At 47.8% G+C, this 71,646-nt stretch overlaps 1 protein-coding gene across 3 annotated transcripts; it reads right to left on the bottom strand.

Moving 5' to 3' along the window:
• Window positions 1-4,813: 4,813 nt before the first annotated feature.
• On the bottom strand, window positions 4,814-53,563 carry FUBP3 (far upstream element binding protein 3). Of its 3 annotated transcripts, none has more exons than XM_055399301.2 (19): window positions 53,386-53,563; window positions 41,197-41,302; window positions 31,467-31,497; window positions 29,069-29,118; window positions 28,629-28,700; window positions 27,163-27,220; window positions 24,997-25,159; window positions 24,086-24,184; window positions 21,128-21,232; window positions 20,016-20,118; window positions 18,874-18,974; window positions 16,410-16,551; window positions 12,413-12,573; window positions 11,591-11,664; window positions 11,190-11,270; window positions 10,995-11,071; window positions 8,438-8,509; window positions 7,167-7,294; window positions 4,814-6,162 (listed from the first exon to the last, which is right to left on the bottom strand). In XM_055399301.2, the coding sequence occupies exons 1-19, from the start codon at window positions 53,467-53,469 to the stop codon at window positions 6,154-6,156; spliced, it is 1,716 nt and encodes a 571-aa protein (XP_055255276.1). In that variant the 5' UTR covers window positions 53,470-53,563; the 3' UTR covers window positions 4,814-6,153. The 3 variants fall into 3 exon arrangements, with proteins under 3 accessions (XP_055255276.1, XP_055255275.1, XP_055255277.1); XM_055399300.2 differs by having other exon boundaries at window positions 31,467-31,500; window positions 53,386-53,562; XM_055399302.2 differs by lacking the exon at window positions 21,128-21,232 and having other exon boundaries at window positions 31,467-31,500.
• Window positions 53,564-71,646: the final 18,083 nt, after the last annotated feature.

The raw sequence follows: 71,646 nt of genomic DNA on the forward strand, positions 1-71,646 counted from the left end.
CAACACACATAATTAATGGTGAGTTATTGAAAGTTTGCCCTAAGACTGCAAACAAGACTGCTCTCCCTGCTCTCAGCTGAGAGTGTACTGGCAGTCTTGGCCAGTAATAGGAAGCAATAAAAAGAAACAAATGGCATAAAGATTGGGGGGCAAAAAAAGACACCGTCGTTATTTATAAACGACGTGACTCTGTACATAGAAATGCTACATAAATCCACAAGGTATTAGAATTAACAAAGAACTCAAGTAAAGTCACTGGAATCAAAGTGTGAACATAAATGATATTTCTATCACCAGCCAAAAAAGTGAAATGGAAAAAATATCATTTTGGATAACAGCTAAATATCAAAAACTCAGGAATCAATGGGAAGATGTGCAAGACTTTTATACTGAAAACCATGAAAATTATAGAGCAAAATCAAAGAACTAAACAAGAAACGAATATACCATTGTCTTCATAGAGTGGAAGACAATGTTGTTAGGTTGTCGATTCTTCCTATAGATTCAGTGCAATCCCAATCAAAGTCCTAGCAGCTTTAAAGTCATTTTTGTGATCTGCCTGCAATGCGGGATACACAGGAGTCCTGGATTCCATCTTTGGGTCATGAAGATCCCCTGAAGGAGGGCCTGGCAATCCACTCCAGTATTTTTGCTTGGAGAATCCCATGGACAGAGGAGCCTGGCAGCCTACAGTCCGTGGGGTTGCAAAGTGTCAGACACGACTGAGCGTGCATGCATCTCCTATAGCTGTCCAGACTTTGGGGGACCAATGAGCTGGGCCTTGGATCATGTGTCCTGGGGAGACCCAGAGACCCCAGGGGAAGCTTAGAGGGTCCATGCTGAGGCTGACATTTGTTTCAGATCTCAGCCTGTCCTGGCCCTCAGAGAGGAGCAGAAAATACTATCAAAGCAGTCAGAAGCCGTGGACTCAGTGACTGCTCTAAGCTACTACTTTCTGAGAGCTCAGGATAAGCCAGGGCTTTACATACAGTCATGGACCCCCCCACTCAGCGCCAAGATCTGGGAGGCAGTTGTTATCCCCACACTGTGGATGAGGAAACTGTGGAGCATTGGAGATGGAAGCTTGAGTTTGTATCTTTAAACCTTCCACTCTGTTCCCCATGTGGGCTGAACCTTTAGATCTCTCTAGAACCAACTCAGGGGGCCCCCGAACATGTCAGTTTCTGTCCTTGGCCGGGCACAATGGAAAGGTTTTACAGTTGGACTGAGGAGGCCTGAGCCCTGCGATGTTGTCTCCATATCTGGGGTGTGACTTTGGCAAGAACCTACTCAAACCTGTTGCTCATCTCCCGTGTGGGTACGCAGAGCCACGGGGCTCTCGCAGGAAAGTGAGATACAGGCTGTTCTCGTTATTTGCAATGTGATGTTCTATAAAGTTGCAGAGATACTGAACCTATGAATACTGAACCCTTGCTCCTTGGGGATATATAGGCTCACTGCATTTTTTCATCACAATATATGTTTCTATATGTATACACTTGTTGTTCAGTCACTGAGTTGTGTCCACCTCTCTGCAGCGACCCCATGGGCTGCAGCGCACCACGGCCCTCTGTCCTCCACAATTTCCCAGAGCTTCCTCAAACTCACGTCCATCAAGCTGGTGATGCCATCTCACCATCTCATCCTCTGCTGCCCTCTCTCTTTGCCCTCAATCTTTCCCAGCATCAGGGTCTTTTCCAGTGAGGTGGCTCTTTGAATCAGGTGGCCAAAGTATTATTGTTGATTCATTAATATTGAACTCACAGCCAACAGTACCTCATGCTTGAACAAAGCTTACCTCGCACCTGTATTTTCTCTGTAAAGCACATCATTAGACAGCGCTACCTCAGGGGTCATTGTAAATGCAAAATCACCCAGAGAAAGCACAAAAATGCAAAATACATGGCATTAAGAGAGTGCTGGGAGGAAGGACTCTTGCTTATGGGATGAGCTGGAACTGGAAGACAGATTGTTTGCCTGGTTCATCTCAGTTGGGAACATGGGAACCAGGCAACTCAATTTTTTTTGTTAGGAATAGCCACAAGAGGGTGGTGAGTGTTGGTCGGAAGGTTATCAATACATTTTAGTGAGTAGGTGAATTTGCAAATACAGAGTCAGTGGAGATGACTGACTGCAGTGCCCTGACAGCGCCTCGCGCGTGGTTGCCATGTGGCACCAACGTTTATGACTGCTTCCTCCTCCTCCCAAGCTTCTCACTTGGTGGTGACGGCAGGGTCCCCGCTCCTCGACCGTGAGCTCCTGGTGGGCAGTTGTTTCTCTCGACTGAAGTCTTAGGGAAAGCAGAGCATAGAACCTGGCATAGAAATGGCCCGCGTTCTTGGATGGATAAAGGCAGTTGATTCGCCTCTGATTCTGAGCCCTCATCTGTGAAAGGGGAAGCATGGACCTGCCTGACTCCCCAGGTGTGGAGACCCCCCAGCAGAGGAAATGCCTGGAAAGGGCCAGAACCTTCTGGGGAGATGCTATTCACAGGCCCTCAAGATAAAGGCCAGCTACGGTTCCCATTGTTTCAGGGCTGTCTTCACTTGCCCTTCCACCCATCCAAGATGTGGACCCAGACCAGCACCCCCTGCGGAATTGAGTGTCAGTCCACTTTCTGGCCATTAATCTCGAAGAGTCTATCAGGACCATTTGCATTAGTCCATCTTAAAAAACCCCAGCTGGGTCCCAGCAGGCCAGACGTGGACAGGAAACAGTGCTGCTGTAGCCAGCTAGAAGCAGAGGCTCCATGGCATCCAGACTCCATCTTGGACCAAGCCCTGCACCACGCTGTCTGTACCCCAGTCAACCTGACGGCCTGAGGATGTTGTAGATGATCACCCCTGGAGAGGGACGCTTCCTACCTCAGACCAGGGGTATTGATGGAGGCACCCTGGCTGGAGGACTCGCCAGCCTGAGCCCAAACTCTTGAGTGGATGGGGAACAGCCTGGCTGGGTCCTTGGAACCCAAGCTTGGGCGGCTGCTCGCGTGATGGAGAAGGGAGGTGAGGCAAGAGTTCTGCAGACAGCCCGGGCCCCCGCCCCGCCTCTGCCGCCTCCCCCAACACACAGACTGTCCTTCCCGTGATGACCATGCAGCTTTCTTAATGGAACACAATCGCTGAACTTGGTACATTTCAAGCACTTTAGCCTTCCAGGACACCAGACTGCTGATGAAAACCATCTTCCGTGGGCGCCATGTTAATGAGAGGCCAAATTTCATATGCTTGCAAACTTTCACCCCTCCTCCCGCTGTACTGCACCCCCCCTCCTCAATAAAAGGTTGCATCAGAGAGAGAGAGAGATAGATTTCCATAATTTATAGTATGGGCATTTCACTGGGGACAAGCGCTAATCTGTACTTACCGATACATTTAAGAAAATGCATCCTCCCGCAAGCCTGCGCCATTTATGACTCTTGGCACAAACCGCAATGCTCAGTCTTCAATTAAGGGACACCTTAGGGTTCATTATCACACAATCGCTCCCTGTGAACCATGCCAAATGCTGTTTTGGCACGGAGCTTGGAAGATGAATTAGAAGGAAGTCTTCTCTGTAATGCCATCTCCCTAAATCCCATTCCCACCATCAGCGTTTATACCCTTTTCTGGCGCGACCCCCTCCTTCTTTCCAAGTGGCTTTTACTATTCAATTTCTCAACGTCAAAGTCGATTCTCTAGAGGTGTAGTCAGAGATGCCACGTCTCCTTTTTGTCTTCCGGCTCTCAACAGGCCTCAGAATGGCTACAGATGGGCGGCTCTCCACACCCCTTGTTGGCCTAAAGGAGCCACAGATGCTTTTTTCCCCCCTCCTCTTAAGAGCCTGGGATAGAGAGAAGAAAAGGGACCAGAACGGGAGTCACACGCCATGAGGATGAGCCATGAGGAGGTTCTAAACAGGGTCCTCCTTGCAGCCCTGTGTCTAAACGAAGAGATGCCTCATGCGCACGGTTCACAGCAGAGGGAGGCGAGTTCAGAGTCCAGCGGAGAGCTCTGTTCAAAGCTGGTCGCCTCCAACAGGAAAGGAGGCAGGAAAAAAGAGAGTTCAAAGGCCCATCTCCTTACCCCCTCACAAACCCTCCAGTCCAGGGCCCACACCGTGCCCACGTGTCCTGAATCCACAGGACCCTCCCTGGCTTCAACCCGTGGGTAAGGACACTCCTTTTTGTCTCCTTCATAAAAACACTGAAATGGAATGAGCATGTTTGCTGGTACTTTCCAGCTCTCCCAGCTGCCCAGGTCCCACCACTGGGGGCTGAGAGAAAACAGCACCCATCCAGGGAAGGGGCGGGCCCCGGGCTGTGGAAGGAACTGGCAGGGCGGCCGATGCACCGGGCCACGTCCAGGCTGCCCGTTTAGGCTCCGATTTCCCAGCGGCGTGTGGGGAGGTGGGCGGGAACGTGCGTGGACCCCCTGCCCCCCGGATCGTGACTGCCCTCGATGAATCTTCCAGCTCCACTTACGACGACAGCACCCCCACGAGAGGAGACCCCGCCCCCACATGAGGAGACCCGTTACTAACTTCTTGGCGTCACCCCCACATCGAGGGATGCAGAGATGTGACAGCTAGGAGGAGCGGACGGTAACCCAGGCTCTCAAGTCAAAGCCGTCAGATGATGTGTAGCCATTAAGATAAAACTAGCTTAACGAAGGAGCTGCAAATGCTGACTGTGCTCCGATTAGCTCAGGCCACGCAGCACAAGGTGATGGGCTGAGAAGACTTGCCTTTCTCTGGGGGGGTGGGCAGCAGGCAGGGGCCTCAGGAGGAACAAGAAGACAGGAAGCAAACAGACTGAAAAATACTTTGCCCACAAGATGTCTTGTGGAAATTTTATTATGTAGAGTGTAAAATGAATTGTCAGTCAAATAAAAAGAACACGTCTTTTTTTTTTCTTAAAAAAACAACATGCATAACATTTTCCAATTGCCTTTTTTAATAGTTAGACATTTCAAGCATTATAAGGAAAAAAAGGAGAAAACCCCCCAGATACTGTAACTTCAGTACATCTCAAACGGAATGTCCCCCAGGTCAATTGAAAAATGCAAGAAAAAAAAATAGCTTCAATTCCGTTTTTCTTTCCTTTAAAAATAAATGTTACCTGTACAAGACACACCACAGTAAACACTGGAAATCATAGTATCCCTTTTATTAAATCAAAATTCTTTAATTCATATTGCGGTTAATGCTAGATTTATTCATCTAGTTAATTTGACAAATATTAAGAAAATATTTAAAAGAAAAAAGCAAAAAACACCTTGGAATTAAAAAATAGTTACTACATTTTTATGCGGTTTAATGTTCCACAGTGTTTGTTAAAAGTTATATTGAATTTATTTTTAATATTAAAAATAACAGTATTTATATTTCTGAGAGAATAGAGAAAGGTTTTTTGTTTTGTTTTTAAAACAAGCTTGGAGGTCTTAGATACACAATTGCAACCGGTAGATAATGGAGACATCAAAAAACGTCTGCTAAACACACAAAAACATTTTTATATTATTAACCCCTTGAGAACTCTAGAAATTATACAGACCCTATAAAATGCCCCCTCCCGATCCCTGTTGGACAGCAATACAAGTATCTGTCTCAATTCAGAATTCACATAATTAATTACAATACATAATAGTTCAGTTTTTTAAAAAATGCAATAAAACCAGACAGCCATGATACAAGAAATTAGAAGTAAAACATTTAATGAATTTACACATTTAAGAATATTTAAATACTGCTTAAAAATTTTTTTAAAGAATTTGTTACAAACCACCTAAGACTTCCAAGCCACTTTTTTCTGTTGCAACAGAAAAAACTGTAAATAAAAAGACACACGAAGAAAACAAAACAAAAACAGACACACCATTGAAATGTCAGTGCTCTGAGGCACATTCTGGCGCCAGAATTTGCAGGTATTGCTCCAAAGATTCCCAGAGCTTACACATTTGAAGTAACGAACAAAAATAATGAAACAAAAATTGTCAGCGATTTTTAGTAACTAATTCTCCCGATTTTTAGAAAAATTCTGTTAATCTAAATATAGTGTTTCACAGAACAAAACAAAGGTTCTTCATCAAAGGGTTTGCAAATCTAAAAACCTCTGTTACAAATAGGTTTTTGCTCACAATGATTTTGAGGGGCGGGGAGCTGTGGGTCACGGTCCTACTGTTCCTGTGGAAGGAAGGGGGAGACAGGTTAGTCTAAGGGCATAGTCTCAGGGGCTGGTGTGCTGTCTGGGGCTCTGTCTGCAGAGAGCTAATGGGCGCTGGCACACGCGTGCTTGGGCATGCACGCATGCATACACACACACACACGTAAGCGCCAGTCTCAGCGTGTTCCCGGCCACACACACACACATGCATGCACGTGAGCCAGTCTCAGCGCATTCCCGGCCACACACACACACACACACACGCGCGTGAGCGCCAGTCTCAGCGCGTTCCCGGCCACACACACACACACGTGAGCGCCAGTCTCAGCGCGTTCCCGGCCTCGCACCCCGGGATGGATCTGGCCCAGACAAGTTCTCACAAGTGAGGCCTCGGGCGCCTCCTTCCACAGGGGATCCCAGGTGGGGAGAGGGGAGTGAGTGACACCTCCTCGGCCACCTACCGCTTCCCTCCTCAACTCTTGTCCCTACAGGGCCCAGTTTCCCAGTGAGACAGACTGGTCTGGGGATTCAGGGCCTGTGGTCACCAAGGGACTGTCCACAGGGGCCTGACTGGCATCAGGTCACCTGAAATGCGGCTTGTGGGAGTACTTGGTCCCCCGTCTTCCCCATATTTGGAAGAAAACTGTTTCTGGACAGAGCCCTCTGGTTTCCGGCCTCTGAAGGGGTGGACTCGCCCTCCGCCTGCTGCCCCTCACTGCTGACTGGGGCAAGCGTGACAGCCTGGCCACCCCACCCGCTTCAAGAACAGCACTGGGCAGTGGTCACCACAGTCCCCAGGGGCAGTGCCACGCTTGCCCAGGGACACTCACTTACAAATGGGAGCCTGGGTCCAGAGGAAGATGCCGAGGCCGCTCAGCCCGGCGGTCTGCCTAACCTATTCTCCCCTATGAGGCTCCAATTTGTTCCAGCAGGGGTGAGGAGGGGGCCAGGCACACACAGAAGGCTTGGGGTGGGGGGCTGGAGGCCTGGGAGGTCCCGGCGTCACTGGCGATCAGCTACAGACCTGGCTGGGGGCCTGAGCTTGCCCTAACGTCTGCCCGTAGAAGGCGACCTGCTGCCGGTAGTACTCTGCCCAGGCCATGGTGTAGTCCGGCGGGGTGCTGGCCTGGGGCGCGGCACTGGCGGCGTGACCTGACAGACAAAGCAGAGAGCTGGTGACGGGGAGGCGAAGGGCACGGGCAGGGACCCCCTCCCAGAGCCTCTTGGGAGGCTTCCCAGGGGGCGCCTGGACCAAGTGCCCGATGTCTGGCCAGACGTGGTCTGCCCAAGCATGGCTGCAGACAGCACAGTTATCGGTGCCTCCTCGCCTGGGCCCCGCCGCACACCTATCGTCTGCTTCTCTCATCAGTCGTGTTCTCGGCATCCGTCTGTCTGTCCAGCCAGCTCCCTGCCAGTGCCCGGGGCCAGAGTGGGAGGAGGGAGGGCGAGGAAGCTGGTGCCCCGGCGGGGTGTGTGTATGCGCCTGCACAGGGCATCCTGGCCCACGTGGTGCAGCATCTGGACCGCGGGGGCTGGGGGCTGGGAAGATGGGGCACGTGCACCTCCACAAGCTGGTCCAGGTGACAGTGACCTCGCGGACCCTGCCCCGGCCCCTGGAAGGGCTACGGGGCTGTTAACGGTCGCAGACACAGGATGCCTGCCGCCCTGACAGTCTCTGACTTGCGCTCGTCTGAGCAGCAAGTAACACCCCTCAGACTCCAGACCTGAGGCGCCTCCTCTGGCCGCCCCCGAGTGTGCTGGTGCCACAGTTGTGGGAGGCACAGAGGGCTCAGGACTCACTGTAAGCGACTCACTGAGGCAGACGACTGTTTGGGCTGCTGTTAGGGAGTGTTCTCCTTCTTTTTAAAAAATTCGGTTAGTGGAGGAAACTGGCACAGCGAAGAGCTTACTTTGGAAGAAAACAGCTCAGTCCCTACCGCAGCCTGAGGCCCCGCTCAGAGTCTCACCTGTCCCGTGATGGCCAGGGAGAGCTGGGCGGCGGCCGGGCGGTGAGACGGCCAATGGCCCCTGACCGGCCTGGGCCCTGACCAAGGGTCCTCACGTGGACAGCCCGGGCTAGGACTTGCCCCGTGTGGAGCCTGGAAGGGAAGATGGAGGAGGGGAGGACAGCAAAGGCCGCCCGCGCGTCTGGATGATGGGGTTGGGGCAGGTGGAGCAGACAAAGGCAGACGGCCAGATGGGCACACACAGGGCACGTGGTGCGGTGGCAGGGAGCCATGGGCTCAGAGCCTGCAGGTGGGGCTGGAGGCCTCCCTGTGGGGGTGCCACACTCACCCTGCTTCTTGTAGTAGTCCTCCCAGGCCTTGCTATAGTCGGGCTGGCTGCTCTGTGGCTGGCTCTGCTGGCCTGTGCGGAGAACACAGAGGCTGTCAGGCCCACAGGCTCCCGGCCCTGCTCTCCGCACTCGCTCACTGGCCCGGGAGGAAGGAGGCAGGCCGGCTTGGGGAGGAGACAGGCCCACCTCTGGGAAGGCCCCCACCCAGGCCAGCGGGGGAGGATGCCACTGAGCCCCGCGAGGCTGGGGCGACCAGCAGGAGCGGTCTCAACTCCCTCGGGTCAGAGACCTGGGCTTCCGGGGCCAGAGACTGAGGCCCCGAGTGCTGTCTGCGGCTCCCTGGATTGGCCCTCAGATGGACAGAGAGTCCAAATGGCACTGACCAGTCCCTTCCCCTGCCCTTTCTGTTCCAAGGCTGATAGCTGCCTCTGGACAAGGAGAAAATTACAGAAGACACATAGCGAAAGTTCCAGAAACTGTGCTCAAGATGACAAGACAAAGTACATGCAGCGAGGGACCGACGCCAAAGCACACACCTGACCCCCACCCAGCCTCGCGCTGCCCAGGGTGGGGCTGGCGGCAGAGGACGTGTGTGGGGTGGTCCCTGCCCTCCTCTCTGAATTACTGGGTACGGAAAAGCTGGGGTAGGAGGCGCAGAGCAGCAGCAGTCTACCTAGGGCACGTGGGGGTGGTTACTAGACTTGACCACAGACAAGGTAGGACCTTTCTTCTGCTGAGGGCTGGCCCATGTGTCCCCCTGTGAAGGCCCCACCAATGTCCTTCCTTTGGTTAGAATCACCGCCTGCAGCAGGTGGGAAGCTCAGTTCAGTTGCTCAGGCATGTCTCTTTGCGACCCCATGGACTGCAGCACACCAGGCTTCCCTGTTCATCATGAAATCCCAGAGCTTGCTCCAACTCATGTCCATCGAGTTGGTGATGCCACCCAACCATCTCATCCTTAGGCAGGAAGGACGTGCTCAAAATCAGGTTTCATGGTCAAAAGCTTTCCCTAAGAGTTAATTTACTGAGGACTGAGAGGGGCATGGGGTTGGGGAAAGAGCCCCCTCCCCACCAGGGCAGGCCCACTGTGGCAGGACCAGACTGGGACGCTGATGACAGGAGGTCGTCGATCGGAGAAGGCAAGGCATAAGGAACGGGGCAGTGGGAGCGCTCCGCTCGAACGTGGAGGGCGTGGGCAAAGGATTTTTCTTCTCAACAAGATTTCAGGGACCAAAACCAATTCTCAGGTCCCCTGAGTAAACTGGGCAACAGCACCAATGACAGCAGGTGAAACGCAGGACGCTCTGTGCTCTGCTCACTCAGCCCGTGTGCCTCTGCCAACTCCGTACCCGCCTGGGCCAGGGCGGCAGCGGGGTGGGCTCTGCAGCAACCCCCACCCCTCGGAGATGCACGTGAACCCTGCAGCTTTACAGGAGAGCCTCCCCACAGTCAGGGGCTCCTCCCCGGTTCTCTGTCCTGGGTGACGGGCCGCTTCCCATGCTGGGGGTGCCTTCTGACGGAACAGGAGGAAAGGAAATGCACCGGGCTGTGGGTGAGCGAGCACAGTGCCTCAGGCAGGGAAGAACCTGGGTGGTGTGAGGCTGACTGAGGTGGAGTTCTTACGGAGATTCTGCACATTTAAAGCATTTTGTTAAGAGAATGCCGGGGAAGAGAAGGTAAAAAACACAGCCATGCAGTGTCAGAGCTCACATGTACTTTAGAAATCAAATCCAAATCCTTCATTTCACTGACATAAGAAATGGAGCCCCAGAGAAGGGGGGACATGCCTAAGGCCATCCAGCCAGGCTCCAGACTCCTGGGTGCTTCTCCAGCTATGGGTCTGACAGGTGCCTGGGGCAGGGTTCACAGCCAGTGCTCTGCTGGGGGTGGGGGGTGGGGTGGGGGAAGGGGTTGAACCCTGCGCCCAGCCCCTGAGAGCAAAGCTGCAGCGTGTCCAGTGGCCTGGCGCCGAGGGAAGCCTGCCGACGCGCTGAAGAGCGCTTTACAAACACTGCCAGGCTGGTCCTTCAGATGTCCCAAAACAAAAGAACCTAAGGTAAGCAATTTCGTGGGGCTTTTGGTTTTTTTTTGGGAAGCCTATGAAAAATAAGCTCTACCAGCAACAGAACTCAAGAATGAGTTCCTGAAGCTGATGTGGGGCTAGAGAGAGGGCGTGGGTATGATTCCAACAATCTCTCTTTTATAATCAGTTTTCTTAAGAGAGCAAATTCTCTAACCGTGTGTTTTCTGAAAGCTCAGGAGATAGAGTCCCTTCCTAAGATGGTGCCAGAAAAGAAGACGGGGAGGAGAGCGCCTGGAGACCAGAGGGGGAGGGCGGGTGGGTGCGGGGCAGGGGGCACGCAGGTCAAACCACACTCTCAGGGCCCTTGGCAGCGAACAGAGGTGAGGACTGCAGCCCTGAGGAGGATGGGGTAGGTGGGACAGAAAGGTCTGAGGAGTCGTCAGGCCCTGTGACCCCGCCCAGTTGGAGACGCACCCGAGGCCCCAGGAGGCCTGTCTGGGGGAGGGGGTCCCGCCGCCTCCTGAATCACTTACTTGGAACCTGCTGTGTGGGCTGCTGCCACGCCTGGTAGGTGCTGCCCCAGCCCTGGGTCAGAAAGGCGGGAGGACCACTGCGGAGGACAAGGGCCATTCATTCCAGGCCACACCCCTCCCTACCGGAGGCCCCGCCCCCCGCCCCGGGCAAGCGCGAGGTCTCCCGGAGAAGCAGAGTAAAGGCAGGCCACCCACCTCACAGGGGCGCTATGGGGGTTTCCATTCACTTTAGCAGCAATGTTTGGGAAGCACCCTGAGCTCCTTGGAGGAAAGGTGCTGAAAGAACGTGGGAAACAAATAAAGACAAGAGCTGAGAACCCAACACAGGAAGGGCTTTCACAAAAGACTCCCATCCCCGACCCAGTCCAGGGTGGGAAGCCCTCCCTGGGGATGCTGGCAGGCCAGGGGACCCTCTGCCCTCTGGGCAGGCTCTCAGTCCAGCGCTGGTCAGTGAGCCACGGACAGGCCAGAGGGATGACGGGGATGGGTCCTGCCCCCACCCTGGGCTTCTGGCTGGCATCCCCAGAAGCAGCTGCAAAGGAGGGCCTCCTGGGTGGGCAGGGAATTCTCGCAGTCCAGATGGGCGCAGAACTCACTTTTGATGAGGTGCGGCAGGCGGCTGGCTGAAGGGACTCTGTCCAAAGGGTCCAGGAGCTCCGAGACTGGTCCCCTGTCAGGGCACAGAGGGAACTCTCACTGCCCGCTGGCCGCACCAGTGCCCTCTGCCCAGGCCCACCCCAGGACGAACCACAGCCTCCGGGAAGACAGAGACTCGTGTGGTAAAGGCACCCTGCGGCACTCACTAGCCTTCCTTCCCCGCGGAAGGACCTGACTGAGGGAGCGGCTGCTGCCCCTCCAGTGGCCGATGCACCACGCCACCAGTCCTGTACCACCGCGCCTGCCCTGGCGTGCCACCCTGGGGGAGGGACCAACCTGCTGAACTCTCCCGTCAACTTAGGCCGGCCCACGGCTCTTTCTGCCACTCTACGGCCCCTCTGAGGTGAGCAGTGGCCCATCTGTCCTCCATCAACACTCCCTTTCTTTATCTGCTTTGAGGCGCCTGAAACTAAAGCCAGAGTCAATGAACGCTGCCTGAGGGGCCGGCCGCCAGGGCGGGGCCCATGGGGTCCAGGGGCAGAGCTGGGGGAGGCTGCCGCCGGGCTGCTCCTCTAGCCTGCGGGGCCGTGGCTCGGGGGCCGAGCGGTGGTGGCCAGGGGAGCCCTGCGCGTCTGGGCCTGGCCCGTGTCCCTGCGCCGTGACCTTGCCCCTCAGCACCGGGGGAGAGGGCCGCGGCCCTTGCGTCACTGGAGGACCCAGATGCCCGGAAAGTGTGAGGTTCTGGGGGGAAGCAGGTACCTCAGACAGACAAAAGAAACCCCCGTGACTCCCGAGCCGGGTGGCAGGGCCTGCGTACGTACGCCAACTTTCTCATCTATGAGGTGTCTGGCCACCTCGATCTGTGGAGGGAGCCCCCGGATGGTGAATATCCGCAGGCTGGGGTCGGTGCTGGGAGGGGGGTTCCGCTGAAGTTCCACGTGCGCTCCCGACTGCTGGTTTATGCTCTTGATGTTCTCACCCCCTGTGGGCGGGAGGACAGACACCAGGGTGAGCGGCGCCTGCGGCGAACCCCAAGCTCGGAGCTCGCCCCGTAATCCCGCCCACCAGCACTCGTCCTAAGAGTCGACAAGTCCTGTCCACTCATGCTTGAGAATGGTTCTAGTCAAAACGAGGGCTGTCTCATGTGTGAAACCGGACTTCTGCGGTGAAGCTGGTCTTGCTCTCTGAGCCAGGCTGAGGCATGGACCCCACGGAGCAGCCACTGGTCTCTGTCTGTGTCCTGGGCTGAGGCACCCCGGACTGCAGATTTACACACGATGAGCTCAGCTGGGGAAGCCGCTCCCTCCTTCTCAGCCCAAGGATGGCCACCCGGTGGCCCCTCCCTAGCACAGTGGGGGCCTTTGGCCCCGGTGGGGGTGGGGGGTGGGGTGTGTGTGTGTGGGGGTGGGGTGGGGGTAGGGGTGTGTGTGTGTGGGGGTGGGGTGGGGGTAGGGGTGTGTGTGTGTGTGTGTCTGTGTGTTCAGCGCATGGCTGGCCCCTCCCTCCACAGGTTAATACCCCCATCCTGTGGCTTCTCAAGTTTCTGTCTTCCCCGTGGGTGGGGCGGGTCTAGACGGAGAGGCAGGCTGAGGATGGGGTTCACAGAGGCCTGGGTGGAGTGGGGCTGATGAAAATGTAGTTAGACTGTTTGAAAACCTGGGAGAGTCCCAGTCTCTTAATGAAATTTGCGTAACAAAAGCTCCACTGGTGTAACAATGGTTTGATTCTTCTTTTCAAAATTTGACAGAACTTACAGATCCGCTCTGCTCTTTGGGGTGGGGTAAAGCCAGAATACAAGGAGAATTTGGAGCACAGGATCTTATAAAACTGGAGGAGGACAGTCTGTATAAAACCTGGAGCAGGGTACCAGGGAGCCCCGAGGATCAAAGCGAAGGCGAGAGGTCAGTCTCTGTGTCACCCCTCCCCACCCAGAGTCAAAACCAACCTCCAACTGTCATTTCATTGTAACGCGTCCACAATCCTTCCCTCCCCAGCCTGCCCTGCACCCGCACGGGGAAAAGCCACGTGTACACAAAGCATCAGGCGAAGGTAAGTAAGGGGCCCACCAACAGGCACGGCCTGCACCTCGTCTCGGCTCATCCTGAAAGCACGCAGGGATTCCAGGAGGGCCCGGGAGCAGAGACGGGGCCTGGGTCTGGCCATTCTCCCTGAAGGCAGCCTGAGCGGCCCTTGGCATCAAAGGAAGGAAACCAGGCGGCTGTGGGCATTCAGGAAAGCCTGGCTCAGCATCAGTTTGGGCAGGATGCTAGCTGGGTTTAGGGTGGTGCTCAATTTAAAAGCAAATTCATAAAGAGAGAAGCCTAGCTGACCCGAAGGCTGAATGGACGACTTTCTTGAAGACCCGCTACAGTGTAAGCACAGTGTCCCTGCATTTCCTGCCTCAAGCAAACACGTGGTCCTGGGGCAGCGCAGCCAAGGCGAGGAAGTCGCTGCGGTCTTCAGCAGCTTCGCTCTGCTTCCAGGTCCGTACAAGCCCCTCCCGGCCCCCAAACTACTGACCTTTACCCACAGGTTGTGAATTTTCTCTTCTCTGCACTGTGAAAAGTAAGCAGCTTCGCTCCTAGGCAAGAGCATTTGGGGGGAGTGATGAAGAGCTAAGAATAGGTGGGAGACCCTTCCACTGCACACCCCACTTCTGCCCAGACCGCTCGGTCCCGGAGGCAAGAGCACGAAAGGGCGTGCGTGCCTGGGACTGAGAACCCGCAGGCCCAGCCAGCCCCCTCCTTCAGGTTGGGCACTTGGGCCTGCAGCCCCAGACACTTCCCTGAGGCGCCGGGTGCATGCTAATACAGTGAGGAGGCACCGACAAACTGCGAGGGGCCGTAAGGAGTTAATTTAAGTTCATCTTCCTGCAAAATGAGGTCACCAGCTTGGCACATGGTGGCTGTCTCCAGGCACATTCAGCAGCCTGCTCCATTCTTCCACCTGATGGGGGGCAGAAGCGACCCACCAGTGGCCCCCCGGCTGGACGTGAAATCGTAAAGCAATTAATCAAACCTGTTAAAAGGCCTGGCTGACAAGAGCAGGGCTGGCCGCACTATCTGTCACCACTGCTGTATTTATCATGGAAATCCAGCAGGGGCCCAGGGAGGCGCAGCGTCTGTCCAAGGGCTGGAGTGGGGGGGTGGGGAGTGGGGGGTGGGAGCAGGCCTGCCTGCGTGTGGCGCCCCTCACTCCAGCGCCTTTCCCAAAGAAAACAGGAAGACCTCAGACCCAGCCCTTGTGGGGAGGGAGTTACAGAAACACCCCAGCTACTGCCCCAGTGAAATACATCCTGACTTCCTGAGGCCGCTCCTGGAGCGGCAGGACACAGCACCCGTGACTGCTGCATTCTGCCGCCTCTTTCCTCTGTGGATCGCTCAGGAGGGCCTGATAGGGGACAGAGGACAGACGCCGTCCTGTGAGCGCGGAGGCGTCACTGGCCACAATCAACTGTCACAGTGATGACAGAGAGGCTCCGCCAGCTCTGAGGAGACACTGCCCGTGAAACCCTCACTGACACGATGGTTCTCGAAAAGCACAGGAAAACCTAGATCTGACCCTCGAGCTCCAGGGCGTCAGCTGGATTTAACGTCATGGCAGTAGGCCAGCTGACAGTCTGGGTCACATGTCTGAACGATCGCAGCATCTGGGCAGCTAACAATGTCCACTGAACACCTCCCAGCATGAATACGCCCTGCCAGAAAATCAGAACAAACTCACCTCTGAGAGGTTAATAACCAAGATACAGCACAGATACAGGAGATGAAACGTTCTAAAAGAGCATAAAACACAGAGTGTCCGAAAGCGGGGCCCAGAACAGATTCTGGGAGACGACCGAAGGCCAGCTCGAGGGCACTAGCCACGGCAGCCTCGGCTTTCTGGGCTGAAGATGCCCCGGGGCTGTGTTCCATGGGATGCCAGCACCCTCCAACAGCTAGAAGCTGCCTGGTGATCACAGAAGCTGGGGAAACTCTGGGAGAAAATGGTATTCATATCTTCCATATGTTGTCAAATACACACAAAAGGAACGAACGGAGAAGCAAACAGAAAACCCGACGCTGAACAAGAGTCTCCTGCCAGCTCAGCGGCTCTGCTCAGACGGCAGAGAAGCCGGGCCTGCTGCCTCGGAGCCCCAGACCGGCCCTCAGCGGCCTTTCTCGCCAGGCCAGCTCAGATGGCCCAGAAACCGGTCTGCTCTCTCCCCTGCTTTTCACCGAAGAAAGGAGCCACATCAGCCAGCAACAAGGGTTTCTTACCCAATGTTCTCCAAAACGCCTACAAACAACTAACCAATCAATTTTTATTTCCCTCCACAGGGTGTCTGTTACTCATGGTAAACATGTTGAAAAGATAAGAGCCGTTTTCACGGGTTGTGTCAATAATGACCAAACATCCAAATCCAGTAAAGCAAAGAGTGATACACTTGTCAGAAAGCAATCCTCGCTTGAGGAAATGATCTGAACGCTTCCTCCAAGTTCCTTGGAAGTGAGTTAATCCCCAATCAGTCCACTGACAAACACTCAGGGGCCCCTCACCTGCACCCTTCCAACAACCCAGGCTGCTTCAAGAGGCAGCTGGTCTCCCTTATATAACATCTGTTTCCACGTGGTGATGACGTACTCGCTTTGCCCTGTTCATGAGAAGGCCCAGGCAAGGAGGGTGCCTTGGAAGGCAACGGAAGCCTCGCACCTGGCCCATGTGGTCAAGTGTAGAAAATGGTGTGAAACGTGCTTCAGAGGTACTGGACATGTGGCCAGCCTGCCTTCAGGCCAACCAGCCAGAGGGGGGGCGCCAACCCCCCACACTGCCGCTTACCTCTGCCGATGACGAGGCCGCACTTGTCAGCCGGCACAGTGTAGGTCACCTCCTGGACACCGCCGGGGGTCCCCACGCTCCAGTCGCCGCGGCTGCGGCCTCTGCCCCTGGCCACCGCCAGGCCTCCAAAGCCGTCTCTTTCCTGGGAAGCAAGTGGAGCTCAAGTGACATTTCTGCCGCTGCCTCCAGCACTAGTTTTCCTCTCTGGGGAGGAGGCTAAGTGACAGGATGTAATCAAAGCCACACGTTAGGACCTAAGCACCTCTCCCACATTTCAGATTCTGAAGTCCTCCTTTAAAACCAGAATTAACACAAATCACAGGAACATTCAAGGAGACGTGCGCAGACAGATCATGTGGTCACATAAACAGCACAAACACAGCCAACTAAAACAGACAGCCAGGCATAAATTCTGAAGTCTGAAGCCCAAAGCCCTGATCCCAAGAGTTTTCATCACTGGGCCCTAATCTACAAGCATCAGGAGCTGGTTTTCTCAGTGCTGAGCCTACCAGAAGCCTGATATTAGACGCTGAAGAGCTACGGATGGGCTTCTGAAAGTGACACGTGAGAGTCAAGGGTGAATTCGGGCCCTCCCCGGACAAGGGTGCTATAAAGAACAATTCAGACACTGCTCTGAGAGTCAGAATACCTTGCAATCCCAGGTGGTACTAGTGGTAAAGAACCTGCCTGCCAATGCAGGAGAACTAAGAGATGCTGGTTCAATCCCTGGGTTGGGAAGATCCCCTGGAGGAGGAAATGGCAACCCACTCCAGTACTCTTGCCTGGAAAATCCCATGGACAGAGAAGCCTGGTAGGCTACAGTCCATGGGGTTGCAAAGAATCGGACATGACTGAGCAACTTCACTTTCTTTGTTGGAGGAGTAAATGGCAACCCACTCCAGCATTCTTGCCTGGAAAGCCCCATGGACAGAGAAGCCTGGTGGGCTATAGTTCATGGAGGTCACAAAGAGTCGGCTAAAACACAGCGCCTTGCAATCCAACCAGCAAAAAGAATAAAAGAATTAAAAACAAAAGCAAACCAACCCAAACTGGTTATCTCACTCCTCAAAAGAGGGAGGGAAAGCCAGGCACACCTGCCTATGGTCTGCCGTGTTCTCACTGTTCGCCCAGCAGACAGAAGGCCCACATCTGGCAGCCAAGAGAGACCTCCTTCTCTCCAGGGCGAAGCAGCCATTCTGGTTTCTATCCTGTGAGGCACTCAGGAGTGGCAGCCCTGAAAATCTTTTCAATGTTGAGGGCAAAACCTGTGGAGCTAAGAGCTCCTTCAGGGAAGGGGCAGCTTGACAGACCCGTGACACAGCGCAGAGTAAGTGAACCGGCTGCCGTCGGCCAAGAGTGAACTGAATGTCTACCCGAAATCTAGACCAGCAGGAAGCCGAGCTGATGACTGCCTCCTGCAGCACTCTGCTTTTATGAGTGACAGACAACCAGCAAACAAGGTGATTTAGGGATCTACGTGAGAACACACACACGCAGCCGACTTTCTAAAAGGGAATGCATTGGGTTCTGGGAGACAAGGCTGTCTACTCCTCATCTCACAGCTTTGCAGTTCTGGGATCATCAGTTCTTACCACGAAGAAAGATGTCAGAGAGGAATCCGTTGACTCTTCTCTGAACCTGCCTCATCCTAAGAACTGCCTGGAGACTGCGGGCGAAGCCCAAGCCACTCCTGGATATTCTGATTCAGGAATCTGGGGTGGGGGTGGGGGGGTGTCCATACATCTGTAACCTCAGCAGGTATACCCCCAGATGACTCAGGCGATCATGTGGGGTGTACCACCAGGTACAAATAAGCCCCTTGGCTTGCTGCTGAGAAAACTATGCCTAGAGGGGCTCAATGGCTAGGTTGCCAAAGGCCACATGAAAGATGGTAGAGCTGGGATGATGGGTTCTAACCTCCTTCTTTCTTCAGCTCCTACTGCTCTGACTTTTCCTACAAACCCAGGGGACATGACATGACAACCGACCACCAGCTACAGTAGCTCCCCAGAGCAATGTGTAACACAGCAGGGGAAGGTGTCACACAAGCCCACTCCCATTCCAGAGAAATGTGAATATGAGCATGGACTCTGGCGCCTGAAGACAGCTTTAAAATTCCGGCAGATCACCAAGTGCCTAAGAGTAGACTTGACTTGTTTTATAACAAGTGTGCCCAACCGTTTGAAACCTGGCCAGCTGCACTGTGAATCCTCCAAGTAGCTTAAATAGTCAGGAACTTACTTTTGGGAAGACAATCTAGATTCTGCAATAATCAAAAGGCAGAGGAACAATAAACTGGCAGGGAAAAAATAAAATGAAGGCAGTTAGACGACTGGCGGAGAGAAGCCGCTGGCTGCAATCTTGGAGGGAGGTAGCTGACAAGAGTGCCGGTTTTCAGAAATGGGACTTGAGAGGGGCGACTGCTCCAGGGGGAGGCGGGAGAACTCTGGAGAGCCAGACCCACCTGGGCTGTGAGAATCAGCTCGCTGATGACATGTGCTGCGTGCTGGCATCGATCCGGGGGTCCCATCACCTGCGCAGCTCTTTCTGGACTAACACCGTCATCTGTGGGACCAGGTGGGAGAGAGGGGGTCAGGAAAAGCCCTGCTTCAGAAGGAAACAAACATCAGTCTGATTTGCAGTCAGTGTTCCTGCCACCACTGAAGGGGCAGTAAGAACACACCTCTAGATGAAGACACGTTTCAGGCACGGAAACACGCATGGCTACATCTTTCTGCACCGTCTTTGTCAAACCTCATTACGCGATTACAGCCATTTAAAAGGGGTATCACGGAACTTCCCTGGTGATCCAGTGGTTAGGGCTCTGCGCTCCCAATGCGGAGGGCCGAGGTTGGATCCCTGGTCAGGGAACTAGATCTCACATGCCGCAACTGAGACACAGCGCAGCCAGATAAATAAATGTTAAAAAAATAAAATTACAGAAACTAAACTTGAAAACAGACTTGAGCTATGGCAATATTTTCCAAATATGTCTATCATGTTTTCCCATCTTCAGAGAGATGAGGAAAATAAAGACACTGTAGATAGTTTTGCTCATAAATTTGTAACACTTAAAGAACTGTGTGTAAGATTTTTTTTTTTTCAGCCACGCCACGGGGCTTTGTGTGATCTTAGTTCCCTGACCAGGGATAGAACCTGGGAACCCCTGCACAGAGCCTTAACCACTAGACCACCAGGGAAGGCCAAGATTTTTTTTTTTTAATGGTTTTATCTTTAATTTTATGAAATAAAAAATAAGGTGTTTGCTTTTAAATCTTTAATTAGCAAATTAAAAGCTGGAGATGCTAATGTTGAACCCCACTCCCTTAACTTTTACTGGTCTAAAGAAAAAAAAGAAAAAGGCCTGGACACTCCTGGGCTGGTGTGTTCTGGTACAGAAAGGGTGACCCTGCCAGCACACCCACAGAAGGAAATGAGGGCCGGAGGAGAAACTGGACTGGCAACCTGGAAATAGAAAGCTGTAAAGAGAGAAGAGGTAAGGGCAAGCGAAGAGCGCGCAGTGGGCTAACGGGGCAAAGCCCTGCTTTGCGAGCTGTTCTTTTCTCCTTCATAGTGCTGAAGGGGTCCAGAATCATCCAAACCTACCTGGCTTGAACTGAATTCTCACACCGGCATCGTTCTGGATCTTTTTGATCATTTCCCCATTTCTTCCTATTACAATCCCGACAGCAAACCTAGGCACAGACACCTGAACACAGAGAAATAAAACCTCATCAGCATTTTCCTGCAAACCTGTCTTTTCTGCAAGTCTGGTGTAAGTGTGTATACATACAATGATTTTTATTACAACATATTCCTGGAAATGATACATAAAGCATATTTCTTTCTCCTCAGGAAAAATATTATGGTTGATGACTGTATTCCTGTCCATTAAATGCATCTAGCAGGTCTGAGACTTGATCAAAAATAGTTATAAAAATGAAGTAAAGCAAGAATAAACCTGATAAAGATTTTTTTAAATATTTAAGATTAAAAATTTATCTTCCAAATTCTATGAAATAAGCATAAATGTACCATACACGCTGGTACAGAGTCCTTCACTCTTTTGTGGTAAAATACATGTAACATGGTACTTATCACTTTAACCACCGTGAACACGGCATTTCAACGGCATTAAGCCATCGCAGTGCTGAGTAACCACTGCCAGCGCCTAGGCCCCAAACCTTCTCACCACCCCAATAAGCAATCAGTACCTGTGAGACCACACTGCCCTGGTAACCTCTGTTCTATTTTTCTGTCTCTCTGCCTAGTCTAACGCTTCATGTAGGTGGGACCATACAACGTCTGACCTTCTGCATTTGGGCTGAGTTTATCAAGCATCATGGTTGCAAGATCCACTCATGCTGTAGCAACATCAAGGATACATTACAATCCCATTCCACCTCGTCAGTAAAATAGGCTTAGGGGTCAATACAATCACAACACAGGTCACCGTGAAAACCTGGACTTTGGTCTTCATCTGGGCAGTGGGGTAAGCTGTGAAGCACAACCCCAAGCCAGGGGGAAAGACCCCAGTCCCTGAAATGCACACAGCTGGCATCCCTCACTACAGCTCATTCCATACACCCCCAGGGAAGCAAGCAAACTTGTCAGTTTTGCAGATGAGATAGGTGTTAAATAACCTGCTCAAGGTTGAAGGCTAACATAATGTGACCATCAACCTTAAGCTTGCCTACTAACCTGTAACTCAAGCATACCTCTATACTGCCTCCTCCCATTCGAGAGCTGAAATCACTGCGCACACCTCGAAACTCAGCCTGGTCTTTCTCTCGGACGATTTCTAAGACCATTTCTCTCGCTTGCTGCATAAACACAGATAAACGGGATTAAGGAAAACAATCCTGAAAAACACATGACACCAGGTGAGAGATTGAACGCTCTTACGTTGGGCTCAAAGCCTCAGAAGGTGCTCAGCTGTGGGAGAACTCACTGTGCTGGGACGGGGCAGGCTGCTGGCGAGCAGCACAGCTGTGTATCAAATCTCAAGTGTCCACACAGACAAGGGTTCACTGTCTGCTAAAGCCTCAGGTAGGTCAGCACACTTGGGCTGGGTCAGAACTCGATTACAGTCGTCCCACTATACTTCCAGTGTGCCATCTCTTTCTGGCGGGGAGATGGGGTATCTGAGAGCTCTGACTGTGAGGTAGATTTCTCAGGAGAGAAGCTCGGGGAGGTCAAAGGAAGAGGTCAGCCTCGGAGCCTACCAATACCTGCTGGTTCGCACAGCTTGAGTGTCTCCTCCCAACTGGCAAGCTCACGCCCACACCTGACCTTCTCTAAAGCACATCCAGGGTCCTCTCCCCCAGGGAGTGCCCTGAGTCATTCCATCCCACCCGGGCCAGCACCAGTCCCAGAGGATCCGGGGTGGAGGAGCAACCACATGTAACAAGTCAAGGTCTTGTGGGAACCCAGAAAGGGTCCAAGTTCTGGAAAAATCAAATCAAACAACAAGAAAAACCAAAACGGCAATGTCCGAGGACGTTTGGAGAAACTGAAATAGGGACTGACTGTAAGATGATGTCATGGAATTATTATTATTTTCCTAGGTCACTTTATAATAAAAAAGGGAGCTTTATTCTTAGGAGACACATACTGCAGGATTTAGATGCAAAATATCATATGTGTGTGCTCAGTTGCGTCTGACTCTTGGCAACCCCATGGACTTGTAGCCTGCCAGGCTCCTCTCTCCATGGAACTTTTTAGGCAAGAATATTGGAACTGGGGTGCCATCTTTCTTCTCCAGAGGATTTTTCCAACCCAGGGATTGAACCCTCATCTTGTGCGTTGCTGGGGGGTTCTTTACCACTGAGCCACCTGGGAAGCCCAGAAAAGTCACATGGTACCTGCCATTTACTCACAAATGGCGAAGCAAAAAAATAAAAAAATACACACACACACAAAATGGTATAAGCAGATTGAGGGTATTCAGATGTTCACTATACTATCTTTTCAACTTTTCTATTTGCAGTTTTTTATAATAAAAAATTTGGAAGATTAAAAAAAAAAAAACCCAAAGAACAGTTTACCCTAAGTGCAGCAGACAGCTTCTCTCAAATAAAAAAAGTTTTAAAATTAAAAAATAAATACTAAAAACTTTCCTTTATAATAACTTTTCTGCAAATTCATGAAACATCAATGAAATAAGCCCAGGTATCTTTTCTACAAAAGCCAAATGTTCCACTAGCGAAAGAAAGAGTGGAGGTTTTCTGGGAGGTGGCTTTTCTGCGGTCCAGCCAGTTCTTCCCTCCACCCAAAGAGCTCTACGATGCACAGCAGTGGAGGCCACAGTCTGGACTGGATGAGCCAAGTGCAGAGGGGTTAGGCACAGTCTTTCTACATTTAAAGAGGCTGGAAACTCTGGGGGACCTGACGGGGCTGAGTGAAGGGAGGGAGTGAAGGGCCACGTTGCTGACCAGAACCTAAGCAGAGCAGCCACGGTAATCAGCTGTTTTCAAATCATTGCTTTATATGAAGACCTTGACCAGAAAAAACTGTTATCAGATGATATCTACCAGGGACTATCATCTGAGCTCAGCTGAATGACAGTGTTAAGAACTAGGGGAAATCTTTTGCCAGAGACTGGTAGCCTCGGCCAGCTCGAAGCCCCAGAGCCCCTACAGAGGACAGCTGTTGCTGCCAGGCTGGCTCCAAGGTGTGTCGCTCTGGAGCGATTCAAAATGCAGCGAAGGCCGGCAGAAAAACGAGCATTCGTGTCTCACAGGGACAGACACGCTCCCATGCCCACTCCTGCCAAGAGTCACAGAGCTGGAGGGCGGAGCCCCTGGGTGACTGAGACCTGAGCCCCTGCCCGCTTTCGGCACTGGGGGTGGTCCTCGGAGGCACACGGGGAGCCTGCGATGAGGGCACGCACGTGCCTTCCGTGATCTGGGCATCTTTTTAGTCACCTCCCACCTCAGCCAGCTGTCTTGTCGAAATGGGTCAAGAGAACAAACAAAAGCCACCGGGAGCCTGCATCTGAGCTGGCCAGAGGTCAGCATCAGAAACTGCATTGGATCAGGGTTGCATCAGACAACACAACCGTCTGCGCTGTGGACAAGCTCTGTGCATGTGTTGTCCCTGCCGCAGCCTCCGTGGACGGGCTGGCTCTGAGCACTTGAAACATGGCCTGTGTAAATAAAGGACTCACTTTTTATTAAATTTGAACGATTCCAACAGCCACATGTGGCCAGCAGCATGACCCAGTTCTTTTCACCCTCAAACTTGGAGTGAGAAGATAGCTTACCTTAAATCAAGGACCACACCTTATGATTTCCCAAACGACACAAAAACACAGCAAGTATACTACCTAGTGATGCCACCACACCCGGGACCTGCCTGACCCACGGTTTCTCTCTTGCTGCTGCTGCTGCTGCCGCCGCTAAGTCGCTTCAGTCGTGTCCGACTCTGTGCGACCCCACAGATGGCAGCTCACCAGGCTCCCCCGTCCCTGGGATTCTCCAGGCAAGAACACTGGAGTGGGTTGCCATTTCCTTCTCCAATGCATGAAAGGAAAAGTGAAAGTGAAGTCGCTCAGTCGTGTCTGACTCTTAGCGACCCCACGGACTGCAGCCCACCAGGCTCCTCTGTCCATGGGATTTTCCAGGCGAGAGTACTGGAGTGGGGTGCCACTGCCTTCTCTGCGGTTTCTCTCCTACCTGAACTTTAAACGGGTCTCCGGTGATGCGAAGGGGCTTGTCTGCTCCTGTGGGCAACGGGCCGTCCTGGATCATGACCATCTTCACGCCGGTGCGCTCCTGCAGGGGCACATGGGTTCTCAGCAGAAAGCCTCTGCCTCCGAGGACTGGGCTCTGTGACAGCACACAGGCCATAACCCTGACCTGCAACTTCGAAGGCCCCGAGCCCTGAAACGAGAGCTTCTTCCTAACGAAACCTGGCAGCAAGACTAACTCAAACTCATGGAAGCGCGCTTCTAATCCTCCTCTCAGTGACCGTGACTGTTACTGTGTTCAGCCATGGAAATCTCCGTGTGATTACGGGGTGCAGCCCTGGAACTTGCTGGGGGTGTTAAATCCTAAAGCACGCCTGGCCCCACGTGTCTCAGATGAGGGAATCTGGAGCTCAGAGCAGTTCATGAAGCATTTACTCAGTAGTGGGCACCTCGCTCACGGTCTCACATAAATAAAAATAAGGGGTATTACTTTAGTTCATGCCAACAGTGAGGCCAGAGCCCCCCTGCTCTTACAGACGAGGACCCTGAGCCTTAGAAAAGTGCACGACTGCATCCATGACCTGACAACCAGCGAGCGGCAGTGCTGGCTCCAGACACAGGGTTTTCATCTGAGAGTCTCAACAGTTTCACTGCCACAGTGGATACTGCCCGTTTAGGGGGACCCCAGGCCTTGGTGTCACAGCTGGCATCAAGCCTGGCCACAGTAAATGGCCAGAACTGTGGATGGCCCTGGGCAGAGGTTTTGGGGGGAGCTCTGCACTGTGGTGCACAGCCAGCCCAGCTCGGGCAAGGCAAAGCCATGACAAGACCTGCTGAGCTGGGAAGATGAAGGAAGTGAAGGCCTGCTGAAGTGCTGCTTGGCTGGGGGTCACGTACCTGCAACTGCTTTATCGTTTCCCCGCCTTTGCCGATGACCAGACCCACTTTCGACGCTGGGATGAGAATCTCCTGGATCGTGCTGTTGCCGTCAATGTCATTGTGAAAGCCGGGTCCGTTTCGACAGCGGTCCACGATCTGCCCCAGGAGGCGTTTGGCTTGTCTTTGGGAGGGAGAAGAACCACAAGAGAACCAGTGGTTAAGTGAACACTCTGGGCGCCTAGGAAGGGACAAACAGCACCAGGGAAACACAAGAAGGGGTCAAGGCTGCCCTCCAGCCGGCTCCAGCTGTTGCCCCCACTACCCGGGAGGTCTCTGCCATCCGCCACGCTACTGGGCTGGAAGTTAAAGGCAACACACACCACAAGAGCAACGTCCCGCCATGCCCCTCCACGTCTGCCCTCTGCCTGCCCTTGTGTCTCGTGTGCATGCCACACACACGCCTGTCTCCTATTTGAATGTCAGCGGCCCTGGCGGCAGAGCCGAGCTTTGATCCCCCTGCGTCTCTCTGCGCCCCAGTCCAGCACAACCCTTCTCACAGAGCACACACTCAACAGACGGTGGTTAAACAAGGGCAGAAGAGAAAGCAAGGAGAAAGACGGGATGGAAGAAAGAAAGCGAGGGTTAGTAGTCGTCATCTGAATCCGCAAACTCCGAATTTCTTCTCCATAACCAACCAGACTGCTTGGGTGACTTTTCAGCTCGGGCTAGGGGTCACCGGCTCAGTTTCAAGGGTGGGGAAGAAAAGGAGGCAGGGCCCTGGGGCAGCTGTATGGCCACACACACCTGCTTTGCCTTTTCGGATTGTCAGAAGCCTGCATTTCCCCTGGAATTTTATGCTGATGCACCTGGAGACAGGGGAGGGAGACTGAATGGTGAAGTAGGACAGCCCAACCTACTGAGGTCCTCTGCCGGGCCAGTTTCCTTTTCTGCACCAGAACCTCCCCTGGCTGCTATCTGCAGGGTTTATTCTTTGAATCACCATGTACGATCGATTTTGTGGTTCCTTTAATAGCTACTAAACAGGCTGGCTGTACTGCGCACTGAAGCAAAAATAAAAGGTTTTCTACTCAAGTTATAACCCCGCTGCCTCGACTGCTTGGGCAGAACAGGAAGCAGGAATGTTTGGAAGAGGAGGAAGAAGGCGAACGTCAGGAAATGGATGTTGCCTGCTGCAGTCCTGGGCCTTTGTGTAGAGTCAGGAGTGTGCATCTTCTCAGTTACAGCAGCTTTTTAATATTTTGCCTGTGTACTAGATTAACCTGCGTTGAAAGAAAAATGCCGTGACTCCAGCAAAAGCATCCTGCTTGCCCTCTAATGCACACCTGCCAGTGGTGTTTATTCTGGTTCACTGCTTGCAATGTTACAGCAGAACAAGAGAATTTAAACTCATCTAGACTCCCTGAGAAAGGGAAACAATGAAACAGCCCTACCGACTGAGCCAGACATAATCTCAGCACCCCCGTCCCCAGAGGCGACGCTGCTCGGTGGATGGAAAGGAGACGGAGCAGACTCGGGGTGAGCACCGCGCCCTCCCCAGGAGGTTCTGGGACTCAGGAGGCCCATATCTGGTACCGGCCCCCAGGCATGCGTGTACGAGAGCGAGGCTTGGCCTAAGGCTGCTCTAAGGGTCCCAAGAGGCAAAACACCCTCTGACTGGTCCACAGGGCCCTCTGCGTGGGGTAACGGCCTCCAAGAGCAGATTCACTGGGTTCACAGGTATCAGAAGGGTGATGGGACCAGCCCCAGGCAAGAGACCTGATGCCAGGATTCTCAATGCTTCCCAGAGTGAGAGAGGCTTAACTGATCCAAGCTTGCTCAGGTAAAGGAAATTATTAACAAGGAAGAAGTGAGTTAATGAGAGCATTCAGGCAGGGTGAACGGACACTCTGGAGGACCTGCTTTAGGAAGTAGGTGTTATGACAGCTGTGAGAAATTCTGTAGGGTTTGGAAAAAAATAGGTGATACCTTATGTGTTTAAGGTAACAGAACAACTCCCCTGGCGTGGCAACCTCCCAGATCCTTCTCTAAGGAAGCATCTGCGTTTTGTGGCCAGATTGCAGCACAGATCAACAGTATTCAGTAACAATTCTGCCCTTCCATTTCTCCCCGGCTGGGGAAGGAGGAAGAAGAGTGAAAAGGAGAAAGTAAATAAAATAAACTTACTCAATACTTTCTGGGGTTCCGGTAAGTACACAGGGCCTCTCTGGAATCCCAGAACTCTCTACAAGAAGAATCAAGAAGACGAGGTGTGTTGGTGGGCATCAGGCAACCGTGCGCCTTCGCCTCTGTGTACAGACTGTCTCTCGGGCTGGTTCCTACACCAGCCCCACAGAAGCCCCGGCTCCCAGAAAAACAGTCTGCTCCCACTTGCGGAGAGAATATGAAGCTGGGAGCGCCAGCCTGGACTCTCCGAATAAAAACAAGTCCTGCAGGGGGCAGTGGGAAGGATGCAGCCGTGGGCTCTGCGTTGTCCTAATTACCAGCCTCAGCTTCGTACCTGACCCATGAGTGTGCTAGTAAGTGCCAGAGTCACTTAACCCGCTGCTGCTCAGTTGGTCCACCTGCAGTGAAGTTTAATGGGTACCTGCCGGCAGCTCTGAGGCACACTCGTATGGAGTTTAATGGTATGCACGTCAGAGTTATTACCAGTAACCGCACAAATATTCCAAGGGAACACTGACATCCATGTGGAATTGGCTCTGGGCCATTTGACAAGAGAGGGAAAAAAAACTTACTTTCCAACACCACACAGGACCCTTATTCTGTTCCTAAAAAAACTGCCTCGGGAGAGAGGTTCCAGGGGGAGGGGACAGAGGGACCCCTGTGGCTGACTCATGGTGATCCGTGGAAGAGACCAGCACAGCAGTGTGGAGCGGCTGTCCTCCAGTTAGAGACAAACAACAGCAACAACCCGCCTCTGAAAGTCCATACTCAAAAAATGAGAGACAAATGGCTAACAGAAGCAACTGCCTTCGAGACACTGTAGAAGGATCTTCTAAAATGACACACAGTTCTGTCGTCAAATGTCCTCTAAATCCTGTCCTCTGCTGTGGAAAGCGATTGAACTCAGATGATGAAATTATAAATGAAAGTAACAACTCTTCTTCCTCAGTTTGTGTCTCTCCATCTCACATGGTCAAAATGACCCCACTGGGGAAGGTCCTGAGCTGAGCTTCACACGTGCTCACGGAGCCAGAGCCTCCAGCCGGCCCCTTTCCACAAACGGCAGGGACCATCGACTCCAGGGGAGTGGTGAGCAGGCCCCAGCAGTGAGCCCAGAGCCACAACAGCACTGCTCCAGGCCCCACTCTGCCTGACATCACATTCTGGTGCAGAAAGCAAAGGTCCGAGAGCAGCAGGTGTTCGGCAGGGACCACACTGGGCCCAGAGCTGCAGAGGGTCTGTCTCCCCAGAGGCCAGATGGGCAGCTCTGCCAGGACCTGCTTCTGCTCTGGTTTTTCTGGCTCTCACCTGGGAGGCTGGCTCCACTGCAGGGAAAACAGCCATCGCATATACTTACCAAGCCCCTATAGACTCCTAGGCAACAGGCAGAGGTACCATGTCTGAAAAACTTTATAATAAAGACTGGTTTCTACCACACTGAGATCTATGAAAAAAGCAGCCCTTACCTGAGGCAATCTGGATTTTGCAACCAGACTCTGCTTGAATCCGCGAGATCTGCTCACCTCCCCGGCCGATAACTGAAACAAATGAAACAGGGTCAGGATATGCCCCTTACTCCACATTTAAACATGCACGGATGACTTCATTAACTCAATAAACATTTATACTTGGCTCGCGGCACAACAAACCAACAAGCCCACAGAACTTGTGCGTGAAACACAGCAGACAAGAAAGGGTGCCCCAGCTGAAGTGGTGGCAGGGGAGCCCACGGCCCAACATTCCTGCCCCCCTCCCCCAGTGTGGAGTCCTGCTTTGGGGCAGCGCTTTGGGGCTCTGAAGAATGCAGTGTGCAAAGCATTCTACTACAGGTGAGAGACACGCTAAGGGGATAACAATGAACTGAGGGAAAGGAATCAGGGAAAAAGTAGATAACGTGATTACTTACTAAATCCAACCATTTTATCAGGCACTTTGAATTCTTCTGTTATTACTGCCCTAAAAACAAAGAACATTTTGGAAAAATACACAGAATAAAGAATTCTGCAATCATTTTTGGCTCCCCAAACTTCCCATATTGGCAATCTTAGAGGACACAGGCGTCAAATAAATCATTCTAACATGGCCAATAAGTCTACAATCATCTGCAAAGGCGGTCCCCCTAAAGACCCCTTTGATCAATCACTTCTTGCAAAGACCCAAGCCTCCCCTTTCCCTGTGTCAGAGCAAGAAACCTCTTTCATGAAACCATCAGCTCCACTAACAACTGACTTTTTTTTCTACAGTTACCCTCAGCAATGCTGAACACCTGAAGGTCCTCTGAGGCGTGGGATGTGCTAAGCCTTCGATTCTGGTCTCCCAGATGAAGAGAGACAGTTACTTGTCAATAGTCCTTGCTTCCCCATCTTTTTACTGCTTTCTGGCCACCCTCTTATTTATCTGCCTCTTGGGATGAGACGTCCCAAATGGAACCAGTGTCCTGCTGAGGCCTAATTGGTGCTGACCAATACAGAATGATTACCTTGCTTATTCCACAAGGGACTTCTGTTAAATGCTACCCCATCCATTATGTGCCTTTTTTAAAAAGAAAAAAAAAAAAAACAAAAAACCAAAAAACTGCTGCACTGGTTCTTTCAAACAACTCTTCAAATTTTGCCATATAGTGTGTTGTGGACAATATCTAATTTGCCCAACACCCCAGAAAGCAATTAAATCTAAACATTTACCTTAGGAGGAAAACTAAATGCAAGTAGTTTAAAAGAAAAAAACAAAAAAGGAAGCACTTTGAAACCTCCCTCACTCAGCTGGATCTTTACCCATCGCGTAAAGCACCGGATCCAGCGCCTGTTCCCAGGGAAAGCGCAGCACTCAGCAGAGGCGCGGCAGCATGGGCAGCTGCAGCCCACAGGCGTCTAACGCTTTCATCCTCATGCTGCATGCGCGAGGTCTCTGCACTCTAGGGACACATGAACTCACACCCGAGCCAGTGGAGTCCCTGGCTTCCTTGGCAGCAAAACTGCAAACGCTAATGCCAGACCTCGGCCGGCCTGAAAGGTCCACTGGACGAGAGAGCCAGGGCCCGGCTGGGATGTCCCCTGGTGGTGGCGAAGGGTAACCGTGCTCCCGGACGCAGAGCCACCAGGCCGCTGCTTGCGCGTGCAACACAGAGCTGTCTACTCTCAGGAGACAGTCCTGGGGAATTTCCTAGAAGGCCTTTAGCACCAGCCCCACTCAAAAACTCAGGCAGCTCCTTGGCTCGCAGAACAATTTTAGCAGATTCTCTGAGGGAAAAATGTGGTTAAGATGAGCTGCCCTGGGCTTCTGGGAAGATAAGGCCTTATTATAAACCCAAGGCTGAAACTACTCTAAGGCACAAAGTACAAACGTTTTGCAAAGTAAAATCCTGATGAACTACGGCTTTATAGGAAAGTTACATGTGATGCTAACACAACCTCAGTTAAATGACTGTATTTCAATTCATTAAAAAACAAACAAAGCAAATAAAGAAACAACAAAAACGTCACCAGGATAGTGCATGGTGATGTCTAGAAACTCCCAAACATGCAGAGAATACAAAAGGCTATAACTGTATCACCAGTGCTGAAGGTTAAGGATAATATGTTACAGTAACAAATATGCAGCATACAATTTCACCCCTTAGGGAAGAGAAGCCCTCCCCTGTGGTTTTCCTGTATATTTTGTTCTTTTAGAAGGGTAATATTGTGACCACAAATATCCTGTCTTACAGACTGGCCTTTTTAAAGCCCAGAGGTCTCTCTATCTCTCTAAATCCTCGATGTTGATGGAAAAGTGGTGGGGGGAAACTGAGGAAGGGAAATCAACGGGGCACCCATCCAAGGTTCTGGGGTGAGGCTTCTAACTGGGGGGTGGGGGGGACCCAGGCTTCCACATCCTGGGCCCTGACTCCTGGAGCAACGTGAGCTCCATCTTGGGAAAGCCCAGTTAAGTCACACTTCTTTAGCATGGCTTTTCTCAAGCAAAGAGGTCAATGATTCACAGAACACGCGGAAAACCATGGAACCAGGAGGACAATTTTCACATTCTCTACTTTTAAATTTAACATATGTGGGCAGAAAGAGCAGCTCCAACATCCCAGAAGTCTTTTAAGTTCAGTTTTACAATAATGATTGATTTTTAATACCAAGCATCAGTTTATCCCTTCAGCTTACACTGTCTTGGAAAGGGCTACAAAAAAAGTTGAGTCTTAAAAAGAAATCTAGCCCATGGTTTTTCACACTCTCACTTTCTAACACTCTAGTACAGATGGTGGATCAATAAACAATTAGAAATGATCAATAAATAATAAAACATAACCCACTGCTTACCTTTGATGTACCAAGGCCCCTAACTGGTTACCTACTGTGGCAAAGAGAAAGAGAAAAGAAAAATCAAAGCATTAGCACGGATAAACTAACTTCATCCTTACACGACTTCTTACCATTTCAGAGGGGAAAAAAAAAAAAGAAAGGCAGAAAGAAAGCAAACAGTAATTTAGGCTCAGTGGCTGAAATGAATGCGTTACATGATATGAAACAGGAGGGGATGTCGTGATCAACAGTCTCTAACCCGGAGTCCAGCTGAACGCAGGATAAGAAATTGATCTGTGTGTCCACATGCTGAGCAGCCTGGGAGAAAATCCTGCTCGCTAAATCCCTCTCACTTCCTACCTCCCTCCCGCTTGGGATCCAAACTCAATGTAAAGATGGCCAGGGTCCCTTCTTTCCCTTTTTAAAACAAATGAGAAGATTTAACCTCCTCGTTCAGAAGCATTGTTAAGGACTGCTCTGTGGCAGCTGCAGTCACTAAGAACGTGCACATATGTTCCTGCTGGCCACGCCACAGGGCATCCCCCCCACTCTCCCTACCCTCCCAAGAGCATAAGCATCTCAAGGAGAGGAATGAGGAGCTGGCCTCCTCGCTTCTCGGGCGTCTTCGCTGAGCCACCCTCGCAGTCCGGACGCTTGGAATGAGCAACTGTCTTTCAAGCCCATTTCACAGAGATGACAGTGCCCAACAGGCTCTAATTATGAAAACCAAGTCTGCAGTTACACTCCCACAACGCCACTTCAGCTATGCTTTTTGTTCATTTCTCCTCTTTCAGCTATTGATGAGTGTCTCCACCAGCCATCAGCAAAAAATGAATCTGCGGTATTTCTCTTTGGAAAATGCAGCCCAGGAAACACAGTCAGCAGACAGCAAAAAAGTATAAATCCAAACTGCATCACAAGGAACTGAACGAACCTTACAAAATGCTAAAGACAGCATTCAAAACCATGTCTCCCGGCAAAGTTATAAGAAGGACAGGTACACGCTAAGTGGGGAAGAGTTGATTACATCAGCCTCAGAACAAAGAGGGACATGTCTGACATCTGAAATCCAGGGCTCCAACAGCTCTTCCTTCTGCTTGAACTTAACCCTGTCATTCTCGGACTGCAGAGGAGCTGGCTGTAAAACAACCAAGGAAAAGAAACCAGATCGTGATGTTTTAAAAGGAGGAGAGAAAGCCTGGAGAAACACACAGCAAAAAAGTACACAAAGCTACTGAGTCAATACCATAATTCTCCTTGATCAATGGCACAACAATGGTCTACGGCCAAAACACTGACCTTATATGCTATTACCCTGCTTATCTCAGAGATAACAGCATTGTTTTTTTATCAACTCTTGAAAATTTTCTTTCTGTGCTTCCAGTCTGAGTATGACAAATGCCCTCCCTCGGCACAGGCCGTGTCCACGATTCCCATTCCGTATGAAAAGCAAACAAGCACCAGCTCGAGAGAAGACTCCTTGTCACCCACTCAGGCCCTGGATGCTGTGACAGGGGATCGCCCAGAGCAAAGGCAGCAGGCGTGAAGACAGCACGCGGGCGGAGGAGGCCCATGACGGAGTGCTGCCGAGTCAGGCCGCCTGCCCCATCTCAGGGTCGCACTCAGCACCCCGCTCAAGGTTGGAACTCTCTCTCTCAGTGGTAAAGAAACCAGTGAGGACAGAGAAACTGAAAGGTCTCGATGCAAACACCGAAGAGCGGGGACTAGTCCCTGCTTGGGGCAACGCGGCTGGACCTGGGCTCAGGGTCTGCCGCACCATCTGGCGAGGGGTGTCACAAGGCTGACCATCTACCGACACGTCAGCCAGAAAAGCGGCAGCAGAGCAGAGAGCGACACTGCCACCGAGGATGCCACGAGCTTCTCGAGAACGTTCGGGGGTTCCTGGGCAAAAGCCATTTGAAATTTTGTTCTCGTCAAAAAAAGGAAAGTCCTCTTTGTTGGCAAAGTACGTGTCACGCACACCGTATCATTTCTGACAGCCAACTGCTCCGGCGAAGAGCGGAGGTGCTTGGAAGAGATGGGCGCACACTGTCATGCCGTGGACAGACGGGCTGCCGGGAGCCCCCACTGCAGGGTGAAATCAAATTCAAGCCCACACCCAGCCCTTTAAGTTGCTGACTCTTTATTAAACGGCTCAGATCGTCTCTCTCCTCCACGCAAATGCCAGAGCTCGAGGAGGAAAAAGTGTGATTTAACGTCTCACTCCCTTCTGAAACATTCCCATTTGGTGCCTAAAAATGAAAACCAGCAGTTGGGCAAGGGCCACTGGCCACACTCATATGGCAAACAAACGGGGGGCTTCTCTCCATCTTCAGGATGAACAGGGTCAGACGAGGGAGGCATATGGGGACGTCGAGCAAGCTCGATTTAACAATTATAGTCATTTTACTGTAAAAAAAGGAAAAATGCTGAATAAAATCAGTCCAACTTCCTCCTAACGGCACCTGCCGGTCAACCAGGGTTCACCTGGCCCCCAAACTTCCTGGCACATGTGTGCAGGTATACACACCGGTGAGGTTCTCACTTATCCTGCACGCTACACAATGGGAAGCCATGGGCAATGGAAAGGTGAGCTTCCCAGAGAAAATATCCATGAGAAAAAACAATATGAGAACTCCTTTCTGGAGAGTCATCCACTGCCAACTTCAATCATGATCTTTAAAAAAAATAAGGCACTGGACACATTTTGGACACATTTTTTTCCACCTTAGAGAGGAGTAAGTCTCCATTCACGCCCCCACCCCCGACCCGCTCCAAAAAACTGCTAGCAAAATATCACTGGGGAATACACCCAGCTTTATAGTACACACAATCTTAATGGTTAGCCCCCCATGCCCCACCTCAAAACAGCCCAAGGGGCCAAGCCCCTGGCATCGCTTGTACCACCGCAGACACGCACACAGAGCAGCAGACCCAGGACGGCGAGAGGGAAGGGCAGAGAGGACATGCCCACAGCGCTGCAGAGACCCGCAAACAAACCGACCAACCAGACCTTCCTCTTCAGCCTCAGAACACAACCCTGCACCCAGGCTTGCACTCCCGACTCTGCGACTCTGACCAGCGCCTTTCTGAGCCCGTTGAAGGCCAGCCACACCAGCAGTTAGCCGCGGCCACTTCTGCAGTTTCCAGAGCAGTTTTAGAAAGCTCTTCTCCCAAGGACAACACAAAGGCTTCCTGTGTTCTAATGCAGCAGCTCATGCCCTAGGGCCCACAATACACTGACAGGCTATATTTAGCTGCGAGTCCCAGGCAAGTAACAGGCAAGTAACCTATTACTAATTTGGCAAATTATTTTTTTAAAAGTGAGCATAAATCCAAGTTTATCTTGATAACGTCACTCTCGGCTGCAGCTGAGTGTGCTCCGTGGCGGGGAAGGCCCACCACTAGCCTCCAAGGGTGATTCTCTAGGTGCGTCACCGGTACAAACCCATTCAGTCCTACAAGCGCCCTGGGAGGCAGAGGCTGTTGCCACCAGTCTCATCTGACTGATGGAGGTGCCTCAGCAAAGGGCACAGGTGTGTGACTGCCTGTGCCCAGGGGACCGCTGCACCATCTTTTGGGTGTTGGGCGCCACACTGGGTCTTGGGCCTAAAATGGTGAGCAAGGTCATATTTGCTTCAATAAGTTTAGAGTTCTGCTTTCTCTGGTGGTTCAGAGGTTAAGAATCTGCCTGCTAATGCAGGGGACATGGGTTTGATCCCTGATCCAGGAATATTTCATGTGCCTTGGGGCAACTAAGCCCGTGTGCCAGGACTACTGAGTCCGAGTTCTAGAGCCTGCGAGCCACAAGAAAAGCCACCACAATGGGACGCCTGAGCACGGCTACTGGAGAGTAGCCCCTGCTCTCTGCAACCAGAGACATCCTGAGCACAGCAACGAAGACCCACACAGCCATAAATAAACCAGTTTAGAGTCTAGTGAGGAAAGCAGAAGGCTCCACGTTGAGCAGCAGCTACCCTAGTCTCCAGGGGCACAGAGGTGTTAGGGGTGTACCTGCACCCCTCCCCAGTGCCAGTGCCCAGCCATGGGTCTCTGGAGGAAAATTAAGAGGAAAAATAAAGTGTGCGGTGCTTATTTACAGCACTATGGCTTATTTTCATTTCATCCAGCAGTAATGAAACCAGTTTAGGGGGGCACAACCAACTTTATTAAAAAATGAAATAGAAAACAGAAGCGACCATATACGGATACATATTTGGGATATGTATTTAATAAACTTTTTATTTTTAAAATCGGGACCATATATGGATACATACTTGGGATACGTATTTAATAAACATTTTATTAACACAGTTACACACGTGTTTTAGTAAGCGTGCAGTGACTAGTTCTGATGGAAACATGGAACCCACGTCCCTTGCATTGGCAGGTGGATTCTAACCACTGGACTGCCAGGGAAGGCCCACAGACTCACCCCTTTTGAGGCGTTGGAGGACTTTGCCTCTCCTGGTGGAGCCACCACAGACTAAAGAAGGGTGCTGTTAGAAGGGCGCGGAAAGGGGAAGGCCCCACGTGGTGCCCCCAGCAGACACGATTCTCAGAGATCCGTCTGTTTAAGGGCACAGGGTGCAAGAGCTGGAGGAGGATCCGTGAGCCCGTCCACGCCCACCCACCCTGGGCGGATGTCACGCACCCTGGTCTGAAGACTACTTGACAACACCCCTGATTTCTTCCCCTGCGACTCTTAGGGTCCAAGTTTTAGTCTCAGCTCTTCACACCTGCAGTGTCCACTATGATCCCCCACACGGGGAAAACAGCAGCAGTTCCAAGGTACACGTTCCTGTCCCTGCAAAGTAGACGCTCCCACCTGAGGTGGTGCAGGCGGGGGCAGAGGTCCAGACACCCCGGGCAGGCACCTGCAAGAACCGGCCCTCGCCACTCCTGAGCACAGGCGCCTCTCAGCCCTCTTCTCTCCCTGAAAAGCCTGGGACCTCAATCTTTCCTCCTAACTGTTTTTTCCTCCTCCTCCTTGCCCTATGCCACAAGCGCTGAAATGAAACTTGGAAAGGACTACACACACACACAACCCCCCTTCCAATCTTCCTGTAAATGACTCATCTGGCAGTGCACCTAAGAACTCTCCTTTCTTCACTCCACACGAGGAACAGAAATGGTGGTGAATCTAAAGTGGTCTTACAAAAGTACCAGAGGTAAATCTTTGGTAGAAAAGGCAGGCATATTTTCAAAATCACTAGTGTAAAAGCCCCCAGCCCCGCCCCTTGCAATGGCAGGAACGGCTCTTTACTTAGCGCAGGTTCTAATTCTGGTGCCACTCTTCACAGAAAAGACAGCGAGAGTGTGTGGTCTGTTTGATTCAACTAAAAAAGCTCACAGGGACACGAGGACCTAAACCTCTCCCAGGGTAAAAACCTGGGCAAGATGCTCTCGTTGCACCTGGAAACACGGAGGAGACAGTGGGAAGAGTGTCTCATCCATCTGTCAACCAGCTCCACAGAAATGTCAGAAATCACTTGCTTTCTCTGGCAGTCAAGAGTTGGATAGGGGAACCTGAGACAGGGAGGTTTAAGGAAACTAGGGAGGGAGATCCCCCGCACCCCTTCCTAACTGAGGATTAAGCAAGTGTTGGAGTTAATTATTTGACAAGGCCGGCCGGAGGTGGGCCAGCTTCCCATTCTTGTAAACAACCAGTTACGGGGACACACTGCTCACTTGTTTAGGTGCGGTCTAAGCGCTTTCGCTGAAACTCCAACACTTTGGCCACCTCATGCGACAAGTTGACTCACTGGAAAAGACTCTGATGCTGGGAAAGGTTGGGGGCGGGAGGAGAAGGGGACAACAGAGAATGAGATGGCTGGATGGCATCACTGACTCTGTGGACATGAGTTTGAGTGAACTCCGGGAGTTGGTGATGGACAGGGAGGCCTGGAGTGCTGTGATTCATGGGGTCGCGGAGAGTCGGACATGACTAAGCGACTGAACTGAATTGAACTGAAGCGCTTTCGAGTGCCAATGGCAGAGCTCAGTGAGCAGGTCAGAGACCCTATGGCCTACAAGCCTAAGAAAAAGTTTGCCAACTTCTGATGTAGATTAAACTGAAATCTGCACTTCTAAGTCACTTAGCTAGTTCTGTTCTCTTAAATGTGTAGCTTACTCTTCACAAAATTTCCTAGATGCTCATCACAGGATACGCATACAGAGAACTTGGAGCATTTACTCACTGCAGGAGCGAGGCAGGGAAATCAAGAAACCATCTCGATGACCATGGCATGAGGAATCTGGAAGAAGCAGGAGGCGACAGTCTCTGCCTCCTGAAGAATACATATGAGACGAGCCCTAGTAAGAGGACAGGTGACCTGCTGTCGAAGTTCCGGGCAGAGCGCCATCTCTGCCTCCCTCCTGAGGCAGGCGTGTGAAACTGGAGGAGGAGTGGGAACAGGAGGGATGGGGGAAACCAGAGAGGCGAGGTGGTGCCCGAGTGGGGCACTGAACAGTCACAGGCGAGGAGGATGACAGAGTTCCAGGAGGAAGCCAGGGCTGGCCCGAGACTGAGGAGTCAGCTAGGTAAAGAGAAGACCCATGAGGAGGCGGCCGCAGCGCACAGAACGGGGGAGAGGGCCTAGAGGGCAGGACGTGTGGGTCACGTTGGGAAGGGCTGGGCCCCTGGTTACCGGAAGCTGCCATGGCTTTTAGACCAGAGACGGAACTGGTTCCGTGAGTCCAATGGAAGCCTGAAGAAGGTACAGGATGGGAATGCTGTCACACGGAGACCCACGGGGCCCTTCCCAACTCAGTAGGCGCACTTCAAAGGCCACGAGAGAGCGTGGGTGCCGAGATGTTCAGGGTTCAAAGGACCTGACCCGAAGCCGGAGGACAGCAAGGTGCTGCGCTTCCCAGGCCGCACACCAAGGCCGGCCCTGGAAGCTGGGCATGAAGTTCTTGGGTTCCAAGTGGCTCCTGAACCGGCAGTTTGACGGACAACTCCAAACTGCCTTGGAACACAATGACCCCAGATTGCTTTATGCATCAGGAACAAATCTTTCCGTTTTACTTCCTAGCACTTTTTAAAATCTTCCCATTCACACATGAGCTTGCATATCCCAACGTCCCAAATTAGCCGTAAGTTAAAGTTCTTTCTGGTTGACTTACCAGTTGCAGTACTTTTAAACAGACCCAAGTAACACCTCCAAAAAACCTCTAGGGGACTGCACTTTAACCTCCTAAAGGTCAAAGAACCCGGCTCCACAGGAAAGTTAGCAAGTTCATACTGCTGATGCGATCTGCTGAACTTCCGTCAAAAAATCTCCGAGCCAAACCAAGCAAACAAAAAAAGCTGCAAAGTCCTGGCAAATCTTTATGGCTAAGAGAAAAGTGCCAGGATTCCTGCCTGTTGCTTGTCTCTGCTTTTCTAAGCTTTCACCTCACAAACAGTGAGACTGTGATCCTTAGAAAGCTGTTTGATAAACACGAGCATCTCTTTCCATGATGGGCTCTGTTTATCCACATATTTACTCATGAGGACAGAACTGGACCAGTGACCTCAGCCCTGTCAGGGGACAACTGACAAGAGCCTGGGGCAGGCCCCAGATGCCCAGTTCTCCCTAAGCTCCACAGCACATCTCAAATTCTACACAGAGACCAACTTGGGGGAAAAAAAATTCTTCTATCTAAACAGAAGAGAGAATTAATTTTATCAAATCGTAATGCTGAGGGAAATCTCTTGTAGTTCAAAACACAGTGTGTTGTTGTGGTAAGAGGCACAGGCCTGTGGATGACGGAAGACCCAGGCCCAGGTGAAAAGGTACTGTCTCAGTTCTTTCCTACTAAAAGTAGACTTAACACTGTGGAGGAGAAGAGAAACTGCATTCATTCTCTGAACACAGGAATGGAGTCCCACAAAGGTAGACATGCAGAAAATTATGGTTCTCAAAAAAGAGGTGACGATATACACATAATAATGAACTGGAGTTTCAAGTGAGAGTCTGGACTTGCTGGTGACTTACTAGCTACATTCTTCCAAACGGGTGTGCAAAGAATTGCATGCATGCATGCTCAGTTGCTCAGTCGTGTCCGACTTTGCAACCCTATGGACTGTAGTCCGCCAGGCTCCTCTGTCCATGGGATTCCCCAGTGAAGAATACTGGAGTGGGTTGCCATTTCCTACTCCAGGGGATCTTCCTAATCCAGGGATTGAACCGTTATCTCTTACTGGGAGAAAAAAGTCTGCAAGATGCCAAAGGTTCCATTCGCAAATTTTTAGGACCTCATTGGGCACAGGACATAGTCACACTATTCTCCGTAAGCACGAGTTTCACACTCAGACACCATGCAGTGGGTGAAAAAAGGCTGCGAGCTGTGGCATGCACTGGTCTCCGTTTCTAGAAACGGTGGCCTGAGAGACACCGCCCATTAACGATACATAAGCTCAGAGTCAGACACTTCGTGCTATTTTTACACTGAGGTCCTGTAAGGGAAAATGAAACATGACTGCCCTGAAAAGGTAGAAAAGTTTACTGTGCTTGACAGCTTTCTGCTAAGGCAAAAATGCAGACAATGAAACCACTCATATTTAGTCTAAGATATCACTGATACCAACCAAACGTAAGACGACCACAGTGTACGGTTTCAGAGGAGCAGTGTAAACGGCCACCTTAGTTCCAGTGGCCTCAGGGAAGAGTTTGTGTGTGTGATCATAAACACTGATAATTTTCTTAAAAAGACAAGAACTTCGACACCCAAATTGAGTGTTGTGCCCTTAAAATCTGCACCGTGAGCGTCTATACAATTATTCCGCTTATAAAACCCACGGCCGAGCTCTTTTAGAATCCTCAAAGAGACCAGGGCAATCAGTCACATTTACATTTTTTCCCAAGAACATAAAATATGCACTTTTTTTAAGAAAAGAAGATTACACAATACTTGCTGCTGTATACCCTGATTTTTTTCATTTGATACTGTATCAGAGAAACATGAACATACTGACACAGGTGGGCACGTGCAGACTGAGAGGGCAGGGGGAGGGGACACTGGCCAGCCACTGCGTGCATATTGACATGCAATCTAGCATATCACAGGGTCCCTTCACAGTCCCACTGTGTGCGAGATGGAATATGATAAAGGGAGTCCATGTGCTCTGCAGAAACCCATCTGAGTCTCTTGGCCAAAGTGCTGGTTATATGCACTTCTGAGTGGTCTCAAATGCTTCTGGGGATGAGCAGGGTATATAAACAAACCAATGAAATAAACAAAGGAATGAATGAAAGGGAGATGGACGCTGCTAGCAAGAGCCTGTTATAAATGGGAATGGTGAAGAAGAAGAAAAGAAAAACAAACCCCGCAGAGAGACTGAAGGAAGGGCATGACTCCTCTTTCCTTTCTTTAAGGTCAGTATGTAGTCATAGCTTCCTCAGAGCCATGCCCCAAATCTCAGTTTTTCTTTGGAGAAAAGTGGGAACTTCAATTCCCACATGTGCACTGGAATAGCAGAGGGCTAAATCAAGCAAAACTCCAAGCAGTCAAATTACTTCCAAGCTGACGCTTTAAGACTTTCACCCCTCGCCCAGCTGAAAAGATTTCCTGTATTATCAAGGCAAATAAGAACTCAAACGCTGCAGAATTGCTGAGAAAAATCATCTTAAATATTTCCCCTCAACCATTCTTCTTTGGAGTGACGCTGGAGAAAGCTGTTAAGGAAATGGCTGACACAGATTTCAACTGAACCGGCAGGTTCACTACCACCTGAAAGGCAAAGTTATTTACAGCAACTTACCTCCATCATCCAAGGGCCGTTTCTGTACTCCATAGCCATACAACGAGGGGTCCACTAGAGGTGTGGAATTATTCAAGTGAGGAACTGAATCAATTTTAGCAGCAATCTACAGAGAGAACCAGATTTAAATACTCAGTAATAAATCATGGCTCCATTGAGGGAGACAAGAGTATTGTTTAAAGGACTGTTAACCCCATTTCTCCACTCTAAGGAGATTAATTAAAGCAACATTACAGGACGAGGACTGTGCACTCCTGAGTTTTTAGTCTTAGTAATAATGTGTCTTTTGAAATGATACTTCCAAAAACATGTCTTCCACAAGCAAATTTTTTAAGCCATTACTTAAAATACAGCTATACCACATTTTAAGGAAAAAAGCAGGCCAACAATATGAAGAGCTTTGTTCAAAATATTTTAACACAGGGTTTCCTTAAGGAACAAATTCCCCAGCAATATTTAAAAGGCCATGAATTTGTTCAAATCTGACAGCTCTTTAGGAATGTCTGTCATCTTAAAACTTCAAGCCCTATAAACTGATGATGAAATATATGGAAACATAAAACAAGCTGCTCTTCACTGGAAGTCCAAACAACAAGGGGGTGACTGTCTGTCCAGACTAGTTTGGAAGGATTCCTGCACTGGAGAAATCAAGATAACCTGTGAGGGCTACTTTAACTTTCAGTATTTACCTGTCAGTTAAAGAACAGAACACAGCTATTAAATTTCCGCCAGAAACAGATGCTGTGGAGAGCTTCCTATACTTATTTACTAAGAACTAGGGATTACATGTGATGCTCACATAAATTAACTCTTATTCAATCAAAGGAATGTTTACAACTGCTCTTGATGTTAGCCCCTCAGTTAAGCCTAACAAGCCAGGGTGGATTAAGGGACAGCCAGCACAGATGTCCCAGAGCAGAGCCTTTCAGAGGTAGCTTTGCTGAGGCTGTCCAAATGTGCCCAGAAGTCTGAGAGCTTCCGGAACCAACATAAAGTACTTTAGACAAACAAACAACCAAAGACAGTCGCCATACTGAAAACCTAAGGCAGAATTTAATGTTCGGTACCCTGGATCAGGTCTCACCCTTTCATTTACTAGTTCTGTGATGTCGGGCAAGTACCTTTCCTCTCTGCCTAAGATCTTCCGGGTATAACACCATCTGCTTCGTAGTTTCTGGAACACAAAGGAGCTTTGCACATGAGAAAGCACTTCACAAACACCAGGGCTGTAAGACAAGGCAACTCACCCAATAAGAGCTGAGGGCCTACTATATCCCAGGCTCAGTGGTGAAGAAGAGTCAGGGGGTAGTCACAGGTACACAAGCTAATCAAAAAGCTGATCATTTCAGCTACTGATACACATAATACTAACTAAAAGGCAAGGGCACACAGAGCCCTCAGGAGGGCCACTTTAAATGGGGTGACCAGGAAAGGCTGCTGTCACGAGGCCTACATGATGAGGAAGAGTATTCCAGGGAGAGGAAATAGCTTGTTCCAAGACCCTGAGGCTAGAACAAGCTTGGCGGGTATGTGCCCGAAAGAGAGGTCAATGTCACTAGAATAGAAGGAACCAGATGTACTCCAAGAGGTGGGCAATAGCCAGTTCATGTAGGGCTTTAGAGGTCATTGGAAGGGGCTTGAATTATATGTATATATAGATAATTAATTAATTAATGCTGCACCCCCCCTGGGTTTCCTGACCAGGGATTGAACCTGTGCCCCAAGGAGTGGAAGCATGGAGTCCTAACCACTGGACTGTCAAGAGAAATCTGCAACTTGGGTTTTATATGAAGGGTGACGGGAGGCAACTACAAGGCTTAGTAAGAGAAGTAATTTGTTGATTTATGATTTTAAAAGATTCCCTTGGACAAGGAAAATAGATTCTAAGGGGACAAAAGTAGCAAGACCATTAAGGAATTATCCTATGCCAGAAGTCAGCAAGCTATAGCTGGTGAACTACCTGTCTTGGTAAATAAAGTTTCACTAGAACACAGCCACACCCATTTCAGAGATCATATGCTGTGCAGAGCATATACATATATATAATTTAATATCTGGACTTTAAAAAAAAAAGAATTTGCCCTTTCGAGGCTACAGATGATGGTAGCCTGGATAGGTGCTTGTTTTAAAATATTAAGTTAAACACTCAAAGTTAAAAGAGACTGCTGATAGAAACCTCATCTCCTATATTCAAACTTCAAGGCAAGTGGCCATTTGCTCTAAAATAAAATACTGTATAAATCTTGCCTAACAGCATTTTACCACCAACTTGCAATCTTGCTCTCCACATTTGTTTTGGATAAGCTAGTGGAAGGTTGGCTACTTACTTAAGATGCAAAAATTATCTTTAAGGACTCAGCTGGGAAAGCAAGAGATTAAAAGGTGAGAATTAAAAGGGCAGGAGTTCATGCCCCCATGGAAACCCTTTCGTTTGCCACAATGAGCTGAGCAGGTCAATGGCTGATATGGGGCTTTCCAAGAGTAAAGACAGACCAAAATATTGGCAAAAGACAGTGAGAATGACCCCGAAACACAGGGGAAAAGGGTGTGATTATCAGTGGAGTCCCCCAAAAGCAAGCCTGCCGAATCACTCTCAAAGAGAGGATAAGCTCTACATATCTGGCACACTCTACTTTTTTTTAATGTGGACCATTTTTAAAGTCTTTTCTGAATTTCTTTCAATATTGCTTCTGTTTCATGTTTTGGTTTTTTGGCCATGAGGCAAGTGGGATCTTAGTTCCCCAGCCAGGGATCGAACTGGTAACCCTGGCATTGGAAGGCAAAACCTAAACCACTGCAGCACCAGGGAAGTACCTCTCTACCCTCTTCTGTTGATGCCTCTTGGCTTCCAGAGCCTCTTCCCTTCTTTCAAAATAGCCAAGATGTTATTCCTGAGTCCTTGGCCTTCCTTATAATTTATATAGTATGTTTCATATGTTGCCAGAATGTCACTTTCTCCCAAAGCTGAGGTATTAAATCATTGCATTACAGTAGCTTTTCTAATCCTTCAATTCAATTTAGTTCAGTCGCTCAGTCGTGTCCGACTCTCCGCGACCCCATGAATCACAGCACGCCAGGCCTCCCTGTCCATCACCAACTCCCGGAGTTCACTCAAACTCATGTCCACAGAGTCGGTGATGCCATCCAGCCATCTCATTCTCTGTCGTCCCCGTCTCCTCCCGACCCCAACCTTTCCTAGCATCAGAGTCTTTTCCAGTGAGTCAACTCGTCGCATGAGGTGGCCAAAGTACTGGAGTTTCAGCTTTAGCATCAGTCCTTCCAATGAACACCCAGGATTGATCTCCTACCTTTGATTAAATCAACAAGCGTCCTAAAACATGACTGACGATTTCAGATTCGTTTTTAATTCATGTTTGCGGCAGGCAGCTATAAATTTGGGAAATTTTTGCTAAGAGAAAAGTAGTAAGGATAATGGTTAAGAGTTGTAGTCCTGAAGTCAATAACTGCACTTGAACCCTGGCTAAACAAATGTTAGAAGTATTTTAACATTATAGCACACAATTATATCATAATTTACATTGATATTACATTGTATATTACAATATACTTTGTAATTTTTATATTTATAATATTTTGCAGTATTTTTGTAATGTAATATTTCTTTATAGCAATAAAGAAACAACGTATTTCTTTATTCAAACAAATGCAACCTTGTTCTAAGAAATGATTTTAAATGCCTTCTAAAATAATAAGAGTTAGTGTTATGAGTGCTTACTATGTCTCGGCACTCTAAGAGCAGTTTAAAGATGCTATCTCATTAATCTCTCACGATGATTCTTTAGGAGGTTGTCTATGGGGTCACACAGAGTCGGACACGACTGAAGTGACTTAGCAGCAGCAGCAGCAGTATTATTTCCATTTTAAGACAAGGAAAACTGAGGCTTAGAGAAGCCGAGGAACCTGCCCAGAGTCACACATCTTACATGTGGCAGAAATGGTACTGAAGCATAGGCCTGCCTAACTCCAGAGTCCATGCTACTAATCACAGCACTAGGCTAACTAACCCTCTTTCTTCCACCTAATGCTTTCTTAACCAGAGTCACTCCCTGAGGACTTGAAGCCTAATGAGTTCCAGTACACAGAACTCCAGCAATTCGTCATGTCTGTAAGTGACCATCCTGAACAGCAGCTGCTTAAGGGAAGCAAGGTAAATCTTCAGTTAATAATGTTGTACGCCAGAAAATAGCCACAGAAGCCAGGATATTCCAGGAAGAACAAGGCCACGCCAATGCTTATCTGAAAGCACAACCTTGAAGGAACGCTGGTACTGATTTTCTGCTACTTGATTCACTTTCCACCCCTTCTGGGGGGAAGGTGGCAAGAGTGGGTTACCTCACTACCTGTGCTATTTTAAGCATGGTAATAGAGGAAATATTTATAAATCGATGCCAAGACATTTAACCTCCACTGCCAGCAGCTAGTGGAAATGTGGAGAAGGGAAGGGGAGCACTGGACCAGCAGTCAGTCATGAGTCCAGCTTTTCTAGCTGGCCCTTCCAGTGTATGACCTTGGGCAAGACCTTCAGCGGTCCACCTTCAGTGGTCTTGCTCCCTGAAAAATGCAGGGACAAACTAAACCACTGTTTCCCAAGGAGCACAAGGCAAGCTGGGGAGGTGCATGGATGAATGTTCAAAAATATTTTAAGTAAATCTAAATTTTACAATGATTTTAAAATATGAAGTAAAAAGAATATTGAGGGTTCACTTAAAGGCGGTACACAATTCACTAACATTAGGAACCAGGGCAACGAATATTCCCAGTGCACATCTCTAAGTTCTGTCATCAGAGTAGCTGAGCCTATAAACCCAAACAGGAAGCTGTGTCTCTTTTCACAACTTCACTTTCAGTAGAACTTTACACTAAATGGTGACAGGCAAGGCCACCTGAGTGGCAGCAAGTCATCCGCACGCCGTGTCTGTGCTACTCGAGAGCCTCTGCGGACTCTCACGGGGCCAGCAAGCAGAGGCCACAGCTCGCACCACCAGTTGGAGAGAAAGAGCCCAGCTTGCGTCCCTGGAACCTCTGCTCCAAAGTCGCCCCGAGTGGCCCTGCCCTGGAGAATTCACCCCTGGCGAATTCACAGGCTGGACAGAAAGTCTCTACTCCCCACAGCTGGAAGAAACGGTACGTGGCCAGAGCAGTGGAACCCAGTGGCTAAGAGTGAGCCAGTCCCAGAGGGCAGGGTCTAGAGCCACGGATACACAGAGTCAAGTCCACTATCTAGGTTACTTGTCGATCAAGATCGTTGTGTACTAAATGTCTGATGGAGCCCTCATTTAATCCTCACGGTGACCTCAGAAAGTAGCTACTAGTCTCAATTCTGTGGGCTTTGGAGCCAACCTGCCGGAACTGTATCCGAGGGGATGCCAAGATAACAACATAAGGCGCTGGAACAACGCTGGGCACACGGTGAGGAATGAGAAGTGCTTGCTCTTTTAACCCTTTACTGAATTAATAATAATACGGAAAAGCACAAAAATGCCTGTGCAACTAGCACCCTGATCAGGAAACAGAACATGACCAGTACCCTCAAAGCTGGTCTCAAACTCCTTTCGGTCACTACCCACCTCTACCTCCCAAGCTATTCCATATAGATATATATACACACATATATCTATCTGGTGGTTTTATATGTGTGTGTGTACATATAAACCACCATCCACGATCTCCATTTTACAGATGAGAAAAATTGAGGCTTAGATGTTAGATAACTTGTCCAAAGTCACTAACCTAGTAACTTTCAGAACCAGAATTGGAACGCATATAGAATGAATCCAGTCATCTTAATAACCACTTCGCTACACTCCACTGTTTCCTGCGTATCCGGCAACCATCAAATGGGAGAACCTGTATCAAAGTCCTTGCCTGGCATGCTCCACAACACAAGTTCAATGAATGGGAGCTATTGCTGTTGTCATTAGAGGTGGGGCCCTGTCTGATCCTGCCCTATTAACTGGCATTAACCAAAACAATCGAATATGATATCAGCTCTTCTTGGTAGCTTTTCCTGACAACTACAGGCCACCCACATTTGGTGAGAATTAAACACTCTCTTATCTGTTTGCAAAGCACTGTGTAAACTACCTTTAAGTGGTGCGACCTCATGGAGGAACTTATTGATTATACTCTCCTCAATGTAGGGAGCTCTGTGAGGCATGGACCTCTCTCAATCATCCTGGTACTCCAAAGACAAAGGTTCCTTGACTGGGAGGTCCAGGGGTTAGCTTTAGAGAATTCATAAACCTCCTGAAATAACAGACAGAACTATCTAAATATTTCTGAGACGTAGTTAAGTTTTCAGGAGTCTTGTAAAGTTCCACGCTCCCAAAAAAGTTAAAGAACGTCCCTAACACACAGCAAAGTGTTTGGCACATAGAAAGTACTCAGCAAATGTTTGCTAAATTTACTAGAGAAGCCTACCTGCAGGCAAAATGCTACAATGACCAGCTGAGGCCCTAAGCCAAAATGCTTTTCCAGCTAGGAGCCCCTCAAAGGCCCTAGAGAGGACATGACCACTACTTTCCTCCCCTAGTGTTGGTTGCTCAGTCTCGTCTGACTCTTTGGGACCCTGTGGACTTCAGCCCACCAGGCTTCTCTGTCCAAGGAATTCTCTAGGCAAGAATACTGGAGTGGGTAGCCATTCCTTTCCCCAGGTGATCTTCCTGACCCAGAGGTGGAACTCGGGTAGCCTGCTTTGCAGATGGATTCTTTACCTTCTGAGCCCCCACGGAAGCCCTCTCTTCCATATGTTCCACCTAACTGCACCAGCATCCTTTCAATGCTTTGTTTGAAGACCCTGCTGCAGAATTCTCATTGAAATTGAAAACTACCAAACTGCCACTACAAAGGAACCAAGTCTCTTAGAACGCAGAAGACAGGGTCCAAGAACTATTGCATATGTTAACTATTTGCATGCTCCTGAGAAAACTGCTTTATCTACCTTTGGCTTATTATTTTCAAATATAAAATGAGAATTATAACCCTTATCCTATTTCACTTGGTTGCTGTGAGGAGCTAATTCTGGTAAGATAAAACCAGTGGTAAACTTGTCTTATTAACTGTTACAATGGCCCAGCACCCAGCAAGGGGCCTTGGATTCAGCAGATCCTCAAATAATGGCAGGCAATCTGAATCACATCACAATTTCCATGAATGCTACTCAGTCTTGCAAGTGATTTGCTATCATCTGACATTAGGATAAAAATGCAGTTCATGCTTCCAAAAGTATTGGCTATTCTTTCCCAAGTGTCCTTGTAACCGAACTCTAAATGCAAATCATTTTCAAGAGGGATGATTCTTAACAGAGTGAAAGAACTGCACAGAAAAGCTAGGGAGAGGGGAAGCTTCAATAGACACCCAACACAACACATCATGGAGGAAAAGAATCAAAAGAATACTGTCAAAATTTTTTTCAGATCTAGCCAGACAGATGCTCTGAATGTTTGTGAGCTTGAAGGGGCCATTGAGATTATCTAGCTTAATGTTTCCTAGAGTCTGATCCATAGTCTGATCTGGTTTCATGAAAAGAGGGTAAGAAGTGACAGATGTTGGGCACATTTACACTGCATATCCCAAACCCGAGTATGACTTTACGCACAGGAGCAAACTTAGGGTTCCAAGAAATGGCAACCCACTCCAGGATTCCAGCCTGGAAAACTCCACGGAGAGAACCTGGCAGGCCAGAGGGTTGCAAAGAGCCAGTCAAGACTGGGCGTAACAACACAACAAGGGCTCCGAGAGGTCCCGAAGTGAAGAAGCCAATTCACCTTTATTTAACCCTGTATCCCCAAAACCTCTCTGGCCATGAGCCCTTTCCATGGAAGACCTATGAACAAAGACCATTTGTAGATCAAATGCTGGGAAAGGTCAAGCTGGCCCCAGGTCATGTAGCTATTTGCAGGAGACTCAGATGTCCTAACTCTCCACCCAGAGTTCTCTCCATTAGAAATTTCAAGCAACAGTATGGACTTACAATTTGGACAAAGATGAGGGGAAAAGCTGCCGATTAGGCAATCCAAAGGGCAGCATAAAACGAGGTGGTGGGAACCCAGGCAACCCAGAGAGTCAACATCACATGCAAAGGGGCAGCTGGTACTGAGCTCCTGCTACTGAGCTCCAGCTCACTGCAGAACATGGGAGCAGTGTGGCCAGGGATGAGCTGGAAATTTCCATTTTTGCATGAAATTGTTCTGGTTATCTAGTGTTGGACTCCTGTGGTCAAATAATACAGCTCTGCAGGACCACTCCGAGCCTTCTCCAGTCCACAGGCCACCAGTCTGAAAACTCTGGTCCAGGCAAATTTGAACTGGGGGCATGTAACAGAAACATTAGTTTGATGATACACATGGGCTGTCAGATTTTACAAGAAAGATAAAGCAGCCTCAGCTGAAAATGAGAACGGTGTTAAGAGGCATCCAGTGGAATGCACTGTTTATTTACCCTTTACTTTTCAACACCAAAGATGAAGTCTGGCAACCCAAAGGGGCTCAGCTGCATCACGAAAACCCTTACCCAGGAACTTGCTCCCTGTAGGGTCCTCTATGGGTCCCACCAAAGTAAAATACCGAGCAGCCCACAGATGTCCTGCAGATGCTGCTTTTCTTCAAGTGTCGGAGAAAGTTCAAATGAATGCACACACCGGAGTTAGTCCTTTGTGAAATGATGACTTGAGCTCCTCAACCAGCGGGCATGCCTGAGATGGTCTCAGTGGAGTAAACTCACAGCGACTGAGCATTCAGTACCCGTGACTCTGCTGTGAAGCGCACACATCACACCTGAGGTGAGCAAAGGCGTTCCATCCTCAAGGGGTGTGCAGCGGGAAATGAACACAGGCCTTTCTTTCAATGATGGACGCACAGTCTATTAAAGGACACGCAGTGTGTCTCCACAGCACAGGGGCCGAACCATTGACTGCTCGGGATCAAAGCGTGAACTGGTGGCACTGGAAAGCACGTCCGGGAGGACTGTGGAACGTCTGAGGCCCCGTGCTGCCCACCAGCTCCCCAAAAAAATGTGGGCAAAGAAATAGGTTCTAGGTCTCAAAACTGGTCAAAATGTTACTTTCCACTGACTCTCCACTGGCTTGGTCACAATCATTTGGAAGCAGAAGCACCCAGACGCCCAATGCCATCAGGCACCATACATATGCTCTATGTATGGGAACAGAACCCTTTCAAGTTATGTAGTGCAGAGGTGCTGACTGGGTTGAGGACAAAATAGGAGCTTAAAGTCTTAAAAAGCCCAGGCAGTCTGGCAAAAAAATGTCTATTTGGGTGACGACTGGTAGGCGGTTGGCCCAGCTCACAGAAGGCTGCTGGGAACCTCTAAGACACTGCGGTGTGACACTGTCCTGGTAACATGCAGACGGGTGAACCTGGACATGGATGCTACTAAATCATCACAGTGGGCTTTCTGGGAACACTTTTATATTTTTAAGAAAATGAAATATGACAAAACAGGTTTGCATCTATTCATCCATAATTTCCATGAAGCTCCCTTGAAAGCCTGAGAGACGGTAGTCAGGGTAGAGGTACAGTGGGGCCCACAATCCAGGATAACCTGGCTTTGAGTCCACATCCCATTCTTATCTGGACCCTGTGCTCTCTAAACAATGAGTGGAAGACACACTTTCATTTTGCTAACCAGTCAATGACTTCTGAGAACTGGACATGATTTTTTCTTTTTTTAATACCCAGCAGCTTTAGATCTTCACCAGTGTGATAGAATTAGAACACCTTTCTACATGTATGTGTACTTCCCTACAAAATGGCTTATGTGAGCCCTTTGGCCAAACACTATTAACTCACCGGACTTCATGCTGCTGCAGAGATTTTAAATTGTATATGACATCTTCAGAGATTCCCTTCAGATCTAGGAATGCCAGGCTCAGGGCGAACTAACAGCAACAACTGTCTCCCTTTCCTGGAAAGCGTCCAAAGGATATGAAAAGAGGCTTCAAGAGGCTAGGAGGGAAGCTTAGTGGATTAGGTGCTGGACTCCACATACCAGACTGAAGAGAAACCAAAGGTTCAAATCCCAGCAGGGTCAACTCAGACTCTACTGTGATATTCTGGATAAACTGAGCATCAGATAGCTCGGTGCTCCCTGACTAACCTATGAGGGCCTTACCAACAGACCCTGGTGTTTACGAGGGTACCTGAGAGAAGGGAAAGCTTTGCAATCATTTAAAGAAATACACTGTCTTTTATCTCCAATTACTGGAGGGGGGGTGGCGGGGGGAGATCACACCTCTGTAACACGCTGTATATACAATGGCAAAGTAGAAACACCACCATCAGATGCCCAAATAGTATGAGGCCCTTTGAGGTAAGCTTTACTGTAAGCACACAATATTTTAGATTTCTAACATCCCATTTGTGCCCAATGCAAATCTATAAATAAACCTAAAATTAGCCACAAACCTGTGTTTTCTTTAGTTTTTAAGGCCATCAGTCCTTGGAGATAGTATCGACCTCCAGCTGTTAACATTCAGAAGTGATACACTTACAGCACTGTCTCCATTTGGCTTATAACTGCTCCAGTCAATGGTGCATTTCAGAGCTGGGAACAGTTCCAGTGAAGTTTCCTCTGCTAGTAGTAAACACCACTGCTTCAACAATCCACATTAGGTCAGCATATAAACAGAGGGTCTCCCTCCCTCTTGAGCAGGTTGTCCAAGAATACGAGTTCAACCACTGGCCCAAGAGAAGCAGAAAGTCTTTTCAATGGTTCAAATTCATTTTATGTTCAACTACAGGCCTTCTGCAAACTGAGGATCTGAGCTCTTTAGGGTAGTGACTATACTTCTTCCTGGATACAGAGGCCGACAAGGTGATTGTCACACATCAGCACAGAGTAAAAAGCCATTACATATTAGTAGCCAGTGAGAAACAAGATTCAGGACCCTGTACTGCAGAGGAGAGCAGTGTAACACGCCGGCAAGCAGAGTGGTGGAAGGGGAGCTGCATGGCACTGTTCATCCATTAGTCACTGGCTGGCTCTGAAGTCTAAGTAAGATGGATACTCACTAGCATATTGCTTGGTGCCTAGGCAGTAAGGAACAAGTCATCGGATAAAATTTTAGGCTGAACCACAGGTGTGGAAACTTCTGGGATCCAATGCAATGTCTACAGAAGCATCAGTATTAAAATGAAAAGTCAGTATCTGGGAAACAGGTAGGGTTCCCTCCCCTGGAATACTGGAAAGAGGTGTAAAGACCGTATCTTCAAGCGACCGAGTTGAGACTTTCTTCTAATACAATGGGTCCTGTAGCTTTCTGTTAGGAATCAAGCAGTAATGAGTTATAGCCCAACTTTTAAAGAATCCGTTAGTATGCCTACAATTAAATAGGAAGAGATGATGAGTATAAGACACTCAGCAAAGAAGTTTAAGTGTTAGAGCTAACTTATCGCTAAGTTTCACACACAATACAGGTTATGTTCTAAGCATCATATCAGAAACCAAAGAGTATTTCTGGCAGGTCCCATATTCATTCTCCAGGGAAGCTTGCAACCTCTTAAAAATCAGTTTATTTAACTCTGACAAAATGCACGACATTGTCAGATGGTCAAATTTCACTGCTGGAATGACTCCATTATCACATGCTCCCTGAAAGAGGAAAACCTATTGCCCATAAGGAATGCCTATGTCTTACGGACCATCCACATCTACTTAACAACTCCCCTCCCCTAGAGCACCCTCAAAAGTAAACTACCCTCGAATTCCTAGTCTGAAAAGGCTGTTCCCCCAGTTTTAAGAAGCTACTAGGCCTAAGACAGGCCCTTCCTGCCCAGACCCGGGTTCACTCCGTGAGCCCCTCAGTTCCCTACCCCTGTAAACCTCAGAACCCCAGGCTGGCTGCCCTGCGGGTCCAGCCCCCACCCGGCGCGTGGGCGCGACAGGGCCCAGGCGTCCTGGGTCCACCCTTTCCCAGCAGCTGCAGGAACCTAGGAGACCCGCCCGACAGTCTGGGCCTTGGTCCTCCCACGGCGCCTCATCCCATGGCTCCTCCCGGCTGCAGGCGCCCCAAAAAACTACCGAAGCGCCCAGCTGGGGCGTCAGCCCAGGTTTACGTCCCGCCCCCAGGCCAGACCCCCTCCTCCTCTCCATCAGGCCCGACCCGGCCCCGCCTCGGGCTCCCGTGCTCGCGCCGGCCGGCCGCGCCCGTACCTGCCGGACCCGGTGCAGAGCGTCCACGAAGCCCTCGGCCTTCATCCCCACCGGAGCGCTCTGGCCCTGCACCAGCTCCGCCATTACCGCCCCCGCCGCCGCCGCCGCCCGCCGCCGCAGCCACCGCCACCGCCGCTGGGCTCCCCTGTCCGGCCTCCCGCTCCACTTGGGGACCCGTAGCCGGAAAGGGAAAGTCGCCCCACTTCCGGCGGAAGGGAAGCCGGGACGCTCGCCGACGCGAGAGGAGCCGCGTCTGCGGGGCTGGGTCGGGACACGTGACCGCGGTCCGGCCGGAAGTGGGGGGGCGGGCCCTGTCGTCTGGTCTTGAGGGGACCGGTCGCTCCCTGGCCATTTCCAGACGCGACTTCATCCAGGGCCGTCGACCGTGTCGTGACAGTCTTTTTGAGGCGTGTGTCTGTGGCCCGAGATGCCCGGCTGTCGGCTGTTTGGAAACCCCGAAGGGAGTGACGTGGCTTTCCCTAGACGGCACCCTGGCTGTCCCTCTCAGAAAGTGACCATCGATTAGGAATATTGGGACTAAGAGCTTTGAAATGGCACCGTGAGGACCCAGAGGGTGGCTGGCGGGCAAGCAACAGCACCACAAAAATGTCAGTGCCCCACGTTTGCAGAATCCTGGGCCTGAGTTCTTGCAGCCTCATCAGTTTGCAGTAGGATGAGCTAATGCCACACCTGGCGTTGCCTAGCGACACGGCTTTGAAAGGACGCTTCAGTGGAAGCCAGCGGTAGTGTCTTCTGACACATTCCTTCACGAACTCTGGGGCTCAGGGAAACAGGAAATACCGCCGGACCATCGTTGCTTCACTGCTTGCTGAGTCAAAACAGTATTGCTAGAGGGCTTCTTGGAACGCTTAAGTAACTAGATAACGGATATTTCAAAGCGAGGGAAGGAATCTTAATACTGGGACACCTTGAGCTTTTGAGGTGGATTTTTACAAACGAGCAAACGCCCTCCCCCGCACAGAAACAAGATTTAGGGACTTGACACGCATCTTGTCAGTGGTGGGTAGTTTAGTCACTAAGTCGTGTCCGAGACTTGTGACTCCATGAACTGTAGCCTGCCAGGCTCCTCTGTCCATTGGATTCTCCAGGCAAGAATACTGGAGTGGGTAACTTTTTCCTTTCTCCAGCAGAGCTTCCCAACCCAGGAATCCAACCAGGGTCTCCTGCATTGGAGACGGATTCTTTACCAACTGAGCTATCAGGGAAGCCCCAAGAATACTGGAGTGGGTAGTTATTCCCTTCTCCAGGGGCTCTTCCTGACCCAAGAATTGGACCTGGGTCTCCCACATTGCAGGCAGATTGTTTACCATCTGAAACACCAGGGAAGTCCCATCTTGTCAGTAGCAGGTCCAAATTGGGGTGCCCCTCTTGGCTTAACAAGATTACCCTCGTGATTAATATTTCCAAGCCTATGGTGCCAAGGAATTGAATTTTAATGGAAAGTCATTTTGTCAACCATTTTATGCTTTATCTGAAGTTATGAAGGAAGATGAGCGCTAAGAGAGGGGAAATGAAGATAAGAAATCAAGTGTGACTTCTCTTGAGCCTTTTTGTCAGACCAATAGGAGACTGTAGGTTTTGCAAAGTAGCAAGAGCCATAATTGGCCAATAATCCAAGAGCAATTCTTCTTTTGTTAGTGACTCTGTGAGTCCCTTTAGAGCAGAGACTGAGTCTTATCTTTCCCTGTATCCCTAGGTACTTAGAAACTTATTTTGAATTGAATAAAACCAGGTTGGATTAATTGCTAGGTTATGGTGTGTAGTGTTAGTTGTTCAGTCATGTCCAACTCTTTGTGACCCCATGAACTGGAGGCGGTCAGGCTCCTCTGTCCATTGGCTTCTCCAGGCAAGAATACTGGAGTGGGTGGCCATTTTCTTCTCCACAGATTATGGTAAAATAAAAGAATTTGGCAAGATTGCAATATTGCAGATGATCACTTTTGGCTGAAATGTTGGAAATCACATAGCTGGCTGTGTTGCTGCTGTTTAAGTGCTGTTTTGAGGCAGGCCAACACATGCCAACACATTTGTGGCCCAGCCTTGATTTGCTAGTGTTTTGACTTTCTTATTCTTACAAAAATCAAGGATATGGCATCAACCTTCCCAAATGAGAATGGTTCTGCTGACCCAGTATCAGTGATACTTGTGTTTTGAATATTTTTAAGAATTCTGAGGTGGGTATGTTGATTTATGGGCTTCTCCCATGGTTCAGTAGTAAAGAATCCACCTGCCAGTGCAGGAGATGCAGGAGACCCAGATTCAATCCCTGGGTCTGGAGTCTCATGAAGGAGGATATGGCAACCCATCCCAGTATTCTTACTTGGAGAATTCCATGGACAGAGGAGCCTGGTGGGTCACAGTCCATGGTGTTGCAGAGTCAGACATGACTGAGTATCATGTTGATTCATCCAAATTCCAGCTGGCTTGCCCTTTGAATGAAAACAGGGTGATTGGCCCAAATATAAGACACAGTTCAAGGTTTATTCCAAAGACCACAGAATGCCTAAATAAGACGACGAGTTTCCCATTCTTTCCGTTTAGTGATTGAGTAGCTTTGGACAACTCTTTATTAATATTTCTGGTGGCACCAAAAAGGAGAATGACCCAGACCCAGTCAGGTCCAGTGTTCTATGTTTTACTAACACCCTAGGCTTCATCATCCTTGCTTGTATTGCAATTGCTTTTAAATCACTATGTACTTACTTATTATCTATCTTTTTTACTAGAATAAAACGCTTCTGCTGAGACCAGGACTGTATCATCTTGTTCATTGTTCTCCCTAGTACCTAATACAATGCCTGGCATTTGCTCAGCTCTCAATATTTCTGAAATTAATGAATGGGAATGATTTTGCTCATATTGGGTAGGAAGAAGATTCTCATAGGTTAAAAAATAAATTCACATACTCTGTGGTTACTCATTTTGCATATGAGACTGTCATGTAAATAGGCCATTCCCACTCAGAGATTTAGAAATACATTCCTGATGACATTGAAATGCCTCCTTAGATATCAGCAACTAGAAGCCACTCTAAAATGAAATTGTATCAGTAAGAAGAGTCTCGGTTGTGCTTCAGTAACAAACCTCAAAACCTTCGTGGCTTGTAACAAGAAAGGTTATTTCTCTGAACATTCATACTGCATGATGAACATCACAGGTAGACTGTAACTCTGCGACACGTTGTCTTCACTCTTCAACCAAAGCTGATAGAACAGCCTCTGTCTCAAACATCAAACATCATTGAGGCAAAAAGGAAAGAAAGTATGGTAAAGCACGACCTGGCTTTTAAAGCTTCTGTCTCAAGAGTGATAGGCATTACATTTGCTCACACTTAATTGACCAAAACAAGCCAAGTGGTCAAGTACTGGCCAAATGGCGGAGAAATCCAATCCACCTCCAGGGAGAAAAGGCAACTATTTCTGAACAGTAATAAGATTTTCTAAAGAAATTAAGAGAAAATCTGAAGGTGGAATGTTGTAGAGTAGACCCTTACTCTAAAGGGTTTTGTATGGGTGTTTCCAGTTTTCAGTATTATTTATGCTAAGGATCCTTGGCATCTGGTCATTTGTAATTTGGGGAAACTTTGCATTCCCATTGCAGGGTCTGCACTGTTTTTCTTTCTCCCTGAGGCACAGAGAATTCATGGCAGTAACTCTTTGTGAGCAGGGTGTTCTCCATTTAGATGTTTTCACAGGTCCTCTTTTCTAATGTCAAGCATCCACTGGGATTTCAAGTGCAGGCTAAAGAGCATGTCAACATCAAATCTAAAAGTAAAGGAGATTTATTAAGAATCTCTAGCACTGATGAGGAATAGGGACATTGCTAAGAGCAATGTTAAGTGATTGGATGGTTACAAAGCTACCCTGCATATCACTGTCAGAGTAAGAGTATCAGTCTTGCCCCCATTCCACCCTGCTCTTCCTAGAGCAGTACTACATCCTCAAGTAAGTTCCTGTGAGGATACACACAGGTAAATTTTCTGTCACCATGCTTGTCCAAAACAATCTTCATTCTGCCTTCTCAATTAACTGTTCAGATAGTTGTAGAAGTTGGGATTGCAAATAATTATCCGTTAGAACATCAAAGACATCATTCATTGTCTTCTAATATCCAGGGTTCTTTTTTCCCCGCAGTGTTCTGAAATTCCGTGGAGTATCTTGAAGTGGATATTTTTTTTATCCATTATGCTGGCCGCTCAGTTACTCTTTCAGTGTGGAAATTCAGTTCAGTTCAGTTCAGTCGCTCAGTCGTGTCCGACTCTCCGCGACCCCATGAATCACAGCACGCCAGGCCTCCCTATCCACCACAAACTCCCTGAGTTCACTCAAACTCATGTCCACAGAGTCGGTGATACCATCCAGCCATCTCACTCTCGGTCGTCCCCTTCTCCTCCCGCCCCCAACCTTTCCCAGCATCAGAGTCTTTTCCAGTGAGTCAACTCGTCGCATGAGGTGGCCAAAGTATTGCAGTTTCAGCTTCAGCATCAGTCCTTCCAATGAACACCCAGGATCGATCTCCCTTAGAATGGACTGGTTGGATCTCCTTGCAGTACAAGGGACTCTCAAGAGTCTTCTCCAACACCACAGTTCAAAAGCATCAATTCTTTGGCGATCAGCTTTCTTCACAGTCCAACTCTCACATCCATACATGACCACGGGAAAGACCATAGCCTTGACTAGATGGACCTTTGTTGGCAAAGTAATGTCTCTGCTTTTTAATATATTATCAAGGTTGGTCATAACTTTCCTTCCAAGGAGTAAGCGTCTTTTAATTTCATGGCTGCAATCCTTCAATTCTGGAATATTATCTTGAACTATTTCATTGAGGATTTCCCCCCTCATTTTCTCTATTCATCTCTCTAGAGCTATCATTTGAGTATCAGACCTCCTCTACTTGTCTTCGAATTGTTCTATCTTTTTTGTTTCTCATCTCTTTGTCTTTTGCTCTTCTTTATGGAGATATTCTCTCAAGTTGATCTTCCTGTATTTCTGTAGGGTTTTTCATTTATGCTTTCATGTTTTTAATTCCTAAGAGCTCTTCTTTGCTCTCCCAGCATTCCTTTCTTTAAAAAGTAGCATTTTGTTCTTGTTTCCTGGATAGAATATCTTTTCTTATCTCTCTGAGGATGATAAAAATAGTTTTTAAATAAAAGTTTACTCTTATTGCACATTTCACATTGCTTACAGGTCATTGTTCTCATATTCTATGTATGTATGTAATTATCAATCAAGTAGGTAGGCTTTATGGTCCCTATCTTTCATGTTGCAGACTTCCCTTAAATGTTTGGGACTACATGGTGGCCTGTTCATGCTTCTGAGTGGGTGATTAAGTGAGCATAGGTGAGGATTGTTGACTGTGGACTTCAATGTAGAATGGTCCAACTGGGCTATTTGGTGGGCATCTCCCAATGTGGCCATTCCTCTTGGGCCAGTTAGACTCCCCTAGAAAACTCTCAATCTGCTTTCTGGAAATCAGAGCACCTATTTTAAATTATACATTCATTCACCTGACGATCTGATTAATACTCCCACATGACCACCACTTCAGAGAGAGCAGTGCTATGTCTATGCAGTTTGCCATTGTAGTATTGAGCCCAAGTCCACATTCAAAGAACGATGATCTCTGTAAATTAATGAGTAGACCATTTTGGCAATGTCCCATCATATTATCTTAATCTCTGATCTATTATTTTTATTATGAAATGTTTCAGACATACAAAAATTATATAGAATGATGTAATGAATAGCCATGGCCCTAATGTTAACATGAGAAATCAGCGCTGCAGTTACTAGTGAAGAGCCCTGTGTAACCCGCCATGACCCTTGCCTGTTCCTTCCCTCTCCAGTAGTAACTGCCTTCCTGAATTTGGTGATATGCATTCTAATGGTCTCTGTACTCACGTGTGTGTGTGACACCTTTAAACATTACACAAATACATTCTAATGGTCACTGTGTTCCTGTGTGTGTGTGATGCTTTTAAACACTATATAAATAGTATCGTGCTCTATGTATCCTTCTGTCATTTGTGTCTCTTTTTTTGGCCCCACATGTATTTTTGAGGTGTATGCAAGTTCAAATATGTAGCAGTATTTTAGATACTTTCACTCAGTGATTCCCTTATATGAGTAAACCAGAAATTATGTATTCTTTTTCCTATGGATCACCATTTAAATTGTTTTGGTGTTTCTTTTCTCTGTGACAAAATGATGTGGCAATGAGCTTTCTTGAACTTGTCTGCTTATGTGGTCTTTGGCAGATTCTCTAGGATGTCCACCCAGGGGTGAAACTCCTGGGAGTTGGGGGGGTGTGATAGGGAATACACCCCGTCAACTTTGGTAGATGAAGCCCAATTGCTCTCCAACGTGGGCAATATTTCCAAAGGAGGACCCACATCCCACCAGCCCCAGATGAGTTCTTGTGACTCTTCCTCCTGGCTGACACTTGTTTACATCACAATTTTTAGTTTTGGAAACCTGATCAGTTAAAATTTTAAAAGATTTAATTTTTATATTGTGATTACATATATTACCATTTAAACTTTTTAAAAGGTTTTCTAAAGTCTTTTTTAAATTTGTTATAATATTGCTTCTGTTTTCTGTTTTGCTTTTTTTAGCTGCGAGGCTTGTGGGATCTTAGCTCCCTGACCAGGGATCCAACCTGCACCCCCTGCATCAGAAGGTGAAGTCTTAACCACTGGACCACCAGGAAAGTCCCCATTTAAACTATTTTTGAGTGTATGGTTCAGTGACGTTAAGTACATTCACATTGCTATGCAACCACCGCCTCCATCCACCTCCACAACATCTCAGTTCAGTTCAGTTTAGTCACTCAGTCGGGTCCAACTCTTTGCCACCCCATGGACTGCAGCACACCAGGCCTTACTGTCCATCACCAATTCCTGGAGCTTGCTCAAACTCATGTCCATCAAGTCAGTGATGCCATCCAACCATCTCATCCTCTGTCGTCCCCTTCTCCTCCTACCTTCAATCTTTCTCAGCATCAAGGTCTTTTCTAATGAGTCAGTTCTTCGCATCAGGTGGCCAAACTATTGGAACTTCAGCTTCAGCATCAATCCTTCCAATGAATAATCAGGACTGATTTCCTTTAGGATGGACTGGTTTGATCTCCCCGCTGTCCAAGGGACTCTCAAGAGTCTTCTTTGATATGAAAGTTCAAAGCATCAATTCTTTGGTGCTCAGCTTTCTTTATGATCCAACTCTCACATCCATACATGACTACTGGAAAAACCATAGCTTTGACTATACAGACCTTTGTCATCAAAGTTATGTCTCTGCTTTTTAATATGCTGTCTACATTGGTCATAGCTTTTCTTCCAAGGAGTAAGCGCCTTTTAATTTCATGGCTTCAGTCACCATCTGCAGTGATTTTGCAGCCCAAGGAAATAAAGCCTGTCACTGTTTCCACTGTTTCCCCATCTATTTGCCATGAATTGATGGAACCAGATGCCATGATCTTAGTTTTCTGAATGTTGAGTTTTAAGCGAGCTTTTTCACTCTCCTCTTTTACCTTCATCAAAAAGCTCTTTAGTTCCAGAACGTCTTTCATTTCTCAAATGGACAGTCTGTACCCATTAAACACAAATTCCCTGTTTCCCCCTCTCCCAGCCTCTGGAAACCTCCACTTTATTTTCTGTCTCTATGAATTTGACTATTTTAGGTGAAATCATACAATATTTGCTCTTTTGTCACTGGCTTATTTCACTTAGTTTAATGTCTTAGAGGTTATTTCATGTTGTAGCATGTGTCAGAATTTCCTTCCTTTAAAAAAATTTTTTATTGACGCCTAGCTGATTTATGGTGGGCTTCCGTCTATGGGGTCACACAGAGTCGGACACGACTGAAGTGACTTAGCAGCAGCAGCAGCTGATTTATAATGTTGTGTCAGTTTCAGATGTACAGCAAAATGATTCAGTTATATATATGTATGTATCTACTTTTTTCAAATTATTTTTCCTTATGGGTTATTACAAAATATTGAGTGTAGTTCCCTGGGCTGTACAGTAAGATCCTTATTCTGTCAGTTCAGGCCAGTTCAGTTCAGTCACTCAGTTGTGTCCGACTCTTTGCCACCCCCATGGACTGCAGCACACCAGGCCTCCCTGACCATCACCAACTCCTGGAGTTTACTCAAACTCATATCCATTGAGTCGGTTATGTCATCCAATCATCTTATCCTCTGTCGTCCCCTTGACCTTCCTGCTGTCCAAGGGACTCTCAAGAGTCTTCTCCAATACCAGAGTTCAAAAGCATCAATTCTTCAGCGCTCAGCTTTCTTCATAGTCCAACTCTCACATCCATACGTGACTACTGGAAAAGCCATAGCCTTGACTAGATGGACCTTTGTTGGTAAAGTAATGTCTCTGTTTTTTAATATGCTGTCTAGGTTGGTCATAACTTTTCTTCCAAGGAGCAAGCATCTTTTAATTTCATGGCTGTAGTCACCATCTGCAGTGATTTTGGAGCCCCCCAAAATAAAATCTGTCACTGTTTCTCCATCTGTTTGTCCTGAAGTGATGGGACAGGTGCCATGATCTTAGTTTTCTGAATGTTGAGTTTTAGCTCAACTTTTTCACTCTCCTCTTTCACCTTCATCAGGATCCTTGTTAGTTATCTATTTTATATAGCAGTGTGTATGTGTTCATTCCAAACTCCTAATTTACCCCCCCTTGCTTCCCGCTTTGGTAAGCATAAGTTGTTTTCTATGTCTATGAGTATATTTCTGTTTTATATATGAATTCATTTGAATAATTTTTTTGGATTCCACATGTAAGTTATATCATATGATATTTGTCTTTTCTTCTGACTTCACTTAGAATGATAATCTCTGGGTCCAGCCATATTGCTGCAGATGGCATTTTTTCATTCTTTTATGGCTGAATAATATTCCATTGCATAAATATACCACATCTTCTTTATCCATTTATCTGTCAATGGACACTTAGGGTGCTTCTGTGTCTTGGCTGTTGTAAATAGTGTTGTGGTGAACATTGGAGTGAATGTATCTTTTTGAGTGGGAAAAAGAAAATTAGACACACCACAAAGGAAGATGAATAAATGGACAATACCCCCAAGAAAATGTGCTCAACATTATTAGTCATTAAACAAATGCAAACTAAAACCGCTACACACCCAGAATGGCTGGGTGGCTGGAATGGCTAAAACCATAACTGAAAAGATCAAATATTGACAAGGTATGGAGCAACCGGAAGGCTCACACATGGGTTTGGGAACTGTAAAATGGTACAACCAAATAGAAAAAGAGTGGAAGTTTCTTAATAAATTAAAAATATGCCCACTCTTTAGCCCAGCAATTCCAGTCCTACATATTTACCTAAGAGAAATGAAACCATGTGTCCATTAAAAAAAGTTATACAGTAATTATCACAATAGCTTCATCATAGCCTAAACCTGGAAACAGCCCAAGTAGAAAAATCAGGACAGTAGTTGCCTATGAAATTTGAGGATGGAGGTTGACTGGAAAGGAGAATAAGGAAACTTTATGGGGTAATGCTAATGTTTTGTATATTCATAGGAATTTGGGCTGCACAGTACGTACAGAATTTAACATATGTCAATATTGGTGTATTTTATTGTGTGTAAAATTTATAATTAAAGAAAAAGCATGCAGACAAATATTATACTCTAGTCAATGATACACATTTAGGAAGAAATATACTGAATGGTACAGGTTTATGAGGAAATGTATTGATGTCTGCAATTTACTTTGAGATGCAACAAAAATAAGATGGATTAATTGCTTACTGGAGGGGCAGGTAAGTGAATAGTCAGGAGATAAAGCAAATGTAGTGAAACATTCATAGGAGAAACTGAGGTGCGGTTAATAGGTATTCACTATTAAATACTTTCAATTTTAATCTGTTTGAAACTTTTATTATAATACTTTGGGAAGAAAAGTAACAAACCAGAGGACTAGAAAAAGATACAGGAAAGCTGAGTGACACAGAACAGGCTGGAAGAACTTTGAGGAAAACAAGCTCTGTTGACTCCAACATTGTTAAACAGTGGGAAAAGGGTGCTGGAAGGACTGCCCAATAGAAATCTACTACATTGGAGAGACGCCCGGCTCCCGGCGGCGCAGACGCGAGAGACGCCCGGCTCCCGGCGGCGCAGACGCGAGAGACGCCCGGCTCCCGGCGGCGCAGACGCGAGAGACGCCCGGCTCCCGGCGGCGCAGACGCGAGAGAGGCCCGGCTCCCGGCGGCGGCGCAGACGCGAGAGACGCCCGGCTCCCGGCGCAACCGACCACGTGCAGAATAGTGGCTGAGAGGAGCTGCCCCGCGCCCAGGGTTGGGGCGGTGGCCGAGAGGAGCTGTACCACGTCCAGGAGGTGGTGGCTGCTTGGGCACCGGAGGGCCGAGAGGAGCTGATCCACATTCAAAGCAGGAGGGGCGGCCTTGAGGAGATACCGCTCGTCCAAGGTAGGGTACAGCGGCTGCGCCTTGCTGGAGCGGCTGGGAAGGGATACTCCACAACCAGGTGGAATATAGGAATCCAGTGTTCTGGGGAGGAAGGAACAAGACGGCGAGACCACTTTCTTCCCCACAAATTCATCAAAAGAACATTTGAACGTGGAGTAAAGGCCACAAAACCACTTCTGAATACTGGCAGAGGACATCAGGCTCCCAGAAAAGCAGCCCATTGTCTTCTAAAGGAAAGAGAAGAAATCCAGCTCCACCTACCAGAACACTGACACATGCTTCCCTAACCAGGGAACCCGGACAAGTCACCTGTCCAACCCCACACACAGCGAAGAAACTACATAATAAAGAGAACTCCACAAACTGCAAGAAGAGGGAAAGGACACCCCAAGCAAAGCAATATAAGCAAGATGAAGAGGCAGAGAAATACCCAGCAAGTAAAGGAACAAGATAATTGCCCACCAACACAAACAAAAGAAGAAGATATAGGGAATCTACCTGATAAAGAATTTCGAATTTTGATGGTGAAAATGATTCAAAATCTTGAAAGTAAAATGGAGTGACAGATAAATAACCTGGAGAAAAGGATTGAGAAGATGGAAGAAAGATTTAATAAGGACTTAGAAGAAATAAAAAAGAGTCAATATACAATGAATAATGCAATAGATGAGATCAGAAACACTCTGGAGGGAACAAACAGTAGAATAACAGAGGCAGAAGACAGGATAAGCGAACTAGAAGATAGAATTGTAGAAATAAATGAAACAGAGAGGAAAAAAGAAAAACGAATTAAAAGAAATGAGGACAATATTAGAGACCTCTGGGACAATGTTAAACGCTCCAACATTCGAATCATAGGAGTCCCAGAAGAAGAAGACAAAAAGAAAGACCATGAGAGAATACTTGAGGAGATAATAGTTGAAAACTTCCCTAAAATAGGGAAAGAAATAATCACCCAAGTCCAAGAAATCCAGAGAGTCCCCAACAGGATAAACCCAAGGCGAAATACTCCAAGACACATATTAATCAAATTAACAAAGATCAAACACAAAGAACAAATATTAAAAGCAGCAAGGGAAAAGCAGCAAATAACACTCAAGGGGATTCCCATAAGGATAACAGCTGATCTTTCAACAGAAACTCTTCAGGCCAGAAGGGAGTGGCAAGATATACTTAAAGTGATGAAAGAAAATAACCTACAGCCCAGATTACTATACCCAGCAAGGATCTCATTCAAATATGAAGGAGAAATCAAAAGCTTTACAGACAAGCAAAAGCTGAGGGAATTCAGCATCACCAAACCAGCTCTCCAACAAATGCTAAAGGATCTTCTATAGACAGGAATCACAGAAAGAGTGTATAAACTTGAACCCAAAGCAATAAAGAAAATGGCTACGGGATCGTACTTTTCAATAATTACCTTAAACGTAAATGGGTTGAATGCCCCAACCAAAAGACAAAGGCTGGCTGAATGGATACAAAAACAAGACCCCCATATATGTTGTCTGCAAGAGACCCACCTCAAAACGAGGGATGCATACAGACTGAAAGTGAAGGGCTGGAAAAAGATAGTCCATGCAAATAGAGACCAAAAGAAAGCAGGAGTAGCAATACTCATATCAGATAAAATAGACTTTAAAACAAAGGCTGTGAAACGAGACAAAGAAGGAAACTACATAATGATCAAAGGATCAATCCAAGAAGAAGATATAACAATTATAAATATTTATGCACCTAACATAGGAGCACCGCAATATGTAAGACAATTACTAACAAGTATGAAAGGGGAAATTAACAATAACACAATAATAGTGGGAGATTTTAACACCCACTTACATCTATGGATAGATCAACTAAACAGAAAATTAACAAGGAAACACAATCTTTAAATGATATAATAGAACAGTTAGACCTAATAGATATCTATAGGACATTTCACCCCAAAACAATGAATTTCACCTTTTTCTCAAGCGCACACGGAACCTTTTCCAGGATAGATCACATCCTGGGACATAAATCTAGCCTAGGTAAATTCAAAAAAATTGAAATTATTCCAAGCATCTTTTCTGACCACAATGCAGTAAGATTAGATCTCAATTACAGGAGAATAACTATTAAAAGTGCCAACATATGGAGACTGAACAACACGCTGCTGAATAATGAACAAATCATAGAAGAAATCAAAAGAGACATCAAAATATGCATAGAAATGAATGAAAATGAAAACACAACAACCCAAAACCTCTGGGACACTGTAAAAGCAGTGCTAAGGGGGAAGTTCATAGCAATACAGGCACACCTCAAGAAACAAGAAAAAAGTCAACTAAATAACCTAACTCTACATCTAAAGCAACTAGAAAAGGAAGAAATGAAGAACCCCAGGGTCAGTAGAAGGAAAGAAATCATAAAAATTAGGGCAGAGATAAATGCAAAAGAAACAAAAGAGACCATAGCAAAAATCAACAAAGCCAAAAGCTGGTTCTTTGAGAAGGTGAATAAAATTGACAAACCACTAGCCAGACTCATCAAGAAACAAAGGGAGAAGAACCAAATCAATAAAATTAGAAATGAAAATGAAGAGATCACAACTGACAACACAGAAATACAAAGGATTATTAGAGAATACTATCAGCAATTATATGGCAATAAAATGAATAACCTGGAAGAAATGGACAAATTCCTAGAAAAGTACAACTTTCCAAAACTGAACCAGGAAGAAATAGAAAATCTGAACAAACCCATCACAAGCACGGAAATTGAAACTGTAATCAAAAATCTCCCAGCAAACAAAAGCCCAGGTCCAGACGGCTTCACACCTGAATTCTACCAAAAATTTAGAGAAGAGCTAACACCTATTCTACTCAAACTCTTCCAGAAAATAGCTGAGGAAGGGAAACTTCCAAACTCATTCTATGAGGCCACCATCACCCTAATCCCAAAACCTGGTAAAGACCCCACAAAAAAAGAAAACTATAGGCCAATATCACTGATGAACATAGATGCAAAAATCCTTAACAAAATTCTAGCAGTCAGAATCCAACAACACATTAAGAAGATCATACATCATGACCAAGTGGGCTTCATCCCAGGAATGCAAGGATTCTTCAATATCCGCAAATCAATCAACGTAATACACCACATTAACAAACTGAAAAATAAAAATCATATGATTATCTCAATAGATGCAGAGAAAGCCTTCGACAAAATTCAACATCCATTTTTGATAAAAACCCTCCAGAAAGTGGGAATTGAAGGGACATACCTCAACATAATAAAAGCTATATATGACAAACCCACAGCAAACATTATCCTCAATGGTGAAAAACTGAAAGCATTTCCCCTAAAGTCAGGAACAAGACAAGGGTGCCCACTCTCACCACTACTATTCAACATAGTTCTGGAAGTTTTGGCCACAGCAATCAGAGCAGAAAAAGACATAAAAGGAATACAAATTGGAAAAGAAGAAGTAAAGCTTTCACTGTTCGCTGATGACATGATCCTCTACACAGAAAACCCTAAAGACTCTACCAGAAAACTACTAGAGCTAATCAATGATTACAGTAAAGTTGCAGGATATAAAATCAACACACAGAAATCCTTTGCATTCCTATACACTAATAATGAGAAAATAGAAAGAGAAATTAAGGAAACTATTCCATTCACTGTTGCAATGAAAACAATTAAATACTTAGGAATATATCTACCTAAGGAAACAAAAGACTTGTACATAGAAAACTATAAAACACTAGTGAAAGTAATCAAAGAGGACACTAATAGATGGAGAAATATACCGTGTTCGTGGATTGGAAGAATAAATATTGTAAAAATGAGTATACTACCCAAAGTAATTTATACATTCAATGCAATCCCTATCAAGCTACCAACAATATTTTTCACAGAACTAGAACAAATAATCTCACAATTTGTATGGAAATACAAAAAACCCCGAATAGCTAAAGCAATTTTGAGGAAGAAGAATGGAACTGGGGGAATTAACCTGCCAGACTTCAGGCTCTATTACAAAGCCACAGTCATCAAGACAGTATGGTACTGGCATAAAGACAGAAATATAGAACAATGGAACAAAATAGAAAGCCCAGAGATAAACCCACGCTCCTATGGACACCTTATCTTCGACAAAGGAGGCAAGAATATAAAATGGAGAAAAGACAGTCTCTTTAACAAGTGGTGCTGGGAAAACTGGTCAGCCACTTGTAAAAGAATGAAACTAGAACACTTCCTAACACCATACACCAAAATAAACTCAAAATGGATTAAAGATCTAAATGTAAGACCAGAAACTATAAAACTCCTAGAGGAGAACGTAGACAAAACACTCTCCGACATAAATCACAGCAGGATCCTCCAAGACCCACCTCCCAGAATATTGGAAATAAAAGCAAAAATAAACAAATGGGACCTAATTAAAATCAAAAGCTTCTGCACAGCAAAGGAAACTCTAAGCAAGGTGAAAAGACAGCCTTCAGAATGGGAGAAAATAATAGCAAATGAAGCAACTGATAAAGGATTAATCTCCAAATTATACAAGCAGCTCCTGCAGCTTAATTCCAGAAAACTAAGTGACCCAATCAAAAAATGGGCCAAAGAACTAAACAGACATTTCTCCAAAGAAGACATAAAGATGGCTAACAAACATGTGAAAAAATGCTCAACATCCCTCATAATCAGAGAAATGCAAATCAAAACCACAATGAGATACCATTTCACACCAGTCAGAATGGCTGCTATCCAAAAGTCTACATGCAATAAATGCTGGAGAGGGTGTGGAGAAAAGGGAACCCTCTTACACTGTTGGTGGGAATGCAGACTGGTACAGCCACTATGGAGAACAGTGTGGAGATTCCTCAGAAAACTGGAAATAGAACTGCCATATGATCCAGCGATCGCACTCCTGGGCATACACACCGAGGAAACCAGAATTGAAAGAGACACATGTACTCCAATGTTCATTGCAGCACTGTTTATAATAGCCAGGACATGGAAGCAACCTAGATGTCCATCTGCAGATGAATGGATAAGAAAGCTTTGGTACATATACACAATGGAGTATTTCTCAGCCATCAAAAAGAATGCATTTGAATCAGTTTTAATGAGGTGGATGAAATTGGAGCCAATTATACAGAGTGAAGTAAGCCAGAAAGAAGAACATCAATACTGTATATTAACACATATATATGGAATTTAGAAAAATGGTAACCTGAACCCTGTATAAGAGACTGCAAAAGAGACATAGGCATTTAGAACAGTCTTTGGGACTCTGTGGGAGAGGGTGAAGGTGGAATGATTGGGGAGAATGGAATTGTAGCATGTATATTATCATAAGTGACCAGTCCAGGTTCGACGCATAATTTTTCCTCTGTTCATTTCTTTGCATTTGTGCTTTTTTAATAAAAATACTTTTAACTGTAAAGAAAAAAAATTATAAAAAAAAATAAAATAAATAAATAAATTTTGAGAAAGTCACAAAAAAATAAATAAAATAAAATAAAATAAAAGAAAAAAGAAAAAAAAATACTTTGGGAAAAAAAAAAGATTACATCAACCATCTTGGGGGAAGAAAGTTGAGCCATGGATCTCAGCCACGATGCTTTAAGATCTCAGAGATCTCAGAGCCATAGACCTGAGAAGGGCATGAAGGGCTTGAAGAAAATATAACTGGTGCCAGAAGAAAAGTGGGTACAATGGAAAAAACAACTCTTGTCCACTAAAAATAGTGACCCCAAACAGTTTGAGTGTGTGAGAGAAGAAACAGATTTGATTGAAAGAGAATGAATTTAAATGGGTCATGCTCAGACAGCATTCAAAAATATACGTGCCCTCAGGGACTATATTTAATATTCTGTGATAAACCATCATGGAAAAGAAGATGAAAGAGAATATATTTGTGTGTGAATATATATATATATATATATATATACACATATAGTCACTTTGTTGTATAGCAGAAATTGACACAGCATTGTAAATCAACTATACGTCAATAAAATATATGTACCCCGCTGGACACATTCAACCCTCCTCATCCTTAACTATGCATTGGACAGACAGCTTCTTTCCTGGCTAGACTTTCTCAAAATCACTTGATTGCCTGTGAAGCTTTTTCCTTCTGCACAGAGAGTAATTAATGACTGCTAGGGATTGTTACATTAAACCTCCTTCCTTCCATCTGTCCATCCACCCAACAAAGGCTCTTCCTGTGTATAGATTATTGAGGTATGTTCTCTGAAAGGCCCTTGCCTGCAATAATCCATCCTCAGTCAAGACAGCATGGTGTCAGGAACAAGATAGGACAGGGGCTGGAAATGAAATCCAGGAAGGAGTCACAAAGGACAGAGATAATCACCAAACCATAAAGAAAGCCTATAGTTGATATCTGTGATGGGAAAGAGACATGAGTCAGTGGACAGAAATGGGCCGGAGTGCTGGTGGTAGCAGTGATGGACACTGCAAAGGGTAAAGTAGGCATTGGGTGTGGGGGTGGGAGGGGGCCGCTTGCTGGTTACAAAGGAAAAGAACAGTTACTGTCAGAGCATATGCTCTATTTGTTACCTGGAAATTTCTGGAGATGTTCAAGTCTTTAGGTCCTACAGATTAGGGATAGAGTTAAGTGTGTGTGTGTGTGTGTGTATGTTTGTTGAACCTAGTGAAGCCTGGAAGTATCTGTCAGGCTTCTCTCCCAGTCACAAGGGTGTCCTGCTCCTATTTTACGTCCATCTTAGAAACACCAGTTTTCTGCTCTTCAGCTTGGTATTGTACTTGGCTCAGCTCTGGATTTGGAGGCCAAGGGGAAAAACAATGACCACTTCTCTAGAACCAGGCTGCCATGAAGCAGGAAAAATGTGATGCTTCCAAAGAAAATTCTACCCCATGTGGCAGCAGGAAGTAACCTGGCTGCATTTTCACCAAAATATCACTCCTGGTTAAGGGCGCTTCATCTCGGAGACAAAAATCAGTGGTTGAATTGCCTTAAGGGTCAAAAAGTCCTAAGGGCCAGGTGGTGGGTTATCTTTCTCACCACCATCCGCAGGACAGGGTCTGACTCCAGGGTCAAAGCACAGGCTGCTTTTTAACCCTTGGGTGAGTATTCCATGCTTCACAGTGACACACGTCTTTCTGGTTTTTCCTGTTGATCACCACAGCTTCCAAGGACTTGGGGCTCAAGAAAAGAGGCCTTGACAACAGGCCTGGGCCTTGCACCCACAGCCCCTGAGCTGTCTTTTCATAATCTTGTAAAGAAGAAATAAATGCTGCTTATAGAAAGCTTCCCTCCCACTGGCGAAGTCTAATGGATAGTCTGGCCCAACAGAGTGGAGAGAAAGATGTTTTCATGTTTCAGAACCCGAGGCTTACAGGTGATTCAGACAGAGAACAACTGTGGTTTGTTTGTAAAGATAAAATAGATAAGCCACGGGGAGAGCAAAGGCGAGCCCAGGAAATTCAAGTGCCCCAGTGGAATGACTAGTCCAAGTTGCAGGCTTTGTTCTTGAAGTTTTCAGACCTGGGAATCCTCTGCCCTCCTCCTTCCTTTCTCACTGACATCAGTGAATCAAAAGAGGTGTTACTGAGCCAAAAAAAAGCAAATAGTAGAAGAATATGATCTGTACGATCCCTTTACGTAAAAACAAATCAGATGTACTGTGCACACACAGTTTAGAGGCAGCAAAATGATAATAGAGATTACCTTTGGAGAATGGTAAAGGAGCCCTGGTGGCTCAGATGGTAAAGGATTTGCCTGCAATGCAGGAGACCTGGGTTCGATC

The sequence above is a fragment of the Moschus berezovskii genome, chromosome 11, assembly GCF_049115385.1.
Source record: "Moschus berezovskii isolate FMDL1 chromosome 11, NW_MosBer_1.0, whole genome shotgun sequence".
Taxonomy (NCBI): domain Eukaryota; kingdom Metazoa; phylum Chordata; class Mammalia; order Artiodactyla; family Moschidae; genus Moschus; species Moschus berezovskii.

Coding starts and splice junctions, on each gene's coding strand:
- FUBP3 (XM_055399300.2), bottom strand. CDS start 53,469: ATGGCGGAGCTGGTGCAGGGCCAGAGCGCTCCGGTGGGGATGAAGGCC. Junction 28,701..29,068: donor TGATAAAATGGTTGGATTTA/GTAAGTAATCAC, acceptor CATTTGTTTCAG/TTATCGGCCGGGGAGGTGAG. Junction 21,233..24,085: donor GAGACCCGTTTAAAGTTCAG/GTAGGAGAGAAA, acceptor GTGTTTATGCAG/CAAGCGAGAGAAATGGTCTT.